This window comes from Musca domestica, unplaced genomic scaffold (assembly GCF_030504385.1).
Source record: "Musca domestica strain aabys unplaced genomic scaffold, Musca_domestica.polishedcontigs.V.1.1 38, whole genome shotgun sequence".
Lineage (NCBI taxonomy): Eukaryota > Metazoa > Arthropoda > Insecta > Diptera > Muscidae > Musca > Musca domestica.
In genome coordinates, this window is record NW_026712324.1 from 434154 (window position 1) to 506242 (window position 72089).

Sequence of the window (72089 nt, forward strand, 5' to 3'; positions counted from 1 at the left end):
TTAAAAAATCCACGCCTCTTTGGTTGCTTGAAAAAAATATTCTTTAAAAAATCCACGCCTCTTTGGTTGCTTGAAAAAATATTCTTTAAAAAATCCACGCCTCTTTGGTTGCTTGAAAAAATATTCTTTAAAAAATCCACGCCTCTTTGGTTGCTTGAAAAAAATATTCTTTAAAAAATCCACGCCTCTTAGGTTGCGTGAAAAAAATATTCTTTAAAAAATCCACGCCCCTCTGGTTACTTGAAAAAATATTCTTTAAAAAATCCACGCCTCTTTGGTTGCTTGAAAAAATATTCTTTAAAAAATCCACGTCCATCTGGTTACTTAAAAAAATATTCTTAAAAAAATCCACGCCTCTTTGTTTGTTTGAAAAATATATTCTTAAAAAAATCCACGCCTCTCTGGTTGCTTGAAAAAAATATTCTTAAAAAAATCCACGCCTCTTTGGTTACATGAAAAAATATTCTTTAAAAAATCCATGCCTCTCTGGTTACATGAAAAAATATTTTTTTAAAAATCCACGCCTCTCTGGTTGCTTGAAAAAAATATTCTTTAAAAAATCCACGCCTCTTTGGTTGCTTGAAAAAAATATTCTTTAAAAAATCCACGTCCCTCTGGTTACTTAAAAAAATATTCTTAAAAAAATCCACGCCTCTTTGTTTGCTTGAAAAAAATATTCTTAAAAAATCTACGCCTCTCTGGTTGCTTGAAAAAAATATTCTTAAAAAAATCCACGCCTCTTTGGTTACATGAAAAAATATTCTTTAAAAAATCCATGCCTCTCTGGTTACATGAAAAATATTTTTTTAAAAATCCACGCCTCTCTGGTTGCTTGAAAAAAATATTCTTTAAAAAATCCACGCCTCTTTGGTTGCTTGAAAAAATATCTTTTTAAAAATCCACGCCTCTTTGGTTACATGAAAAAATATTCTTTAAAAAATCCACGCCTCTTTGGTTACAGGAAAAAGTATTCTTTAAAAAGTCCACGACTCTTTGGTTGCTTGAAAAAATATTTTTTTAAAAATCCACGCCTCTTTGGTTACATGAAAAAATATTCTTTAAAAAATCCACGCCTCTTTGGATGCATGAAAAAATATTCTTTAAAAAATCCACCTTTAAAAAGGCTTCTAGTTACAGTAATTCGTTTGGGACCTTTCATATCCCGAATTTTCTTTTAGTCATTCCCTGGCAACCCCTTAGCCACTCAACAAACTATCTGCGGAAGTTGGAATTCCTCTTGATTTTTACAACATTTTTATACATCAATAAATAATAAGGTTTACGAGAATAATAAGTGTGGCAGCAGCTTCAGCTGCCTCTGCTGCTGTCGCTGTCACTTCACATTCAACTTGGCTCACAAAGCAGAGATACAAAAGAATATTGAACCAGTGCGTCCATATCCGCTGCCAACTATGAAATATAAGTGAGGGCCGAGGAACAACTTTCCTCAGCTTTTGACGGTAATGCGCAACAAATAAAAGTCAATAACGGATGGCTATGTAAAGCAGTCGGCACGAGTTGTCTTACCAACCAGCCGCCCCTTTGTAAATTGTAACTCCTGCCCATCCATCCAACCATTCATTCATCCATCCATTACTACAAATTTCCATTGACTCCCACACGAAGTCGTCATCATTACCATCGCCCGTCTCTCAAATACTGAATAACCAAATAATCACATAATGTGTGATGGAGGAGGAAAAGAGGAAACGTGCAGCAAACGGACTCCAAAAAGGAAGAGCATAAAATGTGTAATGTAACTAATTATGGATTCATTAAATTACAACAAGGAAGGATAGATGGATATTTACTTCCGTTTGTATTGAAGTTTCATATTTTATGGGATATTTACTTTAAGACAATTCGAATACAAAGGATTAAAGTTGGATAGAGGCATGGAAAGAGGTTGGATTTCATGGAAACAATGGAAGTTGAAAGTAGTTGGAGGTTCTACCAATGGAGAAACTTTAAAATGTTATTATTCTTTAGAGAGCCTGTAAACTGCCTCAGAAAAATTCCTTTAATATGAAGAGGTCCAAGAATTGATATTCGATCTACTCGAATTCATTTTCCGATGGAACCCGTTTTAAGACAATCATATTTTATCCAGCCATGAACGTCCGTCTAGCTCCTGGCTGCAGTTCATTCAAACTAAGCTCGGGTTCGCAAATGTGCCTATAGACCTTCCCCTTTAACTTCTGGCATCTCACAGGACTAATAAAAATTTTAAAAGGGTTATAAACATTTAATATAATGATATACAGCTTATGGTTTATAGGATTTTGTTCGAAACTTGTCCCATAATAATATTTTTTTGAGACATAGGCAAGATGCAATGGTTTACATTTTCTGGTACTTCCCAAACTTTGAGCAGGATTTTCAAAAATTTTAAAAGTAATTTTCAAGCACTTCCTAACTAAGAGGCGTGGTATATTAAAAATAACTTTTTGATCAAGAGTTGTGATTTTTTTTTTAATATTTTTCAGTGACACCCTGTTCACAGATCTTATTTTTTTTATTTAGATTCTTTAAAATAATGCTAAGGACTTCCTACTAAAAAGGAGGATAAAAAACCAGTAAGGAAAGCTCAAAAGTCGGGCGGGGCTGACTATATGATACCCTACACCACTATGCATATTTAGTAGAGCTCTCGTAAAAAGGTTTATACAAGGCATTTCAGAGCTCTATGAGATATTTGGTAAAAAATCAAAATCTATCTAATTCTATCGTGCATTTTACGAACTATAGCTATCTCTGAACCGGGTTTCTCCAAATTTGACGTATTAGCTTCTAGACTGAATTCGGTCTTATGTACGAAAATTCATGTCATTTGGGCTGATATAGGCCATTTGATGCACAATTAACACGAAATCGGATGAAGATATATATGGGAGCTATAGCTATATCTGAACCGATTTTTACTAAAATTGGTGTACTTGCTTCTAGGCTGGTTTCGGTCGGATTTGCCAAAATTGATGCTATTACGGCCATTTGGTGGTCAATCACCCGAAATCGGATGAAGATATATATGGGAGCTATATCCAAATCTGAACCGATTTCGGTAAAATTTAAAACAGCTATTCCTGTGCTCCATCTAATACCTGGTACCAAATATCACGGTTGTGGAGTGAATATTACGAATGTAAGGGACTAAAACACTAAATCGGATGAAACATATATATGGTTGCTATATCTACCTATATCTGAACCGATTTTCACTAAATTTGATATACTTGCTTCTAGGCTGAATTTGGTCCGATGTACTAAAATTCAGTCCATTTGGACTTATATCGGCCATTTGGTGCACAATTAACCCAAAATCGGATGAAGATATATATGGGAGCTATGTCCAATTCTGAACCGATTTCGATAAAATTACAAACAGCTATTTCTGGGCTGTATCTTTTATCTGGTACCAAATATCATTCTTGTGGAGTGCATATTACGAATGTGAGGGACTTAAAGATCAAATCGGATGAAAGATATATATGGGAGCTATAGCTATATCTGAACCGATTTTCTCCAAATTTGATATACTTGCTTCTAGGCTGAACTCGGTTGGGTGTGCCAAAATTCAGGTAATTTGGACTAATAGTGGACATTTGGTGCACATTTAACCCGAAATCGGATGAAGATATATATGGGAGCTATATCTAAATTTGATCCGATTCTCACCAATTTCAATAGGGTTCGTCCTTGGGCCACAAAAATATTGTTTGGAAAATTTCATCTCAATCGGATAATAAATGCGACCTGCATTTTGTTCACAAGAATACATGGACAGACGGACGGACAGACGGACTGACATGCATAAATCGACTCAGAAAGTGATTCTATGAAGGTTCTCAAAAGTAACTATGGGTCTATCTCGTTTCCTTCTCCATGTTATGCCATGTTTACGTTAGAACTTTTTGTAGGGTTAACCTACTTTGAGAGGATTTATTTGAAGTAAAAGTAATGGATATGACAATTTAAATCCAAATCCAGTGGGTTAACCCTCATATATATAAACGTACTTTTACAAACAAATGCACAAAGACATAATACCCTTACCACTATGTGGTGTAGGGTATAAAAATCCATCTTGTAAAAATGTGGATTTCAAAGAAAAAAAAAACTATTTTTAAGGACTTCCCGTCAAAGTTTAAATAAATGTTAGATTAAAAAATAATTTTCCACTACCAGCAAGGATTCTTTTATAAAAATTGTGTAAGGACTTCACATCTGTAAATAAAGTGTGGGTAAAAAACCCTAGGACTTCTTGCCCAAGAACCGTTTGCTTTTTATAAAATTGTCAGTCACTTCTTGGGCACGAATCTTAGTCTTCATTTTAAAATTTTCAACAAAGCCATCCCCCAATAAAAAAATATAAACAAATAAATATTTTTGACGGATCTCCTGAAAAAGTCCTGTTTTTTTAGAATATTTTTCAAAAATCTCCTAGTAATTTTCATGTTTTTAATTTTTTTCAAGGACCTCCTGCCATTGTTAGTAAATTTTAAAACCTTATTTTTTAAAGATTTTCTGGCCAAAGAGCGTGGATTTTTTGAAAATAGAATAGAATTACATATAATATTCTGTTCATGATTTGGATATATTTGAAAATAATTTTCAAGGAATTCCAGTCAAAGAGTCGTGTACATTTTTTAAAAATAATTTCAAAAACTTTCTGACAAAGGAATGGGAATGTTTTAAAGTATTTTTCAAGGACTTCCTCTCCAAGAGTCAGGACATTTGGTTTCAGGACATTTGGAGTCCATCTAGCGATGTCCGTCCGTCCGTTTGTCCGACTGGCTCACCATAACTCTCGTAGGGAGCATCCGATTCGGACCAAACTTGGCACATCGTAATATTATTATGAAATTTAGATCGAGTTCGGAGATGGACAATATCGGCCCACTCCTTCTGGTACCTACCCCACAAAATGCCAATATTTTCAAAGAAAATCATTTACTGCACAGAAAGAGAAAGGATAATCCTATTTTTCTCCAACTTTGTAAATTCTTATATTTACATCAGTGCTTGGTCAGTAGCGAAATTGGACAATATCGCTCTACTCCATCAAGTACCTCCCCAAAAAAGGGTCAACATTTTGAATAATTATTACTCTTATAAAATGTGACATACTAAGAGTCAGATTGTCTTCAAATTACAAATATAACAATATTCTAAATAATCCAAGGTCTGGTGTGAAGATGGAATATATCGGTCCACTCCTTCAGGTACCTCCTCCACAAATGGTCGAAATCTTCAAAAAAAAATATTTTTTGCACAGAAAGGGAAACGATAATCCGATGACTTTGAAAATTCTAATATTTGCATCAGTGCTAGGCCTGGTGCGAAAATGGACAATATCGGTCCACTCCTTCTGGTACCTCCCCCACAAAAGGTGGAAATTTTGAATATCCATTAAGCTCATAAAACGCGAAATTAATATCGGATTCCGTTTAGACTTGACACATCTGAATATTTCTATCAACACAGGATCTGTAAGAAAATGGTAGAGATCGGACCATTCCTCCTGGTACCTCCCCACAAAAGGTCAAAAGTTCTGAATAACAAAACGTTTATAAAATCCGAAATAAGCGTCAGGTTATCTTTATATTTAACACATCCTATTATTTCCACTAACAAAGGATCCGTTGTGAAGGTGGGATATATCGGTCCACTCTTCCTGGTACCTTCCATACAAAGGCTCAAAATTTTGAATATCCATGAAGCTCATAAAAAGCGAAATTGACATCCGATTCTATTTAAGACTTGGTACATACCAAAATTTCCATTAACATATCACAGTCCAAACCTAGCACGTCGCAATATTTATATCATATTTATTTAAGTCAGATACGAGATGACCAATATTGGCCCATTCCTTCGGAACAGAAGTCCAAATTTTTTTAAATAATCGAACATTGGCTGAGGGTATTCAACTGTCGGCAAAACCGACCGATACTTTTTTACTTGTTATATATATATAGGTAAATCTAGTGATCTTCCTATTTTGTTTTCCCATATTAAGGACATACCTACAAACATGCGACATAATTAAATGCACAAATTGAAGACAAAAAAATAAATAATTTGAAAAAAAATATATATATTTTTTCCACATAATTATGCCATTACAAATAATCAACAACAACAACTACAAAAAAAAAAATACAAACAATATTAAATTACATTAAATATTTAAATTACGTGCATAGAGTGACCACCACACAGCAGCACATTTGTTGCTGGCTAATGGCCAGCTAGGCTGCTGATTGGTTAGTTAATTGTCCATTTTTCATTCAGTTTTTTATTCCTCGCCGATTGCATGGCTTCATTTGTCTGGGGAATTTTTGTTGTTTTTTTCCTCTACCCGTGAATCCTCAATTAAATGCCAAGTTATCGATGATTTGCTGGCTAAACAGATTAAAGGAGAAATGGTGAAAGGAGGGGGGGGGGGGTGTGGCAGGGGCAGAGGGAGAGGGAGAGAAAAACTGATAATAGGAAACTGTTATCCACGTTAATTGGATACGGATGGTTTGCAGACGATGTCTGCAGCGGAAGCTACTTCTCTTTAATATTATTACAAGTATCGATGCGGATGTTGTTGCTGGTAGTGGTGGTGCTTGACGTTCCGCTCATTGTTTCGCTGTAACAGTTTCTCGATGTATCTTTGAGGAAAAAATTGTATGGCGTTGAAAAGGAAGCACGAAAAAACTTGCGATTTTGCGATGTGGATTTTTGTTGGAATATTACAAAAATGGAATCAAGAGGAAATTGGTATAATAGCTTATGTAACCAAGAAGATGGTCGAAAATATTTTATTTATTAGCACAAACGAACTGAAGATATACAGAGAGGGACGTAGTTTTAAGGTTTTTCAAAGGGTATGAAAGCCCATCTCCATAAGATTGTCAATATAGTTAAATTTCGTCAGTAGGTCGTTCAAGGTTGAGAATGGAGGACAACTATATCCCCTTGTTGCACATTTATAACGATGTCACCCAAATTAGGAGATTCTTAGACTTTTTCCCGGCCAGTTATCTATACAGGGTGAGATTAAGAAACTGCAATCACCTTCAGACTGCTATCATTTCTAAGCCACTCGTCCGACAGCTGTTAAAATTATTCCAGTAACAGCTCATTATATTGTTTACAAGCGTACAAAAGCATTTTGGTGAGAATTTTCCAGAAAAAAACTTATTCGTGATGGAAAGCAAGCGTGATAGTGTGATTTCTTTATATTTGGCTAGAAAACCACAAGTGGCTATCGTTAGAGCACTCCAGCATTTAAATGTGAATAAATCATTTGTGTCTCGTACCATCGCTCGTTACCGTGATACTGGTAGGGTAGCCTGACGTCAAATGTTATCAAATTTTGCAATTATTAAATTTCCAGGACCGTGAAATCCTGGTCAATAAATTAAGACATTCAGGCTTCTTAGAAGTCTTCGAAGTCTCCAAGACTGATAAATCTAATCCGAATTGCAATGAGCTGGAATATCAATGGGGTTGCTTTCTGTGCAATCATCCGGACAAGGCAATGGGCTTCTTGAATGGCAGTAAAAAATCGATGATTGAGGGTCAATTAAAGGAGAAAAAGGGCAAGTGGCGGCTATTTATCCGGTGGCGCACCCGATATTTTACCCTATCGGGAGCACATTTGTCGTGTGAAGGATCGGTGAGCCATTTTTTTTCCAAAAATATTTTCCATTATTAAATACTAATCCCTTTCGATTCGGAAATGTCCAGAGTGGTAGTGAGAGCATTGATGTGAACCAAATGGTTCGAAAAGTAAAGAAGCGACTTTATCGAAACTTGCGACGCAGTGGCCGAAAAATAACTCGTGAGCTGAACATATCGCAGTATTCCATTTGGCAAATATTGAATAATGAGCTCGGGGTAAAGCCATTGAAATTCCAAAAGGTGCAAGAACTTACACCACAACAGAAAGAAACCAGTAACGAAAGTCTTAAAGTCGGGTGGGGCCGACTTTATGATACCCTACACCACTTTGCTAATTTAGTAGAGCTCCACATAACACTTAAAGGTTTTTATGGGAGAATTCAATCATACACCCTATGATTATAATTATAATTTAAAATTCAAAGGACTAAATAAGTCGAAGCATTTGTATCTTTTAAATTCGGACTTGTATTGGCCATTTGGTGCACAATTAATTTGAAATCGGATAAAGTTATATATGGGAGCTATATCAAAATCGGAACCGATTTCGATTAAATTTGGCAAAGATATTTCTGAGCTGCATTTGATATATTTCCCTGAATATCGTTGTTACGGAGTGCATATTAGGGCTGTGGGTAACAAATATGACAAATCGGATGAACAATATATATGGCAATAGCTATATCTTAACCGATCTTCACCAAATTTGACATACTAGCTTCTAGACTCAATTCGGTCGTAAGTGCCAAATTTCATCCAATTTGGGCAAATATTAGAAGTTTGGTGCACAATGAAAGGTAAATCGGACGAAGTTATACATGGAAGCTATATCCAAATCTGAACCGATCTCTATAACATTTACCAAATGTATTTCTGAGCTGCATTTGATATATTTCCCAAAATATTGTTGTTACAGAGTGCATATTACCGCTGCGGAGGACAAAAATAACAAATCGGATGAACAATATATATGGGAGCTATAGCTATATCTGAACCGATTTCGATTCCATACTATTCGGACTGATATTACACGTTTGGTGCACAAAAAAAGGCAAATCGGACGAAGATATATATGGGAGCTATATCTAAATTTTGACCGATTATCTCCAATTTCAATAGGGTTCGTCCTTGGGCCAAACAAATGATTTGTGCAAAATTTCATCTGGATAGGGCAATAAATGCGAACTGTGCTTTGTTTACAAAAATACATGGACAGACGGACGGACGGACATGCATAAATCGACTCAGAATGTGATTCTATGCAGATCATCAAAAGGAACTATGGGTCTATCTCGTTTCCTTTTGCCTGTTACAAACAAATGCACAAAGACATAATACCCTGACCACCTTGTGGTGTAGGGTATAAAAAGACTCAAAAGAGCTAAAGAGTTGATTCGCTTGGCCGAAAGTGGTGAACTACCGAATTTGGTTTTTTCCGTCTCCGTTGAGAATACATTCGCTGTCCAGCAGTTTGTAAACAAACAAAATGATCGTGTTTACTTGCTAAAGAGGTCAGCTGAAAATGTGCACCTTTGGTTGGCCACCAGAACTCAAGCGCCGGCCATGATGATGGTGTGGGCCGCCATAACAGCCGATAGTCGCTCTTCGCTCGTATTAATCGACCGTGGCATCAGAATAAATGCCGAATATTATAGCGAAAATATTCTGGAGGGTGTATTAAAGCCTTGGGCACGCAAACATTTTGGCTGCAGAACTTGGACATTCCAACAGGACTCAGCACGCGCCACTTAAGAATGGTTACAAAATGAGGTTCCTCGCTTCATTTCCAGCGCACAATAGCCACCAAAATCTCCGGATACCAATCCGTTGGACAATTGTGTCTGGAGTATTTTAAAAAGCAAGGTTGGCACTAAAAATACCAAAGTGTCGATCACCTTAAGCAAGCGCTTCGAAGGGAATGGGCCAATATACCGCAGAGCAACATTCGGGCAGCGTGTGACGGTTTCATTGGCCGTTTGAAGGTCATAATTCGTGCCAAAGGTGACCAATTCGAACAAATCTAAACTTATTCTAAAATTTTTTGCTCTCATTCAATGAAATTTAGAAAAATGTACAAATTACGGCGTTTGACTTAGTTGCGGTTTTATTTATCTCATTTTTGGTAAGCAATAAACGTAAAATTGGATGAAGATGTATATCGAAACTATATAAAAATAGTTCTGCATAAAATTTTGCAGAGGTCTCCATAAAATTTTGCAGAGGTATTTTCGAGCAGTACAAGATGCCTGGTATCAAATATCATTGTTGTAGAGAGCATATTGCACTAGTGTGGAAGCCAAATCGGATGAGACATATATATATGGGAGTTATATTCAAATCTGAACCGATTTTCAACCAAATTTAAACTACTTATTTCTAGAATTAATTCAGTCTGAATTGCCAAAACTCCATAGCCATTTGGTGCACAATCAACCTGATATCGGATAAAGATATATGTATGGGAGCTAAATCTTAATCTGATCCATGCTCAATAAAATTCAGAGTCAGAGGTATTTTTGAGCTCCATAAGTTATCTGATACCAAATATCATTCTTAAAACTTAAATCACCAAATCGGATGAAACATCTATGTGGCAACTATAGCTACATCTGAAGCGATTTTCACAAAAATTTGAAGTTCTTGCTTCTATACTGAATTAGGTCGGGTGTGCCAAAATTCAGGACATTTGGACAGATATTGGCCATTTGGTGCACAATTTACCCGAAATCAGTTGAAGATATATAAATACGGGAGATATATCTAAATTTGAGCCGATTCTCAACAATTTCAATAGGGTTCGTCCTTGGTCCAAACAAATTTTGTTTAGAAAATTTCATCTCAATCGGATAATAAATGCCACCTGCATTTTGTTCACAAGAATACATGGACAGACGAAGGGACAGACAGACTTATGCATAAATCAACTCAGAATGTGATTCTATGAACATCCTTAAAAGTAACTACCCTTCCCCCCTCCTCCTCCTTCTCCATGTTACAAACAAATGCACAAAGACACAATACCCTTACCACTATGTGGTGTAGGATATAAAAATGTCGGAAAAGTAACCATATCACTTAAGCTCTCGAGTTACAGGTCCCAAACTTTGTACGTCCCAGATTTCAAATGTGTAGAGAATCAGTATTCAAGATTGACAGGTATTTCAGTAAATGTGTTAAAATAAAAATTCAAGACATTCAAGATTCAAAGCAAGTGTCGCCCAACATATGGGAGGACTTTTGTGATTTTTTTTTTTTTAAAGTACTTAACGTGGTCACCAAGCTGAAATGGACTGCAGTATCAGGAATCATTAAAAAGATTACAAATCAGTGAAGTTTCAAAACAAGTGGCGCCCAATCTGGAAAACATGACAGATGTCCACAAAGACTTCTTTCTCTAGAAAGTCTAGAGAAAAAATTTTATTTTTTTCGGACATTAGAGGAGGACATTTTTATACCCTCCACCTAGGAAAGGAGGGTATATTAACTTTGTAATTCCGCTTGTAACATCCCTAAATGTTCGTCATAGACCCCATAAGGTATATAATCATAATCAGCATAAAATTCTAAGTTGATTTAACGATGTCCGTTTGTCTGTCTATCCGTCTGTCTGTCTGTCTGTTGAAATCACGATACAGCCCACATTATTTGACGTAGAGCGCCAAATTTAGCAAAGCAATTTGTATTGTATCTAGGATTGTTGGTATTGAAAATGAGATATATCGGTCCACGTTCTGGTATAGTCCCCATATAACGGTACCTCCCGATATTCGGTATTTTGATGATTTATGCCACATTTTTTCACTGATTTGTTTGAAAATTGGTATTTGTAGGTCATAACGGGTCCCTGTGCGTGTGGCAAAACATGGCATGTATAGGTCCACGTTTTGGTATAGCCCCCATTTAAAGGTACCTCCCGATATTGTGTATTTTGCTTATTTTTGCCACATTTTTTCACGGATTTGTCTAAAAATTGGTATTTGTTGGTCATAATGGATTCTAGCTCTGGTGGTGAAACATTGTATGTATACGTCCACGATTTGGTATAGCCCCCATATAACGGTACCTCCCGATATTCGGTATTTCGATGGTTTTTGCCACATTTTTCCACGAATTTCTCTGAAAATTGGTAGTTGTAGATCATAATGGGTCCCAGTTCGTGTGGCGAATCATTGAAATTATAGGTCGACGTTTTGGTATAGCCTCCATATAATGGTACCTCCCGATATTCGGTAATTTGATGATTTTTGCCACGTTTTTTCACGGATTTGTCTGAAAATTGGTATTTCTAGGTCATAATGGATTCCAGCTCCGGTGGCGAAACATTGCATGTGTAGTCCACGATTTGGTATAGCCCCCATATAACGGTTTATGCCACATTTATCTAATGCTTCCTTTACCCTAAGGTGGAGGGTATTAAAAGTTTGGCCCGGCCGAACTTAATGTTTTTTTACTTGTTTTTATAAAAGAGGTATTTTATATACACTTTCAGAAATTGTTCAAGAATTCTTTCATATATTGATCTATATTTAATATGGAAGTTGGTTTTGGCTTATCCGACTTGTTTGGCTTGAAAAATGAAGAATTAATAAAATCATTTTAATAACTGGATCAAAGGTTCCCATCATCAATTTTCTTACTTCCATAAAAGCTTACCATAAATTTTCATGACGATCATAAACTTAATTACATCTATTCTAAAATCATAATAAAAGCTTCATATGGCAGACAGGCCCTGGGCTACTGGCCTTTTTTTTCAAATACTATTTTTATTTTTATTATGATTTTTTTCATTCTCATCCATAATTCATGGGCTTGGATGCACTGTGCCATTGTTGCATTTTTTTCCCAAAGCGAAAGTTATTTACTTTTGTGGGGAACAAAGAAAGAAAGACAGAAAATAAAAAGAAAAAGACGCCAAGTCATTAGAGAAAACTTAAGAATGACCTACTGGCACACCATCAATGCCTCAACCACTACCTGTTTCAAAGAAAAAAATCGTCTTCTAATGGTGCATCTTTTTTATGTGGATGATGTTCTTCAAGGGCCTACTTCTTCTTCTTCTTCTGGGTGCTTTTTTCTTCACGTGGAGAGTGAAACTCCAATTGAGTGCAGCGAAAAAAAAGACACCAGCCAGACCACAAGGGAATGACCAATGATTTGATGTCAAGTTCTTATCATGGAGCCCATTAACCAACCATTCATTCATTGAGGGAAACCTTTATCAAATGGCGGCACAAGTGGATCTCCAACTGATGTTGTTGTTGTGCTTGCATTTGATGCATTCTGCCCAAAACAGAAATGCATTATAATTAGTGCTGGTTCATCCCTCTTATGATAATTTCTCCCCCTCCCAAATGAAATGGAAAAAAAAATACTTTTGTTTTTCATTCGAAACAAAAGAACTTGAAAATGAAAGGTAGTCTGTCTGGTGCCATAATCGTCAAAGGAAGATTGCCCAAAAGAATTGAAAAAAAAAAACAACAACTGGAATTTTCTTGCATATAAATATAGGTTAGACATTCTTGATAGGGCATTAGTTGGATTTTAGAAAACGAAATGGTAAGACCAGGCGGAGAGAATTAATAAAAGAGATTCAAAAAATAAAAAAAAATATATTTTTTCCTCAGGGTTTTCTAAGAAATTTAAGATTTCTTTTAATTTGGCTATGGGTGCTTCATGCCGCCCAAGGCCATGTCATACCTCAAGGGAAAGCTGTGACTCCAGAATACTCCGAAAAAATATCAGTGGATTTACGGGTACCCCAAAAATATATCATCGAACCAGTGCAAGTGATTACCAAGGAAGGGGAAAACTCCGAGATCCCACCCTATGATGAAGTGGATTTTAACAATGAAATTTTCAGTGAGGAGGAAAAGAATAAACTACCGAATCCGAAAGTATTGGCAAATTCTAAACAACCTCTGGGAAATAGAGATGAAAATGTGGATATATCTGCTGAAAAGTTAAAATTCGAGAAATCTGCCCAAAAAGAAAATATTTCTCGGGAGAAAGTTGAAAATGAATCGCCGTTGGATGCAAGTCTCCCAGATTCAAAAAAGGAAAATAAAAAATCGTCAAGAGATTCCAAAAAACCTCAAAGAACGGCCGCACAGAATTCGGATATATCTTCAGAGGGAATAAGATCGGAGGACTCCCCCAAAAAAGAAACAAATTTTCAGGAGAATGCTGGAAATGAACCCTTTTTCGACGAAAGTATATCAGATTCCAAAAAGGAAGTCATGGAGTCCCGTGAATCCTTGGATACTTCCAACACAAATCAAGACGCTGGATCGGCTGGATTATTAAAAACCCTGGGTAAGTTCCTGCACGCAGCTCTTCCTTATTAAGCCAGCAAACAAACTTATTATAAATCGGGTTACCAACACATTATTATACCCTCAGCAATATGGCTACAGAGGGCATATATCATTTAATACGGCCAAGAGTTGCCTTGTCGAAATAACGGTTTTAGACCCTAAGTCTCTGTGAACCAAATCCGTTTCAGGATATTTGGAGTCGATGTAGCGATGCCTGTCCCTCTGTCTGGCTGGCTGGTACACAAGATAACTCTTGAAAGGATTATCCAACTTGGTCGAAACCATGTACAAACTAATATTATTATCAAGCTTAGATCGAGTTCGGAGATAGGCAAAATCGGTTCACTCCTTCTGGCAACTTCCCCACAAGTCAAAAATTTAAAAAAAATTTGTTACTGCACAGAAAGAGGAAGGATGATCCAATTTTACTCCAAATTTACAAATTCTAATATTTGCAAAAGTGCTAGGCCAGGTATGAAAACTGAAAATATCGGTCCACTCGGTCCAGTACTTCCCATACAAAGTGCCAAAATTTTGAATAATTATAACTCTTAAAAAATGTGATGTAAAAGTCCGATTTTCTTCAAATTACGCACATCGCAATATTTTTATAAAACTAAGATCTGGTGTGAAGATGAAATATATCAGTCCACTCTTTAGGGTACCTCCCCCACAAAGAGTCAAACTTTTGAATATCCATGAAGCTAATGAAACGCGAAATTAACATCTGATTCCATTTTGATTCGGCATATCTTAAAATTTCTATCAACACAAGATCTCTTATAAAGATGGTAGAGATCGGACTATTCCTTCTGGTACCTCCCCCACAAAGGGTCAAACTTTTGAATAACCAAAACGATTATAAAATCCGAAATAAGCATCCGGTTGTCTTCAATTTCACACATCCCATTATTTCTACTAACACAAAGTCTGCTGTGAAGATGGAATATATCGGTCAACCCCTACTGGTACCTCCCCCCAAAGGGTCAAAATTTTGAATGTCCATGAAGCTCATAAAACGCGATATTAACATCCGATTCCATTCAGTCTTGGGACATCTCAAAATTTCCATCAACACAAAATTTGTTATAAATATGGTAGAGATCGGACAATTCTTTCCGGTGCGTCCTCCACATAGTGTTCAGGATTTTGAAAAACAAAACGCTCAAAGAAGGCTGTATTAGCATCCAAGTCTTTTCAATTTTCACGCATACATACATTTATGCTAACACAAGATCTCTTGTGTAGATTACGCACATCTGCGAACCCCTTGCATCTTACTTCGTGCAATATGTCCAAATTGGTGAGCAGATTTGTAATGCGTTTTTTCTTGGAAGTAGGCAAAGAGTATCTACTTATAATCGACTTATAGATGGCCAAGAAATAACTACCTATTTCGGGTGACCCTGCCTTTTTAAAGTAATGTGTACATAATCAACTTGTAATGAATATGTTCGCTGGGTAATTGCTAAGAAAATTTAAATCTGAATTTCTTTTCCTTGGACAACAATTATAGATGCCCAGCAGGATACGGAGAATGGATCTCAGGTACCTAAAGATACACAACCTATGGAAACCCCAGTTAATTTGGGTGAAAACCCAACGACCACAAAACAGAAAACAAATGAAAAATCTGCAACCCCAGATGGCAAAACATCGACAAAAGCCCCAGCAAGTTTAGGTGAAAATGAACCGCCCAAAAATTACCTCAAAAATTTGCAAAATCCTGCAGTTGTTGGAATAAATGAAACAGTTATCAACGTTTCAGACACGCTACAGTCTTCTAAGGACACAATTAAGGATGAAAACCAAGAAAATGGAAATTCCCACCAAGTGGCGCCCAACGTGAAAGGGACCAATGATGACAGTTTAAAAGGAATTGGATCAGGTAATAGCCTACAAGACGAGTTAAAGACTTCAAAACACACTTCACAGCATGAAAATCAAGAAAATGGAAATTCCAATCAAGTGGCGCCCAACGTGGGGCAGGTCAATGCTGATAACTCGAAAAAACCCGAATCAGATATCCACAATCAAGGCTCGCTTAGTACTTCAAAGAAACCCACAAAGCATGAGAAACAAGAAATTGGAAATGCCAATAAAGTGGCGCCCAACGTGGATGCAACCAATGCATCAACAAATTTGAAAGAATTGGAAAAGGTAAAGGCTCCCACTGAAGATTTTACTCAAGGCTTACGGAAAACGGCCTTAGATGTAAAGAAACATAACGCAACAGAAGTGGCGCCCAATGATAGTCAAACGCCTCTGACAGCCAAGGAAGCGTCAATAAATTCAGAAAAAAGTAGTTCTTCACCCAAGCTGAAAAATATCGACAGCAGACAAAGTGAAAATAGTGAGGATCAACCGCCGATAGCTCACAAGGAAAAGGAACAGACGGAAAATTCAGAGAATATCTCTTTGGATTTGGAAAAAAATTCTCTTCTAACACGCACCCTGTTGGGAGAGGCAATGGATGGTAACTTGGAAACCCAGGACTCGGCAATAAATCCAGAGAAAGTTACATCCTCCTCGAAGCTAAATAGTCTCAATAGCCAACAGAGTGAAAATGCTGAGAACAAATCGAACAAGATTCCCAATGAACCCTACGATAATCTGGCGAGTTTGAAATACGACACTGAGACTCCCAAGGAAGAAGAGCAGCCTGAAAAGTCTGGAACCCTCTCTTTAAATTTGGAGAAAAATTCTCTTCTCACGCGCACCCTTTTGGGAGAAAGTATGGATGATATCACAGGAATTAAAGCTTTGGAGACAGGAGCCCTGGAGACAGCCGAAAAATCCGGTCTTATGTCTGAAGATACAAATGAAAGTGTTGGCGAAGTTCTTCTACCCATTCCAGAACTGTTTCAGGAGCTAGACGAAAACACCCAGGAATCTGATGGCGATTTAAAAGAAGATTCCATCAAAGTCTCAATGGAGGAGACTGAAAATCGGGACTCCATGGCATTACAGGACGATATGCCTAAGGTTTCGGCAATTATTTCAGCAGAAACTTCAGATGGCGAAATTTCTCAGAAAAAGAGTTCGGCTCAACCTTTTGAGAATGAAATTTCAAAGGTTGCTGTGCAAACTGATGCTTCACAAATTTTAGAGGGTATATCCAAGAAATACCCAGAAGAACATGATGAAATCTCCAAGGAAGAGTCTACCGGCCAAGCTGATGTCATCAAGCCCAATGATCCCCAGATTCTGCAGGTTCCTCAAATTCCCGGTGAAATTTCTGAGGAAACTGTTGATGCTGCCCTACCTTTACAAGAAAATGCTTTAAACAAACCTTTAGAGGATGCAATTCCATCTGTTACATCTGATCTTGGTGCTCCACCAGATGTTAAAAAAGAAACTGAGAAACCTTCATCATCTTCTGTGGAAGTTTCTGGAATCGATACTAACTCAGAGACGGTGGAAGCTTTAACAATTCGGATTACTTCCGAAACAAATGAAATGAGAAAGGATGGAGAGAAAGAGGAGACACCTCTTTCCTTAATTGAAAATCCGGATACCCCCGCAACCACAGATCCTCTATCTCCCATAGATAAGCCGGAAAATGTATCAGAAATTCAAGCATCATTGAATCCATCTTCCGATTCTGAGCCTCTTACCTCCGTATTTTCAGACGTTTCCCAAGAATCCCTAACAAATATCATAGCTACCGAAGAAAATGCAATCAAAAAGGAGGAAGGAGAAGAGGGGTCGGTTATATCCCTCAATGGAAATCACCATACATTATCTAGCTCGGATTCTACCTTCCTAAATACTCTCAGTGTGAATCAAGAACCTCAACACGACGAAACCGAAGTTGTTTCAGGAACTCAAGCAGCCTCGGATTCAACCTCCTCTAACGGAGAGATCCTTACCATCGGTGCCTCAGATTTTTCCAACGAGCCTCCGGAAAATTCCATTACTGCCGAACAAATAATCCAGAATGTTGAGGAACATCAAACTCTTTTGGCATCTTCCCCTAACAACTTAGCATCGGTTGTCTTGGAAACCTCGGATTCTTCCAAGGAACCCTTACCGAATTCCATTGTATCCGAAAATGATATGAGCAAAAAGGACAAAGCAACTGAAGATGAGCCTATTTCCGAAAACAAAGAATCCATTTCTTCAGATACGCCGGAATCACTCTCCTTAATCAGTCCTGGTGGAAATCACGACGTTCTTCAAAATAAAGTAGAAAATGTTGCAGAAGCTCAAACTCCTTTGGAGCCAATGCCTTCTTTTTCCGACTTTGATGCAAATGTCTCCTTAGATACTTTTAATCCAACAGATATTCCAAAGAAACCTGTAGAGGCTATGGAACATACGAGTCTGTTTTCATCCGAGAAACCCAGTTTAGCAGATTCCAATTCCCAAGAAACTGCGAAAATTTCTGAAGAAACACTGAAGGCTAAGTCTGAGGCAGTACTTACCCCAAAACCTTCACCTGAAGTTCCCAAGTCATCGGAGGAAACAGAAATCCTGGATTCTTCGGCAAGCGAAATTACGCCAACTCAAGTTGTTTTTGAAAATGTCAAACTGGACGATCAGCAAACCCCCTTGGAGGCCACAGCAAACCACAATCAGGAACAAAAGCTGACACAGGATGAAAGCGAATCTCAATTGAATCAAGGGAACGATAAGGACATTTTGGAAAAAGACAGCAAGCTATCCGAAAACGAAAGTGGCGCCCAATCAGACAAAGAAAATAACTCAGAACACATTTTGGCTTTGTTAGAGTCCATAGCTGATAAAATTAACCAAAGTCCTCTGGAAGCTCAAAACACCAAAGCCAATGACGAGGAAACGCCTCAGGAGAACTCTGACCCAGATGGTGGAGTTGCTGGGACTTTAATGACAGAAAATTCCCATGAAAACACAGAGAAAACTCTTGCCTCCGTGAACGACTTGGAAAACAGTCAGACAACGGAAAAATTAAAAATGGACGTCTTAAGTGATGATCAGATTAATGAGCAAGGAAATGTGGTACCCCCACATCCCGTTCCCGTCGAAATTAACTCTGAAGTCTCAACATCGATTCCTTCTTCTCCAGAAAAGGCAGAGAAAAAACCTTCCATGGATGTTGCCACTGAAAATATCGTTGGAAATAGTTTAACATCGGAGAGGGTAAAGGTGGAGGCTTCAAGCTCCAATCAGGTATCTGAGAAACTCCCAACGGAATTTTCCACTCCCGATCTAAACGAAATAAAACCTTTCCCAGAAGCGGCTGCTTCTTCCCCAGCAACACCTCAAGCAAGCGAGTCTATGGAGGTGACCTCTTCAAGTGGCCTGGAAAGTAGTGAAGACTTGGAAAAAATCCAGTCGGCATCCCTAAGTTTAGATCAGGCATCTGACGTAGTGCCATTGGTAACCTCAAGTCCAGATCTCGCTGAAATGAAACCATCCTCGGAAATCCTTTCTTTGGGAGTTACATCCGAAGTTCTGTCGGAAAAGGGTGCCGAAAAACTGCAATTGCCTGATTCAAGTCTTTATCAGGGGTCTGATAAGGCTCCATCAGTATCCTCAAACCCAGACCTCGGCGAAATGAAGCCAACCCCAGATGGTAACTCTGAAACTCCTCAAGATATTGTTTCACTGGAAGTTACCTCCGCACAGGTACTGGAAAATAATCCCAGGCCTCAAACCCTACAGCCTGCCGCCGAGAAAGAGCCATCACCTACCTCGAATTCTGATATGGCACCGAAAAAAGTCACATCGGTACCTCCAGTTCCCGATCATACCGAAATGAAGCCAACCTCAGACATGACAACGGAAGGGCCTGTCTCTGATAAAATCACATTGCCCCTCAGCCAAGAAAGTGGGAACAAAACTCCTGGAACTCCGAACACAATTTCGTCCCACAAAGTCCAGGAGGCTCCTCAGTCATCGACAACTTCTGAACAAATCCCTGGTGAATCGCTCCCAACTCCAGCCGCCACCGACAACATCAAAGAGACAACAACAACAACCGAAGCTCCGCAAACTCTGAAACCTAAACCCACGCCTGACTCAACAATTCCCCAGAAAACATCGACAACAAAACCCAAACCTGTGCGCAACCCAAGTACCACCTCTCAAACCGGTACCACACATAGACCCAGGCCCCGACCCACCAAAGGCAACGCTGGCAGTCAAAAACCAAACTCCAAACCTTCACAACAAACTTCGGCAAATGCCAACAAGCCTGGTGCACAAAAACCCTCAAGGAATCCTTCTGCAACAGCTACAGCCACCAAACCTAGTCGCATTCCCTCCAACAGGCCCTCGACCAATTCTACCACGAATACCAAACCACAAACCCAGAGACCTAATAGAAGGCCAATCCGGCCAACATTGGAGCCAAATGGCAACTCCGTTCCCAAACCCGTTAATGTGGTGCATCTAAATCGGACCCAAACCCAACCCAAGCCCACTACGGGACCCGCTGCAATTCCAGCTCCCAGTGTGGTATTTGTGAATAGACCCGAGACGAGTTCCAAGCCGACAACAGGACCCGCCACAGCGCCCAGCAAACCCGTCACAAATAACCAAAATCGGCCACCTTTGAGTTTTTGGTTTCCGAATTTCCCGGCCGGCATTTTCCCCTCTTTTGGTGCGGCAGCAACATCCAAACCCAACAACTCAGAGGCCACTGAAAATGTTACCCCTAGGCCCACACAGACCTTTTGGTTGCCCGGATTTGCCCAAGCCCCAGCTACTTCCGCCTCGGGCAATCAAAGACCCCCACAAAATGCCTGGTTCTCCAATTTACCCAATCCCGTGGCAAATCTTCCTGCCTTCCCTTTGAATTTAACCAACATTCCGACGCTCCTCAATCGAAATCAGACTACGGGCGTGGGTTTTCTGGCCGTGCCCTGGAACTGGAGACCTTTGAATTTCACTGGCTTTAGTCCCTTTGCTCCCAATCGCTTCACGGAAACCCCACCCATCAAAGCGGATGCCGGCAAGGTGGAACAACGTGATATGGCATTTTGGGCCAGCTTGTTTGGTAAAACCTACAACAACACCGTAAGGCAGACGCAAAAAGAAAGAACAACCACCACCACCACCACAAGATCACCCAATCGTCGAACCACAACGACAACAACAAAAGCTCCCGGTTTCTTTAAACCATTCGGTAACATCCATTATAAGGCCATTTCGGTAACAGATTTCATTCGAGCCCTCAAAGAGAACGGCACTATTCTTCCCAAGGATGAAAACAACAATGTGGCCACCATACCTTCGGGTATTCAAGTTTTGCATCTCTATGTTCCTCTGAAATATCCATTCCAGGCGAAATTTGTATCCACCCAGGAGCGTTCGGATTCAACACAGCATATTGTCTCCAACAAACTGGATCAGTTTGAGAGGAGATCTACCCTTCCGGCCCAAGAACAAATAGAAGAGGGAGAAGAAGAAGAAGGTGGAAATAGGCAAGAAGAAGCAGAATCTGAGGAAGACAGTACCGCCAATGTCGTTTACAAAAATCAGCAGTCAATTGTCCACTCGGCCCCCAAGATTTTAGCCACTGTGGCCAATGCCCCCACATCTGTGGCAAATGAAGAAAAAGGCTCCGTCTTCTTTGAATTGGAAATGCCCAAATCATTTGTCCAGTTCGTGAACACCTTTATTAATCTAATGCCGGCCAAGAAGTAAATTGTGATATAGAATAAATTAATTGAATGTAAAAAAAATATGTAGCCCTGAAAATGTCAAAATAAAAGAAAATAAAATAATTAAAATATAAATAAAATATATTTTTTTTAATTTTTTGAGGTTATGTTAGCTCTGAAAGTAATTTTTTTTTAAGTTTTGAAATTCCCAGCCCTATTCGTTCAGCCAAAATCAAATTTAGTACAATTTAGTACTTTTCGTACAAACGTACTGTAACGACCCAAATTCCCTTCTTCTTGCTGAGGTTTGCTCGCGGGGTCGAGGGTCTGCCACAGAAATTTATAAAGTGACCGAGAGAGTAAAAACGCAAGTGGTTTGTTTTTTAAGCAAATATGTTTATTTTATTCAGAATTGATTGGGGTTTACTTATATTTAACAGTTCGGGTAAGAATATATATACAGCGGCAAGTTCAGCGGTACCTAGGACGTTCGTGCTCTCTTGGTGCTGGTGGTTAAAAGGATAAAAACTCGATGGGCTGGAAACACCTCAAGGGGTTGACATTGATGAACCCAAGGGCTCCAAAACACCTCAAGGGGATGAAAAACGAAGAAACCCAAGGGCTTTATCACCTCAAGGGGTTAATAACGAAGATCCCGAGGGCTCTAACACCTCAAGGGGTTAAAATGAACGATAAAATCCGAAGGGCTGGAACACCTCAAGGGGTTGATATGGATGAGCCCAAGGGCTTCAAATACCTCAAGGGGATGAAAAACGAAGAAAACCCGAGGGCTTTATCACATCAAGGGGTTAATAACGAAGAAACCCGAGGGCTTTATCACCTCAAGGGGTTAATAACGAAGAAACCCGAAGAACCCAAGGGCTTTAACACCTCAAGGGGTTAATACCAAAGAACCCAAGGGCTTGACGACACCTCAAGGGGCTAATACCCGAAGAACCAAGGGCTTTACGACACCTCAAGGGGATGAAATACGAAGAACCCAAGGGCTTAAACACCTCAAGTGGTTAATAACGACGAACCCAAGGGCTTGACGACACCTCAAGGGGTTAATACCCGAAGAACCCAAGGGCTTTACGACACCTCAAGGGAATGAAATACGAAGAACCCAAGGGCTTAAACACCTCAAGTGGTTAATAACGACGAACCCAAGGGCTTGACGACACCTCAAGGGATTAATACCCGAAGAGAATGAAATACGAAGGACCCAAGGGCTTTTACGACACCTCAAGGGTTTAGAAGCGAAGAACCCAAGGGCTTTACGACACCTCAAGGGGATGAAATACGAAGAACCCAAGGGCTTTATCACCTCAAGGGGTTAATAACGACGAAGCCCGAAGGACCCAAGGGCTTTACGACACCTCAAGGGCTTAATTCCCGACGAACCCAAGGGCTTTATGACACCTCAAGGGGATGAAATACGAAGAAACCCGAAGAACCCAAGGGCTTTACGACACCTCAAGGGGTTAAACTCTAGCTCGAGAACGCGAGTTACCGAAGGGCTTATGAACACCTCTTACAGTTTTCCTATCTTTTCACCACTCTGACTCACCTGTCTTCTTCGCTGTAGTTCACTTCACAAACTGAAAGAACTTCTAATAGGATTTTTCCTTTTTATAGCCTCGCAGCATGTCACGTGATCTTAGACCTTCTATGCCCAAGCCTTTTTGTTGTCACACGAAACAGTTATAAATTTTGTCTTTGATGCCTTCGCTTTGCCATCATCGAACGATGGTTCACTGTCATGCATGGTCTTTGTTGTTATGCTACGCCTGCGTTGCCCGGTCTCCACTACCATGCATTAACATCAATGCCCAGTGTGTCTTGTTTGTTGTTGTGCGTTTATGCATTGTGCCATGCTTGCTTGTTGTTGTGTGTTTATGCATTGGCGCAATGCTTTGGTTGAATCGATCGTTGTGATGCTTGCTTGTTGTTGGCTGCCTATGCATTGGTTTAATGCATTGGCATTGCAGTTGTGTGATCTAACAATATTTCTTGCTGCTACTGCGTGACCTTGACTATGATGGTCATTGAACCTAACTGTCCAGTGTTAAAATCAATGCCAAACAAGAAGTTGATGTAAATAACTATGAGGGGGGTTGGTTAAGTTTTGGAAATAAAAGGACGGTGATTTTTTTGGAAATTCATATTTATATAACAACTCTTTCTTTACACAAATAAATTTTAAAATTCAACAACAAAGTGGGGACGAAAACAAATGAAATGACTTTCGTCGTCACACTGCCTCCCCTCTCTAAACGAGCCGGCTGCCTTCACAACATCCGCACAAAAATTTTCCCTTGTCGATTGACGTGGACCCGGAGCTTTCTCCCGCCAATGGTAAAAACCCGCTTGTGTTGGTGGTGAGGTATCCAGCGGCGAAGAGCATCTCGTAGACACGGCTGTAATTCGCTCCTAACTTCCTCTGGTAGCATTTCCCGGCATTCAAATTGGATGTCCTCAACAGATTTTTCCGAGGTTACCGGTACGACCACCACACTGGATACTGTCGGGGGTTTCGGGCTTCTCACCTGCTCCAACCGGCGATTAATATGTGGTTGGTAGCATTCGGTCTCCGAATCCGAGTCCGGTGCATACCGAGGGGACAGATCCAAACCTACGTTGCGTACGGTCGCCGGTGGAAATCCCATGGTCATAAAAAGTGTGCGACCTGGCGTCGGTGGTAAGTCGGGTATGGTGTCTCCGGCTGCCATGGGTGACACTGTAGGAGGGGGGGTGACCGGGTAGTCGTGTACCACAGGTGGCCTTCGAGGCGGGGTGGATGGTAACTCATCGTCAGATGAGATGACGATAGTCTCAACTACTACCGGTGATGAGGATGGTACATCACGCCGCATCTTCTTTTGGCTGGGGAGCCTACTCTTTTTGGGCTTGGTGGTGTTGGCCCTTTTAGATGGCTTAGGGGTAGGACTGGACCCTGCGTTCTTGTTCCGCAGTGCATGCGTTTCCTTTTCTTCCAACCTCGTGAGCACAACGGAGCAGGGTTTAAGGGATTCCACAAGCTGGTATTGATGCTTGTAAAAAGCCTTTGTACGTAATGGTTGGGTAGGTTGGTCCATTATTAATTTTTGGGAATATTTCTTCACAAAGCGCGTCACATCACGAGTCATACCAGGCCAATAATAGCGTCCACACGTTCTGTTGATGGTCTTCCGGATACCTAGATGTCCGGCTGCCGGTTGGCTATGATTTTCCCGGAGAACTCGCTCACGCAGTTGGGAAGGAACGCATAACTTCCATGGCGTGTCGTCCTCGTCATCCTTGGTCCTTTGAATATGCCTGTACAAGTTTGAGCCTACTATGGCGTAATCTGGAAACTTCTCCGGGTTCTTCTCGATCGCTTGCAATTTTTCTTTAATCCAGGGACACTGAGTAACGGATTCCTCCACAGCTCTCATCAGTGGTTCCACCGGCTGTCTGGACAAGGCATCCGCTACTACGTTTAAGCTTCCCCTCCGGTATTCTATGGTAAACGTGTATTGTTGCAACTCCAACGCCCAGCGAGCTAGTCTTCCAGTGGGATTCTCAATGGAGTTGAGCCATTTTAGCGCCATGTGATCCGTTATGACCAGGAAATTGTAGCCTTCGAGGTATTGGCGCATTTTCCGAATGCCCCATACTATCGCTAGACACTCCTTTTCTGTGGCCGAGTAGTTGTTTTCTGCCCCGTTCAACGTTCTGCTGGCATATGCTATAACTCGTTCACCTTCGTCGAAAGCCTGGGTTAGAACCGCTCCAAGTCCATGATCGCTAGCGTCTGTCTGAAGGACAAATCTCCGTGAAAAGTCAGGGCAGGCGAGTACTGGGGCCTGGGTGAGTCTGGCTTTGAGCACTTCAAACACTGTCTGTTGGTTTTCCGTCCATTTCCAATGTTTGCCTTTCTTAAGAAGTGACGTTAGGGGTTGAGCAATAGTGGCAAAGTCGGGTACAAATCTCCGGTACCAAGAAACTACCCCCAAAAAACGCCGTAACTCCTTAAGTGTTTTGGGTGGCTCTATCCCCTGAATTGCTGCAACCTTGTCAGGGTCAGTGTGAATGCCTTGTCCGCTGATTACGTGGCCCAAATATTTAGTCTCCCGTTTGAAGAACTCGCATTTGTCGGGGTTGATTCGTAATCGGGCTTCACGCAACCGCTGGAACACCTTTCGCAGATTTGCTAAATGTTCGTCCAACGTTCTTCCGATGACAACAATATCGTCTAAATAGGCAAACGCATGTGGCTCCATTTCTGGTCCGATTACGCTATCCAATGCGCGTTGAAATGTTGCGGGTGCCGAGTGAAGACCAAACGGCATGACTTTCCATTGATATAGCCCTCGTCCAGCTACAGTGAATGCAGTATATTTTCTACTGTCCTCCTCCAGAGGGATTTGCCAGTAGCCGTCCTTTAAATCGAGACTGCTCACGTATCTGGCTTCGCGTAGTCGATTCAAGATGGTATCAATTCTGGGAAGTGGATAAGCGTCTGGTTCAGATCGACTGTTGAGTTGCCTGAAGTCTATACATAGTCTCCACGTCCCGTTTCTTTTTTGGGCCAACGTAATTGGGGAACTGTACGGGCTATGTGAGGGCTCTATGTATCCTAATGTTAAAAGTTCGTTTATTTTTTCATCAATGATGGCCTGCATAGCCGGATTTCGGGGTGCATATCTGGCCTTAAAGGGCCGGACGTCCTTCATTTTAATTCGATGGATCGCCGCAGTAGACGGGCCTTTAATTTCGTCAAATTGTCCGAGTTCGACCTCTAAGAAGGATTGTATCCTTGCTTGGTCCTTTCTTTCAAGCTCACTTACCGTTTTATGGCCGACCGCTTTGGCTCCTTCTTCTTCCACTGCTGACGTGGTTATGATTGTTCCGAGTCGATGTGCTTCCGGCTGTACACCGAAGTCGCAGGTGAGACCGGCGCAGCTGATACGGGCCTCGCTTTTAACCAAAAAGTCGAGTCCTAGTAGTAGGTCTTCTGTGGCATCAGGCATAACTAGAAATCTGACTGACAATCGCCGGTTTCCAAATATGACCTGGGTATGAACCGCTTCTCGTATTTGCCGTTGGGAACCGTCGGCTAAGGTAACATGGGCAGTGTGTGGGGTGCTTAAAAGTACCGAGTCAATGGCTTCACGTAGTTTTTCACTGATGAAATTACTGGTTGCCCCAGTATCCACCGTTGCAGCTAGAGGCTGACTCGCCACTATTATAGTAGCCACCAGTTTAGCTGCTTCTACGCGAAGCGAAGTTCTTAGTTGAGAGGACTGGCCATTTTCCGCGGATCCGTTGCCCCTCTGTTCTTTCGGATCCGATCGCCGTTTCCCGACATAACACGGCAGCAATCAATAGTGCGAACACCTGTACGACCACAATCCCAGCAAAACAACACCTGAGAATTCCTACACCCCGATGCAAAATGTCCAGGTCGAGCACAGCGTCTACAGGCAGTAATTGGATCGACCCGGTCCTGTTTGCTCCCCCCGTCGGTCGGATCTATTTGTCGATGTTGCTCGCGTATGGGACCGGAGCCGGGAGGTAAACTCTCCAAATCGTCTGCCATTTCGAGCAGGTCGCTGAGCGTATGAAAATCCCGACGTCTTATGTACCAGAGGTATTCCGGGAGGGCATTTCGAAAAATTCTCTCAAGCTTCTGGCCTTCCGTGTATGTGCTGTGGCGCATCAAATTTTGCATGCTCAATGTATATGATTTAAATGGTTCCCGTGGCCGTTGTTTTCTTTTCCGTATTTCGTCCTCCAATTGTTCGAAATACCTAGACGGCAGAAAGAAACGGAGGAAGTCTTCTCGAAGTTGCCTCCAGGTTGTCCATTGCTGATTGTTGTTCCGATACCATACCAAGGCGTTTTCCTTCAATACTTCAGGCATCATCCGGGGCAAATATTCCAGGTTAACCTCATACATGACGGCCAGTTCTTCCAATCTTTCGATAAATTCTAGGGGACCTCGGCTACCATCATAACTGATGTTCCATTTTCGGACCTGGTCTGCTAGGGCCCGGGGATCCCAAACCGCCTTGTCTGTGTTAATATCGGTACCAGGCCGTACGGGGGGTATATTTGAAGAAGCAGCCACGGCCAGTCCCTGTTTCCTTTGCTTTTCGTCTGTGGGTTGATTGATTTCACCTGATGGAGTAGTTGACGCGGTGACCGTTATACTGGGTGTTTTCTGCGGGGTAAGAAATTTTAATTCCTGGCTGGTAGCTGGCTTCTCATATTTCTCCTGCAATTCTATGAGTCGAGAGAATCGTTCCGGGGAGTGGTCCTCAGATAATAAGAGGGCGAACCGTCTACGAAGCTCTTCGACGGTACCAGATGTTGGACAACCGAACTCCTCTAAATAGGCCAACAAGTCTTCCCTTCTCAGGGCGTAGGCCCAGGAGACACGCAAAGATGCCGGCATTCTCGTATCCTTCCAATCAATTCTTTTTTTAACGTTTAAACTCTCTCAGGTCCCTGCTCGGGCGCCACTGTAACGACCCAAATTCCCTTCTTCTTGCTGAGGTTTGCTCGCGGGGTCGAGGGTCTGCCACAGAAATTTATAAAGTGACCGAGAGAGTAAAAAACGCAAGTGGTTTGTTTTTTAAGCAAATATGTTTATTTTATTCAGAATTGATTGGGGTTTACTTATATTTAACAGTTCGGGTAAGAATATATATACAGCGGCAAGTTCAGCGGTACCTAGGACGTTCGTGCTCTCTTGGTGCTGGTGGTTAAAAGGATAAAAACTCGATGGGCTGGAAACACCTCAAGGGGTTGACATTGATGAACCCAAGGGCTCCAAAACACCTCAAGGGGATGAAAAACGAAGAAACCCAAGGGCTTTATCACCTCAAGGGGTTAATAACGAAGATCCCGAGGGCTCTAACACCTCAAGGGGTTAAAATGAACGATAAAATCCGAAGGGCTGGAACACCTCAAGGGGTTGATATGGATGAGCCCAAGGGCTTCAAATACCTCAAGGGGATGAAAAACGAAGAAAACCCGAGGGCTTTATCACATCAAGGGGTTAATAACGAAGAAACCCGAGGGCTTTATCACCTCAAGGGGTTAATAACGAAGAAACCCGAAGAACCCAAGGGCTTTAACACCTCAAGGGGTTAATACCAAAGAACCCAAGGGCTTGACGACACCTCAAGGGGCTAATACCCGAAGAACCCAAGGGCTTTACGACACCTCAAGGGGATGAAATACGAAGAACCCAAGGGCTTAAACACCTCAAGTGGTTAATAACGACGAACCCAAGGGCTTGACGACACCTCAAGGGGTTAATACCCGAAGAACCCAAGGGCTTTACGACACCTCAAGGGAATGAAATACGAAGAACCCAAGGGCTTAAACACCTCAAGTGGTTAATAACGACGAACCCAAGGGCTTGACGACACCTCAAGGGATTAATACCCGAAGAGAATGAAATACGAAGGACCCAAGGGCTTTTACGACACCTCAAGGGTTTAGAAGCGAAGAACCCAAGGGCTTTACGACACCTCAAGGGGATGAAATACGAAGAACCCAAGGGCTTTATCACCTCAAGGGGTTAATAACGACGAAGCCCGAAGGACCCAAGGGCTTTACGACACCTCAAGGGCTTAATTCCCGACGAACCCAAGGGCTTTATGACACCTCAAGGGGATGAAATACGAAGAAACCCGAAGAACCCAAGGGCTTTACGACACCTCAAGGGGTTAAACTCTAGCTCGAGAACGCGAGTTACCGAAGGGCTTATGAACACCTCTTACAGTTTTCCTATCTTTTCACCACTCTGACTCACCTGTCTTCTTCGCTGTAGTTCACTTCACAAACTGAAAGAACTTCTAATAGGATTTTTCCTTTTTATAGCCTCGCAGCATGTCACGTGATCTTAGACCTTCTATGCCCAAGCCTTTTTGTTGTCACACGAAACAGTTATAAATTTTGTCTTTGATGCCTTCGCTTTGCCATCATCGAACGATGGTTCACTGTCATGCATGGTCTTTGTTGTTATGCTACGCCTGCGTTGCCCGGTCTCCACTACCATGCATTAACATCAATGCCCAGTGTGTCTTGTTTGTTGTTGTGCGTTTATGCATTGTGCCATGCTTGCTTGTTGTTGTGTGTTTATGCATTGGCGCAATGCTTTGGTTGAATCGATCGTTGTGATGCTTGCTTGTTGTTGGCTGCCTATGCATTGGTTTAATGCATTGGCATTGCAGTTGTGTGATCTAACAATATTTCTTGCTGCTACTGCGTGACCTTGACTATGATGGTCATTGAACCTAACTGTCCAGTGTTAAAATCAATGCCAAACAAGAAGTTGATGTAAATAACTATGAGGGGGGTTGGTTAAGTTTTGGAAATAAAAGGACGGTGATTTTTTTGGAAATTCATATTTATATAACAACTCTTTCTTTACACAAATAAATTTTAAAATTCAACAACAAAGTGGGGACGAAAACAAATGAAATGACTTTCGTCGTCACAGTACACAGTACACATTTCTAAAACCACATACATATTTCAATTCCAGACACCAACAGGGACCTCAAAATTAAATTTGAGGATTCTAGCCCTATCCCTTTACCCATTATCAAATTTAGTACTATTTAGTAATTTTCGTTCAAATATAGGACGCATTTCCAAACCCACCTCTAAACCTCAACCTGAAATATCAAATTTAAGATTTCAAGCACTATTCCTTCACCCAATACCAATTTGTACCAAATATACTATTTAGAACGTTGTGTGCACTTGTTGTACACATTTGGAGAACGACCTCTTTATTATCAACCAACCCTCAACAGGAACCCCAATACAAAATTGCAGCTTCATCCGTTTACGCTAAACTGATCTATTCCAAATTTAGTACCATTTAGTACTGTTCTTACACTTAGTACACATTTCCAAAATCAATTTACTTTCCAACCTTGATTCTCCTACTAAATTTCAGACTTTTAGCTCTATCCCTTCACAATATACCGAATGGTACCATTTTCGAAGTTTAGTACCATTTTAGAAATTTTCGTAAAAAACCCTTGGTACATCTATCCTGTACTCCATCAATGACTCTCATTCCAAATTTCAGAATTCCTGCTCTATTGGTTCATCACAATTTCAATTTTTAGCAAATTTTGTACCATTTAGTACACATAAGTACCAATTTTCGAAGCTTTCTACATACCCCAATCCTACACTACCATAGTAATCCTAATTCCAAATTTTGGGATTCCACCACTCCACTGTTGGTTCGCCCAAATACAAATTGTACCAAATTTAGTATAATTTAGTACTTTTTGTGCACATATTTTCAAAATTTCAAAAAACTTACTCCATACACCAATCCTACAGTCCGCCAGTAATCTTAATTTTAACTTTCAGTATTCCAGCTCTCTTCGTTCCTATAAAATTCAAATTGTACTAAATTTAGTACCGTTTAGTAACTTATTTAAACCACCTCCTTACATCGACTCAACTCCTGAACAACGATTCCCATTCCAGGGTTGACATTATTATCTCTATCCGCTTTATCTGATATGAAATGGTACCAAATGTAGTACATTTTAGTACTTTTCGTATACTTAAAATGTCAATTGCCAAAAAACCTTTGGTTATCTGCTTCTTCAAATGCAAAGGGTACCATATTTAATACTTTTCGGGCCGTTCTGGTACGAATTTTAAAAAACCCAGCGTTATCTGACCCCTCGGACCAGCTTCAGCCGTTTCGTATGGGCATCGTTAAGCCAGTCTGTCAATAACTTTACTCTTTTATTAACATGGATTGATAATAGTTTCCAAAAAGGAACTTCTCTAACAATTAATTTTTTTTCCAAAAGTTTTCAAAAAATCCCGTCCTTACACTTTCAATTATTTTAATTTAAGTTTTTTTTTAATTTTTTTCAACGAAATTTTTGAAATCTCTAAATAATTTTTTTTGTTAATTAAATCGAAATCCCTGTGCAGCTAAAATACATTGTCACATTTTACCTCTTTCTATGCCTTTAACTGCCTTTACTTCTTTGTGTCAACAAAAAAAAAAAACTGCAGCTACGAATATGACCGACCACTTATGTCACAGAGAACAGAAATCCTTTCACTTTATGACACAGAGACAGAGACGTAGATAGATCTATTAGGTTAAAGCAGACACCTGTGGACAAATGGGGTTCAAGAATAAAAACAAGATTTTTTTTTTAAAATATTCCAAAAACTACTGCAGTCTATTAGAACCGTTCCATTAGAACCGTCTAAAAGAATTCATCATAAGTGGATCTTAAATATATAAGACAAGGATGGATATGAGTGAGGATATTAAAATATTGGACTGTGAAAAATCCATCCTTTCGTATCTTTGTCTTACCGTTTGACCTTGTTATACCCTCAGCCATATGGCTAGAGAAGGTGTATATCATTTGACACAGCTAAAGACGTGACTCATCGAAATAGCGGCTTAAGACCCTAGGTCTGTGTGAACAAAGTCTGTTTTAGGACATTTGGAGTCGATCTAACGATGTTAATCTGTCTTTCTGGCTGGCTGCTGCACACGATAACTCTCGAAGGGAGCATCCAATGTGGTCCAACCTTGGTACATCGTAATATTGTTGTCAAACTCAGATCGAGTTCGGAGACGGGCAATATAGTTTCACTCCTTCTGGTACCTCCCCAATAAAATATCAACATTTTCAAAGAAAATATTTTACTGCACAAAAAGAGAACGGATAATTCGATTTTGCTCCAACTTTGCAAATTCAAATATTTGCATCAGAGCTTGGTCAGGTGAGAAAATGGACAATAACAGTCTACTCCATCAAGTACCCCTCCACCACAAAGGGTCAAAATTTTGAAATTTTTTAACCCAAGGTCAGGTGAGAAAATAGACAATATTGGTCCTCTTCATTAAGTACCACCCCCACAAAGCTCTTATAAAATGTGATGTAACAGTCTGATTGCCTTCAAATTACACACATCAAAATATTTTTATTAACCCAAGATCAGGTGTGAATATAGAATATATCGGTCCACTCCTTGTAGTACCACCCCCACAAAGGGACAAAATATTGAATATCTGTGGATCTAATAAAACTCGAAATTAACATACGATTCCGTTTCGACTTGGTACATCCCAATATTTCCATCTACGAAAGATCTGTTATGAAAATGGTAGAGATCGGACCATTTCTTCTGGTACTTCCCCCACAGAGGGTTCAAGATTTTGAAAAACGAAACGCCCAAAGAAAGACAAATAAGTATCCAACTCTCTTCAAATTTCACACATACAAACATCATGGCTAATGTGGATGGCTAATGGATGTGGATGTGGTGTGAAGATGACATATATCTGCGAACCTCTCGTATACATGTCATCTGGTACCTTCCCCTCAAAGGGTTAAAATTTCGAAGAATTTTAACACTTCTAAAATGTGATGTAAGAGTCCGATTGTCTTCAAGTTACATACATCACAATATTCAATTATTAACCCAAGGTGAGGTGTGAATATGGAATATTCTGGTACCTTCCCCACAAAGGGTCAAAATTTCGAATATCTATGAAGCTCATCAAACGCGAAATGAACATCCGATTCCATTCAAACTTGGCATATCTGAGTATTTCCATCAACACAAGATCTTTTATAAAGATGTTAGAAATGGGACCATCCTCCCCCACAAAGGGTCAACGTTTTGAGTAACCAAAAACGATTATAAAATCTGAAAAAAGCATACGGTTCTCTTCATGTTTCACACATCCAATTATTTCTATTAACGCAAGATCTGCTGTGAAGATGGAATATATCGCTCCCCTCCATCAAGTACCTCCTCCAAGTACCAAGGTTCAAATTTTGAATATCCATGAAGTTCATAAAACACGAAATTAACATACGATTCCATTCAGACTTGGCACATCTCAATATTTTATATCAACACAAGATCTGTTATAAGGATGATACACATAGAACCATTCCTTCTGGTAGCTCAAGCACATTTTAACATTTTCTAAAAATTATCACATATTTCATTTATTTAGAACCTATACGAAATGCACAATATTGACCCATTCATTCGGAACCTTCCTCATAGAGGGTCAACAATTCGAATAATCATAACATAAGTCAAATATATGTAAATAATCGAACGTTGGCATCTGTCGGAAAAACCGACGGATACTTCTTTATGTAATTAACAAACCAGAACTCTTAAAAAATATAATTTGAAGCACTGGGACTATTGATGCTAAAATATCGTAGAAATTGATCTACTGACTGCAGATGCATTGTCTGGAGGAAAAAAATACTTACGATACACAGGACTTTTTATACCCTACACCACAAGGTTGTCAGGGTATTATGTCTTTGTGCATTTATTTGTAACAGGCAAAAGGAAACGAGATAGACTCATAGTTCCTTTTGATGATCCGCATAGAATCACTTTCTGAGTTGATTTATCCATGTCAGTCCGTCTGTCCGTCCGTCCGTCCGTCCATGTATTCTTGTGAACAAAATGCAGGTCGCATTTATTATCCGATTAAGATGAAATTTACCAAACAACATTTTTTTGGCCCAAGGACGAACCCTATTGAAATTGGAGATAATCGGTAAAAATGAGGATATAGCTCCCACATATATCTTCGTCCGATTTGCCTTTTATTGTGCACCAAACGGGTAATAACGAACAGTATGGAATTTTGTACATACAACCAAATTAAGCCTGAAAATGCGTATGCCAAATTTGATCGAAATCGGTTCAGATATAGCTATAGCTCCCATATATATTATTCATCCGATTTGTTATTTTTGTCCTCCGCAGCCGTAATATGCACTCTGTAACAACAATATTTGGGGAAATATGCAAATGCAGCTCAGAAATACCTTTGCTAAATTTTATCGAGATCGGTTCAGATTTGGATATAGCTCTCATATATAACTTCGTCCGATTTGCCTTTTATTGTGCACCAAACGTCTAGTATTTGCCCAAATAGGATGGAATTTGGCACACACGACAGATGTGTGGTGAAGATCGGATCAGATATAGCTATAGCTCCCTTATATATTGTTCATCCGATTTGCTGTATTTGTAACCCACAGCCGTAATATGCACTCCGTAACAGCGATATTCAGGGAAATATATCAAATACAGCTAAGAATTATCTTTGCTAAATTTTATCGAGACCGGTTCTGATTTGGATATAGCTCCCATATATATTTTTATCCGTTTTCATATTAATTGTGCACCAAATGGGCAATACAAGTCCGAATTTAAAAGATACAAATGCTTCGGCATACTTAGTCCTGTGAATTTTAACTTATAATTATAATCATAGGGTGTATGATTGAATTCTCCCATAAAAACTTTTAATTGTTATGTGGAGCTCAACTAAATTAGCAAAGTGGTGTAGGGTATCATAAAATCGGCCCTGCCCGACTTTATGACTTTCTTTACTGGTTTTGTAATAAGAACATTATCTTCCGAGGCATTGTGCAGAAGGATCATTCCCAGCCATAGAAGACCTCGAAAGTAGCCAATATTTTGTACTAAGGACTTATGGCAATCATCCCATATCTATAAAAGATATATGATCTCTAGAACTATCAACCATATGTTATTTCGAACTCTCCCTTTCCTTAATGAAATTATTTCTCTCTCTCTCTCGCTCTCTCTCTCTCTCTCTCTCTCTCTCTCTCTCTATTAAATACTTCTGCTTTTAATAATTATTTTCCTTCTCAACTCGATAAGTTTGCATCAAATCACTGTTCAGCTGTCACTGCCAGGATTTTCATTTTGATTTTTCTATTTTCCTCTATCCCACCATTGAATACTATTTTTAATAACAAAAAAAAAAAACAACACAACTTGACATGTTTACTCCTAAGATCTCCATAATCTGCAACAGAATTTCCTTGTGTCACATTCCCTCATGCGTCTTATTTTAGGTGAGCGAGTTTTGTTTTTGATTTGCCTTCTTTGGTCGGCATGTTTCCTTTTTCTTTTTGTTGTCGTTCTTGTTGTTGCTACTACTGCTGAGTGTGCATACGACGCTTTGTTCAAAAGGTAATTTGCTGTTAAATTAATTACTTGCAAAGTTATTAAAAATCCACTCAATCATTGTCGGTCTCTATCCTCGTCTGTCTGCCACTTTGTCTCTGGCAGGCAGCCGAGTGTTTAGCCAAAGCATGCCGTTGTAATTGAGTGAATGGTTGATCCCGTAGATATATCATTCTATGAATTACACACACACAACGGATATACGGATATGTCGTCTTTGGGATCCAAATCGTAAAGGCAGTTCGCCGTCGTGGAGTTCGTCATTGTGGTTGCTCTTGTTGTCGTAATCTGTTACATAGTTATTGTTAACAATGGAGCAAAAGTAATTGTTTAACAATTTTATGGATTTTTGCAATGTCGCTTCAAGTACAAGGAAGCTGGGTGCCATAGAGTGGGTAATGCTTCTGCTGGAAAATGTGTGAAGACCTCTGGACGGCTATTTTATAGAAGACCAAGAGGTCTTCGATGGAAGACCAAGAGGTCTTCAATAAAAGACTGAAAGGTCTTCAATAGCAGACCAAAAGGTCTCCAATAGAAGACCAAGAGGTACTCAACAGAAGTCCGAGATGTCTCTAATAGGAGACCAAGAGGTCTTCAATAGGAGAACAAGTGGTTTTAAATAAGAGCTGGAGGTCTCTTCTATCCATAGAAGACCTGTGGAGGTCTTTCATCCATAGAAGACTTGTGGAGGTCTTCTATCCATAGAAGACTTGTGAAGGTCTTCTATCCATAGAAGAGCTAGAGGTCTCTACTATCCATAGAAGAGCTGTGGAGGTCTTCTATCCATAGAAGACCTGTGGAGGTCTCTTCTATCCATAGAAGAGCTGGAGGTCTCTTCTATCCATAGAAGAGCTGGAGGTCCTTCTATCCATAGAAGAGTTGGAGGTCTCTTCTATACATAGAAAAGCTGGAGGTCTCTTCTATCCATAGAAGAGCTGGAGGTCTCTTCTATCCATAGAAGACCTGTGGAGGTCTCTTCTATCCATAGAAGAGCTGGAGGTCTCATCTACCCATAGAAGAGCTGGAGGTCTCTTCCTGTGGAGGTCTTCTATCCATAGAAGACCTGTGGAGGTATTCTATCCATAGGTCAAGGTCTTCTACCCATTGAAAGGCTTAATGTCTGAATGCTTAACGGCTGAATGTCTTCTACCCATAGAAGACCTGTGGAGGTCTTCTATCCATAGAAGACCTGTGGAGGTCTATTATCCAGAGAAGACCTGTGGAGGTCTTCTATCCATGGAAGACCTGTGGAGGTCTTCTATCTATAGAAGACCTGTGGAGGTCTTCTATCTATAGAAGACCTGTGGATGTCTTCTAACTATAGAAGACCTGTGGAGGTCTTCTATCTATAGAAGACTTGTGGAGGTCTTCCTCTCCATAGAAGACCTGTGGAGGTCTTTCTCTCCATTGAAGACCTGTGGAGGTCTTCCTCTCCATAGAAGACCTGTGAAGGTCTTCCTCTCCATAGAAGACCTGTTGAGGTCTTCTTCTTATAGAAGACCTGCGGAGGTCTTCTCCATTGAAGTCCTGGTAGGTCTTCTCCATAGAAGTCCTGGGAGGTCTTCTCCATAGATGACCTGTGGAGGTCTTCTCCATAGAAGACCTGTGGATGTCTTCTCCGTAGAACACCTAGAGGAGGTCTTCTTCATAGAACACCTAAAGGAGGTCTTCTTCATTAAAGACCCGGAGGTCTTCTTCATTGAAGACTTTCCATCGGTGAAGTGCCTATGAAGGCTTTTTATCTTTACTTTCCCTTTACCCCACCTATTGTTGCATGTCTTATGCATATGTCTGAACATATGTAAGTACATGTATGTATGAATGGATTTTTTATGGATGTCATGTCAAATTATATCATCTGCTCTACTCTGCTCTGTCATTGATGGTGATTCTCATGTCGGTTGGATTAACATTTGCCGCACAACAAAGGAAATGTCTTCTTTTGTGTAGTTCATCTATGTTGTTGTTGTTTATTTATTATTGTTATTATTATTGTTGCTGGTTTTGTGGATCAGTTGTAAAGCTTTCCTATATCTATCTTCATCCACATCTTCATTGATATCAAACTCTGACAGTTATAGCCAACACATCATACATATCCACAAGTATATCAAACACACAATATGTGCTGTTGTACAACACGTTTGAGGAATTCATAAAATTGAAAATAAAAAACAACTCATCTTCTTTGTTGTTTTTGTTGCAATTTGCTGTAATTATTTCCTCTTTGATGTTGTTGGCAACAACAACTTGTTTTTTTTTTTTTTTTTTGTGAAATCTGTCTCATGTTGTTACATTTTTCAAATGATTGTTAACATGGTTTTGCCGAGCTGCGTTCAATGCTTTGATATGTGAAAAAATGTCACGCCAACAAAATCTGTCTTGACAACGAACACGCGGTAAATTGTCTTTGTCAGGGGCTGGAGGCACATTGTTGTCACAAAGACAGTTGAGAATTGAGTTGAAATATGGAAATAATTTTGAATTTCAATAGAAAGTGCAATGAATTTTGAATTATGGCGTAATGGAAAAAAGGTTGATGACATCAAAGGCCGTTGAAACCATAAGGAGGTCTTATTAAAAATTAACTAAAAGGTCATTTATGATCATTACAGTGATGCTCATAGGCAAGATACAGGGTGAGATGAAAAACTGCAACCAACTTCAGACTGCTGTCATTTCTAAGCCACTCGTCCGACAGCTGTTAAAATAATTCCAGTGGCAGCTCATTATATTGTTTACAAGCGTACAAAAGCATTTTGGTGAGCATTTTCCAGAAAAATAGTTATTCGTAAAGGAATTCAAGCGTGATAGTGTGATTTCTTTATATTTGTGGCTGGAAAACCACAAGTGGCTATTGTTAGAACACTCCAGTATTTAAATATGAGTAAACCAGCGTCGCAGTGGCCGAAAAATGGCTCGTGAGCTGAACATATCACAATATTCCATTCGGCAAATATTGAAAAATGAGCTCGGGGTAAAGCCATTGAAATTCCGAAAAGTGCAAGAACTTATACCGCAACCAAAAAAAAAATCTAAAGGGCTAAAGAGTTGCTTCGCTTGGTCCAAAGTGGAGAACTGTCGAATTTGGTTTCCTCCGCTCCGATGAGAAAACATTCGTTGTTCAGCAGTTTGTAAACAAACAAAATTATAGTGTTTACCTCCCAAAGAGGTCAGTTCAGAAAATGTGCACCTTCGGTTGGCCACCAGAACTCAAGCGCCGGCCATGGTGATGGTGTGGGCTGCCATAACAGCCGATGGTCGCTCTCCGCTCGTATTAATCGACCGTGGCATTGGAATAAATGCCGAATATTATCGCGAAAATATTCTAGAGGTTGTATTAAAGCACGCAAACATTTTGGCGCAGATCTTGGATATTCCAACAGGACTCAGCACCATCACACTCAACACGCGCCACCCAATAATAATTACAAATTTATGAGGTTCCTTATTTCATTTCCAGCGCACAATAACCACCAAAATCTCGGAATACCAATCCGTCGGACTATTGTGTCTGGGGTATTTTGGAAAGCAAGGTTGGCACTAAAAAAGAATACCAAAGTGCCGATCATCTCAAGCAAGCGCTTCGCCGGGATTGGGCCAAAATACCGCAGAGCAGTATTCGGGCAGCGTGTGACATTTCATTAGCAGTTTGAAGTCCGTAATTCGTGCTAAAGGTGACCAATTCGAACCAAAGTAAACTTATTCTAAAATTTGATGCTTTTTCCGACATCTTTTGCTTTCATTCAAAAAAATTAAAAAAAATGTAAAAATTAGGGCGTTTGCATTGTTGCAGTTTTTTATCTCACCCTGCATATATTCCACCCATTTCTGGTTAATTCTGCACCAAATATCAGCCAAAATGGACTGAATTTTGTCACTTCCGACGGAATTCAGTCTGGAAGCAAGTATATAAAATTTGGTGAAAATCGGTTCAGATATAGCCATAGCTCCCATACATAGGTTTCATCCGATTTGGGGTTTTAAGTTCCTCACATACCTAATATGCACTGCACAACAATGATCTTTGATACCTGATATCAGATACAACTCAGAAATAAGTACCTACAATTTTGTCAGGATCGGTTCGGATTTGGGTATAGCTCCCATATAAATATTTATCCGATTTCGGATTAACTGTTTACTTAATGGCCAATACCAGTACAAATGACTTTTATTTTAGCACATCCGACCGAATTCAGTATAGAAGCTAGTGGACCAAATTTGATGAAAATCGGTTCAGATATAACTGTAGCTCCCATATATAAATTTCATCCGATTTGCTGTTAAAGTCCCTCACATGCGTAATAAGCACTTCACAAGAATAATATTTCGTACCAGATGTCAGATACAGCTCAGAAATATGTACCTTAAATTTTGTCAAGTTCGGTTAAGATTTATATATCTATATCCGATTTCAGGTTTGTTGTCCATCAAATGGCTATATCAGCCCAAATGAACTGAATCTTGGCAATTCCGACTGAATTCATCCGAGAAACAAGTACATCAAATTTGGTAAAAATCGGTTCAGATATAGCTATAGCTCCCATATATATGTTTCATCCGATTTTGTGGTAAAATCCCTCACATATGCACAGCACAGAGATATCAAATACTGTCAAATTTTATAGAAATCGGATCAGATTTGGATATAGCTTCTATATATACCTTTATCTGATTTCAGGTTTATACTGCACCAAATGGCTAATATCAGCCCAAATGAATTGAAACTTGGCAGTTCCGACTTAATTCATCCTAGAAACAAGTAGTTCAAATTTGGTTGTAATCGGTTCAAATATAGCTATAGCTCCCATATATAGTATTTTTCATCCAATTTAAGGTTTTAAGTCCCTCACATGCGTAATATGCACTCCACAGCCATGATATTTGATACCGGGCATTTTATCGAGATCAGTTCAGATTCCATCTTCATCCGATTTTACAGTTATAGTCGACCATATAAGTAATATCAGCCCAAATTGGATAGATTTTTTTCATATTCAACCGAATTTTTCCATTTAGTGAAACTCGGTCCGGTATATCTATTGCTCCAATAAAAATTGTTATACCCTCCACCATAGTATGGAGGGTATATTAAGTTTGTCATTTCGTTTGTAACACCTCGAAATATACATTTTAGACCCCACAAAGTATATATATTCTTGATCAGCATAAAATTGTATGTCGATTTAGCGATGTCCGTACGTCTATCCGTCTGTGGAAATCACTCTAGCTTCCGAATGAATTGAAATAGATTGATAAAATTTCACTCAAATGTATGTTATGTCTGTAGGACTTTTGGAATTGAAAATGCGATATTCGGTATTTTGATGATTATTAACCGGAATTGTTTCAAATTTGGTATTTGAAGTTGGTAATGGATACTATAGCCTATGACAGAAAATTATCTGTGCAGGTACATGTCTTCCGATAGCCCCCATATAAGGGTACCTACCGATATTCGGTATTTTGATGATTTTAGCGACATTATTTACCGGAATTGTTTCAAATTTGGTATTTGAAGTTCCAAAGGGATACTACAGCCTAAGGCAGAAAATTGTCTTTACAGGTCCACGTCTTCGTATAGTCCCCATATAACGTTACCTCCCGATATTCGGTAGTTTGATGATCTTAGCGACATTATTTGCCGGAATTGTTTCAAATATAGTATTTGAAGTTGGTAATGGATACTACAGCCTATGACAGAAAATGGACCATGTAGGCCCACGTCTTCGTATAGCCCCCATATAACGGTACCTCCCGATATTCGGTAGTTTGATGATCTTAGCGACATTATTAACCGGAATTATTTCAAATTTGGTATTTGAAGTTTGCAATAGATACTACAGCCTAAGACAGAAAAAGGACCATGAGGCCCACGTCTTCGTATAGCCCCATATAACCCGATATTTGGCAAATTGATGATCTTAGCGACATTATTTACCAGATTTTTTTTTTTCAAATTTTGTATTTGAAGTTGGTAATGGATACTACAGCCAATGACAGAAAATTGTCTGTGCAGGTCAAAGTTTTATAACTCCCAATGTGACCTCTCTATATTCGGAATTTTAATGATCTTAACTACATTATAAACTGATTTTTCTTTTCAAGCTTCGCATTTGAATTTTGTAATAGCAAATGACAAAAGTTGCCTATGCAGGTCCACGTCCTCGTATAGACTCTTATATGCGACTACATTCAGCATTTTTAAGGTTTTAACAGATTTTCTAACGGATTTTATTTTTTTTTTTTTTTAATTACCAAATTTGTTCCAAATGGTGGAGGGTATTGTTCAATATAATTCTTATCGAAGTCATATCATGCACTATACAGCAATGTTATTTGGTACCAGAGCTACAAAAGCCACCGTCAAAAAATCGATTCTGAGTGGGCTATAGTTCCCAAATAGTGACTACTCTAAAGCCATGATAATAAAGTTCATAGCTGGTAGGATCTACTTCACATAAATTCCCAATATAAACTCTTTTGGTTACGGGAGCTCTACTAATTACGCATAGTGGTGTAGGGTATCATATAATCGGTTCCGCCCGAATTTTGACCTTTTCTTGCTAATATTATTTTTTCTATTACTCTTAGATAAAATATTCTTTGAAAATCTTCGTTTTGTGGTCTATGGTTGTTTTTGGAAAATTATTCTTAAAAATCCGTGATTTCAGTCCACCCTTCCCTTTAATCCTCCTCCACTCTAATCCCTCCACTAATTTCTTAATTATTTATGCAGCAAATTGGCATTATCTATTACTCTAATCGGTATGGCCATCACGTTTCTGCAAATGGTCAATATTAATTATTTTTTTTTGTTGTTTTTTCCTCCTCTCTCCTGTCTGGTCCTAAGTCAAATCACGTTTTGTCCTCCATTACTGGCAAATGACCGAAATCAATTATTTTAAGGTTTGCTTTAATTTTTGGGCCATACATTTTTCATGATTTCCATTTTTGCTTGACTTGGTTCGGCAATGCATTTGGCAAAAATGGCCAGCCAGATTTTTAGTCCATCCCGAAATTCACTTAGAGCTCATAAAATTTAGTAAAGCAACATTATATTTCTTGTGTATGTTCCTGTTTATTTTATTAGCCAATTTAGTGGAAGTCTCCAAAAAGCTGGTCCTTTGTTTGAGACGATGCCTTTTCGTGGGCAGCAGTTGACCAAGTCGACGACGATGAGGTTGCAGACGAAGAAGAAGACGTTTAGCTTTCATATAAAAATTCTAATTTTAGCAAATAATTGAACATAAAATTTCCTTGGCCATAAAATGTGGTTACAATTATGTTGTTACTTTCCACCCCCTCTCCGCCCTCCTCCTCATCCTCAAAATAATGTCACTAAACAGAGAATAGTTTGCAAAAGTTTGCCATTGCCACATTGCTCGGTGCCATTACTTGCTGCCATGCGGCTGCTTGGCACAGAAGGATTTTAATTTCTTTATGTCACACAGCCAAAAGTATCCTTTCCCCCACTCCCCTCCCCCTTCTCCAATGTCTCTCGGTATGCCATAAAATATGCAACAAGTCGGAGTAGTATTAGTAGCAGTACAACCGGAAGCATTTAACTTTCTACAAAGGAAGTTGCCTGACTGGCGAGAATGCTATTTGTTCGCCGAGAGGCCATGCAGTGCGGGAGAATGAATGTAAATCGTAAATTTTCTACTTACAAACGAATTATTTCCTCAATATTTACTTTGAACATAAACTTCAAGTCCTTTGGGGGTAAGTCTTTCATCTTTTCGGCTACGTGATTCGGGTGTGTGAGTGGGAGAGTGGTGGTGTGCGTGTGTGAGTGAGTGTGCGTGACTGTTTGCCCAACTGTTGTAAGAAACTCGTTAAAGTGTCAATAAAGATTTGGTCTATTGGCCATGTCGAAGAAACCGAAATTATTCTCGCCTTTGGAACAGTGGGAGAGGCCTTAGAAGGCCCTGTTAATCCGTGAAAAAATATTTAAAAAAAAAAATAAAAATTTCATATTTTCTTAAAAATTAAAAAAAGAAAAACACATTTTTGGCTGTCCTAAAAAATATTTAAAATAATAATGATCCTAGCTCTGTTGAAAAAATTTTTTTTTTAGTTTTTTTTTTTTTTTTGTTTGGAAATTCGTACTAAAAAGGGACGAAAATTACCAAACACTAAATATTTTTTATTGGACAAACGGAATGAGCTGGAATTCCGAAATTTGGAATTAAAACCACTGATGGAGTGCAGGATAGATGCACCAAAAAGTTATTGGAAATTCGAACTTTAAGGTTACGAAAAGTGCTAAAATGCTACTGAACTTCTTAAATGGTACCAAACACTGAATATTTTTTATTGGACAAACGGAATGAGCTGGAATTCTGAAATTTGAAATTAAAACCACTGATGGAGTGCAGGATAGATGTACCAAAGGGATTTTTGAAATTCGTACTTTAAGGTTACGAAAAGTGCTAAAATGGTACTGAACTTCTAAATTTGATACCAAACACTGAATATTTTTTATTCGACAAAGGGAATGAGCTGGAATTCTGAAATTTGGAATTAAAACCACTGATGGAGGGCAGGATAGATGTACCAAAGGGATTTTTGAAATTCGTACTTTAAGGTTACGAAAAGTGCTAAAATGGTACTGAACTTCTTAAATGGTACCAAACACTGAATATTTTTTATTGGACCAACGGAATGAGCTGGAATTCTGAAATTTGGAATTAAAACCACTGATGGAGGGCAGGATAGATGTACCAAAAGGTTTTTGGAAATTCGAACTTTAAGGTTACGAAAAGTGCTAAAATGGTACTGAACTTATAAAATGGTACCATTTTTGATATTAAGTGAACGGATAGAACTTTCAACTTGAAATTTAATGCGAGAATCAAGGTTGGAAAGTAAGTTATATGAAGTTGGTTTTTTGAAATTTGAACTAAGTGTACTAAATTTGGTACAATTTCGTTCTAGATGAAACGGATGAAATTTTGTATTGGGGTCCCTGTGGGTGGTAGGTTTGTGATAAAGGGATGGTGGCTGTTCATGTGTAGCCTTAATATATAGATGTGGTGTCGGAAATGTGTACTATAATTGTAGGAAAAGTACTAAATGGTACTATAGTTGCTATTGGGTAATGGGATAGAGATAAAATGTTGAAATCTGATATTTAGATTGCTGATGGTATCTGTGTTTGAGATTGTGCGGTGGTTTGGAAATTCGTCCTATATTTGTACGAAAAGTACTAAATGGTACTAAATTTGGTATTAGGTGAAGGAATAGAACCAAAAATCTGACATTTACCGCAAAAGCTGTAGGAAGCATGTAGGATACACAAATTTAAGGAGTTTTCGATATTGAGACTACTGATGGTATCTGCGTTTGAGATTTGGCGGTTATTTGGAAATGTGTGCTATATACTCAATTTGGTATTGGGTGAAGGGATAGGTCTGGAAATTTCAAAATTTCTTAAAGGTCTCTATTGGTATCTGGAAGTGGTTTTGGAAATGTATATTATAATTGTACGAAAAGTAATAAATAGTACTAAATGTGGTATGGATTGAACTGAAATTCCGAAATTTTATATTTATGACTCTGTTCGTGTCTATGGTTGGATGTGGTTTTGAAAATGTGTACTATAATTATATGAAATGTACTAAATTGCACTAAATTTGGTATTTTGGGGAAGGAAAAGAGCTGAAATCCCCAAATTTGATATTGAGGCCGCCTTTAGTATCTGGAATTGAGATATGGGAATGGTTTTGGAAATGTCTACTATAATTGTACGAAAAATACTAAGTTTGGTATTGTGTGAAGAAAACAAGTTGAAATCCTGAAATTTGATATAAATGTCATTGTTGGTGCATGTCAGTCAGGATATAGAGGTGGTTTTCGAAATGTGTACTATAATTGTTTTGAAAATGACTAAATGTCACTAAATTTGATATTGGGTGAAGGAATAGATAAGAAATCCTGAAATTTGATATTGAGGTCTTCGTTAGATCTGGGATTGGATCTGGTGGTAGTTTTGAAAATGTATATCATTGTTGTACGAAAAGTACTAAATGTACAAAAATTTTGTTAAGGGCGAAGGGATAAAACTGGTGTCCCGAAATGTTATATTTAGGTTCCTGTTGGTAACTGGCATTGAGATATAGATGTGGTTTTAGAAATGTGTACTATAATTGTACGAAAGGTGCTACACAGGGTGAGATAAAAAACTGCAAGCAACTTCAGACTGATGTCATTTCTAAGCCACTTGTCCGACGACTGTTAAAATTATTCCAGTGACAGCTCATTATATTGTTTAAAAGCGAACAAGGGCCTCTTTTGGTGAGATTATAGTGTGATGATAGTGTAATTTCTTTATATTTGGCTGGAAAACCACAAGTGGCTATCGTAAGAGCACTTCAGCATTTAAATGTGAATAAATCTTTTGTGTCTTGTACCAGCGCTCGTTTAGCGCGACGTCAAAGAAGTGAACCGAAGAAAACAGCAACATCAACATCAGCAGAAATGATTCGAAAAGTAAAGAAGCGACTTGATAGAAACTCGCGTAGCAGTGGCCGAAAAATGGCTCGTGAGCTGAACATATCGCAATATTCCATTCGGCAAATATTGAAAAATGAGCTCACGGTGAAGCCATTGAATTTCCAACAAGTTAAAAAGCAGTAAATTCGGCCGGGCCGAAGTTTAATACCCTCCACCATTTGGAACGAATTTGAAAATTTTCAAAAAATAAAATCCTTAAAACATTCTGTTCAAATTTTAAAAATACCAAATATAGCCGTTATATTGGGGTCTATATGACGTGGGCCTACATAGGCATTGTTTGTCATAAGCCATTACCATATTCAAATTAAAAACTTGAAATAAACGGTAGCTAAAACCATCAAAAGGGAGGTACTGATATATGGGGCCTATGCGAAGACCTGGACCTGCATAGACAATTTTCTGTCACAAACTGTAGTTCCCATAACGAACTCTAAATACGTCATTTGAAACAATTCTGGTGAATAATGACGGTAAAATAATCAAAATACCGAATATAGGGAGATATAGTTATATGGGGGCTATAAGAAGACGTGGACTTGCACAGACAATTTTCTGTCTTAGGGTGTAGTATCCATTACGAACATCAAGTACCAAATTTTGAACAATTCCGGTTAATAATCTCGCTAAAATCATCAAAATACCGAATATCGGGAGGTACCGGTATATGGGGGCTATATGAAAACGTGGATCTACTGCCCCATTTACGAACTTAACCTACCTTCTGGAAAAATAAACATTTTAGCCATCTATCTCAATTCATTCGAAAGATAGCTTGATTACAACAGACAGACAAACGGACATCGCTAAATCGACAAAGTTAATATACCATCCATAGTATGGTGGAGGGTATAAAAAGTGCAAGAACTTACACCGCAACAGCAAAAAAAGACTCAAAAGAGCTTAAGAGTTGATTCGCTTGGCCGAAAGTGGTGAACTGCCGAATTTGGTTTTATCCGCTCCGATGAGAAAACATTCGTCCAGCAGTTTGTAAACAAACAAAATGATCGTGTTTACTTGCCAAAGAGGTCAGCTGAAAATGTGCACCTTCGGTTGGCCACCAGAACTCAAGCGCCGGCCATGGTGATGGTGTGGACCGCCATAACATCCGATGGTCGCTCTCCGCTCGTATAAGTCGACCGTGGCATCAGAATAAATGCCGATTATTATCGCGAAAATATTCTAGAGGGTGTGTTAAAGCCTTGGGCATGCAAACATATTGGCCGCAGACCTTGGAAATTCCAACAGGACTCAGCACGCACCACCAACGAATGGTTACAAAATGAGGTTCCTCGCTTCATTTCCAGCGCACAATGTTCACCAAAATCTCTGGATACCAATCCGTTGGACTATTGTGTCTGGAGTATTTCGGAAAGCAAGGTTGGCATTAAAAAATATCAAAGTGTCGATCACCTCAAGCAAGCCAAAATACCGCAGAACAACATTTGGGCAGCGTGTGACGGTTTCATTGGCCGTTTGAAGGCCATAATTCGTGCCAAATGTGATAAATTCGAAGAAATCTAAACTTATTCTAAAATTTGATGCTATTTCCGACATTTTTTGCTTTCATTCAATAAAATTTAAAAAAATGTGAAAATTATGGCGTTTGACTTTGTTGCAGGTTTTTTATTTCACCCTGTATATCTGTCATAACTTGTAACATAACAAGTCGGCGTTTATTTACAACTGGTTATATCTTAATATTTCTATTAACCAAAAATCTGATACGAATAAGCGATTTATCGAAATTTATGATTTCGCATAAAATTTCGCACTGCTTCGGAACCTCCTCCATAAAGCGTCAACAGTTGGAATAAACATAACTCAATGCTGGGGGTATACTTTTGTCGTTAAATCCGACAGATATATATATATATTTTTTTTTTTCTTTTTTTTGAAAATTTCGACCCTTTTTGTGGGGGAGGTAGCAGAAGGAGTGTAACGATATTGCTCATCTCCGAACTCCAATTGATATCGAAATTTGATAATAATATTATTATGTACCAAGCTTGGACCAATTCGAATACTCACTTCGAGAGTTTTCGTGCGAACCAGCCAGACGAAAGGATGGACAGACATCAGTAGATCGACACCAAATGTCGTGAAACGGGTTTCGTCCAAAGAGACCTAGGGTCTAAAACCGTAATTTCTATGAGACAAGTTTTGACCGTATTAAATGATATATACCCTCTGTAGCCATAGGGCTGAGGCTTTAAATAGCCACATGGCTGAGGGTATAGAAATGTATGAAGAAGGATGTTGAGGGGGAACTTGTTCCATTCTATTTTGGTTAGTTTGCGCTGGATACTTTCAAAACACTGATACACGTATTTTCTGTTTTTATACCCTCCACCATACATAGTATGGAGGGTATATTAAGTTCGTCATTCCGTTTGTAACTCATCGAAATAATCATTTTAGACCCAACAAAGTATATATATTCTTGATCAGCGTAAAATTCTAAGACGATTTAGCCATGTCCGTCCGTCTGTCCGTCTGTTGTAATCACGCTAAGTCTAAACGAATTAAGATAGGAAGCTAAAATTTTGCACAGATCCCTCTTTTGTCTGCAGGCAGGTCAAGTTCGAAGATGGGCTATATCGGACCACGTATAGCCCCCATATAAGGGTACCCCCCGATATTCGGTATTTTGATGATTTTTGCGATATTTTTCACCGGAATTGTTTCAAATTTGGTATTTGAAGTTCGTAATGGATACTACATCCTGTGACAGAAAATTGTCTGTGCAGGTCCACGTCTTCGTATATCCCCCATATAATGGTACCACCCGATATTCGTATATTGATGATTTTGGCGACATTATTCACCGGAATTCTTTCAAATTTGGTATTTGATGTTCGTAATGGATACTACAGCCTATGACAGAAAATTGTCTGCGCAGGATTCTGACAAAAGTTACCTATGCAGATCAATGTCGTCGTATAGACTTAACAGAATTTTTAACGGATTTTATTTATTTATTTATTTTTTTGAAAATTGCCAAAAATCGTTCCAGATGTTGGAGGGTATTCAAAGTTCGGCTCGGCCTAACTTACAGCTTTTTTACTTGTTTTTATATAATTCTTATCGAAGTCATATCCGGCACTCTCTATACAACAATGTTATTTGGTACTAGATGTACAAAAGCCTCCGTCAAATTTGTTTAAATTCGATTCAAAGTTGGATATAGTTCCCGAATTGTGACTACTCTAAAGCCATGATACGCATTCAAATAAGTTTCATAGTAGGTAGGATCTACCTCACATAAATGCCCAATATATTTTTTTTTTTTTTTTGTTATGGGAGCTCTACTAAATACGCATAGTGGTGTAAGGTATTAAATAGTCGATCCTGCCCAATTTGTTGACCTTTCCTTACTGTTTTTTTTTTTTTTTTTTTTTTTTTTTGATTGAATCCCCTTTTCAATGGCAATTTTTCGAGTCCTTGTTGGTCCAAATCTCCCCTTGTTAAATAGTCTTTAAGTTTTTGTTTTTTCTTTTTTCTGCAACATATCTATTTACAGAATATGACCAATCTGTATGTGTATGTTGGTGTGTGTGTGTTTGTTTTTGAACAACACTTTGGCACCAAATTTAAGACTTGTTAGCTCTCAAGTATTTACCGATATAATTGCTGTTTTTGTTTTTGTTCTCGTCGTTGTTGCTGTTGCTACTGATGTTGTTCCCCCATTATTATTGCTGTTGTAGATATTGAACATAAAAAATCAAAATTCACGACCAAAAGTTTTTCCTCTGCTTTTCATTATGGCCTCTCTTGGCTTCTGCCAACTCCCAATCCCCTCCGCTCGCAATCCTTGCCAAAGTCAAAGAAAATCAGACACGTGTAACATTCACACAATGAAGGTATTCGACGAGGAGGTAATACCATATAAATATATCAGCCGCCGTCACACCGAACACCGGAGCAGCTGCAATAACAAGAACATGAAAATTGTAACAATAGCAACAACAACAAACACATTTACAAGAACAAAAGCCGAGAAACATTAGAGAATAATAAAATTCTTAGTTGTAACTTTTCCACTTTGTTAGCTTCTTGTGTCTAATATTTTGCAAAGTTATTTTAACTTTTCCTTCGCTCTCTCTCTCTCTCGGTTTGTGAACGAAAAGGCTCGCACCAGAGGAATGGGAGGATGGATGGCAGCAGGGCCGGTCGCTCTGTCGGAGGAGTCTCAGATGACGTTGGTAGGCAATATGGCGTAACATTGAAATACAACATGGAAAACTTTTCGCCAATGCTTTCAATTTTCTTTCTTGCTTCCCTCTCTCCCTCTTCTCTCCTTCACTTCCGCTCCCGCCATTTATAAGCCAAAACAAATGTACTTTCTTATGAGGTGTAACGAAGCGCAACTGTTTAGAGATTTTTCAAGTCCATGAAATCTAAGATTCACTGGAGCAAGAAGACGCTGGCGAACGAGCAGAGAAGACAACAGCGGCAGCAGCAGCTCTTGTAAAAAATAAATTAAAAACTGCTTAAGCTATTAATTTGTATGGGCGTTTTATGAAAATTTTCCAGCTCTGGCCGGAAAATAAAATTTAAATGTCAATTACATAAAATATTAAGACTTGCCATTATTTTTTCGCAACAACCAATTCTGAAAAAAAAAAACAGAAAATAGATGGTCATGGGAGAGAGAGAGAGCAGAAGGGAGATGGCCACTTGGAACAACAATTCAAGCGGCTGGCTGAATTAATAGTCATGAGTATTTTTCGAGGATAAAATTTGTTGTAATTTCACTTTTTTTTTTTTGCTTTTTTCTGTTGTCGTTGAATTTTCAAGTGGCACTTTGGCAGGTAAATTTGTTGGTCGGCATTTAAATAAAAAAAAAACGAAATCTCAATACAATGGCATAAAATGCAATTCAAAATAATTGGATATTCTCGGCAATGGCATGAAGTTGTTGTAAAATTTAATTTCATCATAAATAAGGTGTGCGTTATATTTTGAAGTGCAGGTGTTAATATGGGCCAGAGGGGGGATTTTTATTATTCAAGGTCATTTGGAGGGAAATCTAGGAATACAATTTTTGTGAATTTATAAAATTATGAATTTAAAAAAATCTCTTTTACGAGAATTCGGAAAAAAGTTTTTTTTTAAAAAATAATAATTTATTAGACTTAAAAAAGGCTTTGGAAAAAGACGTGGATATTTTAACCAAGACCCTGACACACCAAAAATTCGGTTTTTTACGAATTTTACAACAGGACCCTGAGACCAAAAATTTTTTTTTGGATCCAAAGCCCTCGGATTTATATTTTTTTTATTTCAGACCCTCACGCTCCAAAATGTACATATGTACCCAAATTGTGTTCTTTTTTTTTTTCTATCCAAGGCCCTCGGACCCTGGAACCTACATTTTTAATGAAGACCCTCCAAATTATGAATGTGAATTTTTTTCAACCAACATTTTGATACCAAAAAAACATATCTCTTTTACGAGAATTTGGGAAAAACTTTTTTTTTTAAATAATAATAAGTTATTAGACTTAAAAAAGACTTTGGAAAAAACGAGGATATTTTAACCAAGACCCTGACAAACCAAAAATTCGGTTTTTTACGAATTTTACAACAGGACCCTAATATCCAAAAACATTTTTTTTGTATTTTTTTTATTTTATTTATTTATTTATTTATTTTTTTTTTTTTTTTTGATCCAAAGCCCTCGGATTTATATTTTTTTATTTCACCCTCACACTCCAAAACGTACATATGTACTCAAAATGTGTTTTTTTTCTATCCAAGGCCCTCAGACCCTGGAACCTACATTTCTTATCCAAGACCCTCCAAACTATGAATGTGATTTTTTCAACCAAACTATAAATGTGGATTTTTTAACATTTTGATACCACAAAAAAACATAAGTTTTTTAACTTTTTTACCAAGAAGACACTCAAGCCCAAAAAAATAAATAGTTTTGACATTTTTAAATTGCGACCCTCAAACACAAATTTAAGAGCTGCAGATCCCGAAACTTGGATTTTTAAAACTTTTTTTAATCAAGGCCCTCCAAACTGTAAATATTGATTTTTTGCTACCAAAACCTTCAGACCCAAAAGTACGAGGATTTTTGAACTTTTTTACTAAGACCCTTAGCCCAAAAATGTTAATTATTTTCAGATTTTTAAACCAAGAACTTCAGACGCCGAAATATAGATTTTTTAAAAATTTAAAAAATTGCTTCCGGCCCAATAATTCAGAATTTAAAAAAAAAAAATAATAACGAAGATCTGAGGTACTCAGAAATATGGATTTTTAAAACATTTTTTCACCAAGGCCCACCAAACTATAAATGTGGATTTTTTAACGTTTTCGTTTTAACTTTAAATGTTTTTTGCCAAGACCCTCTAGCCCGAAAACCTAAATGGTTTTGACATTTTTGAACCAAGGCTCTCAGAACCAGAAATATTTATTTTTTTTTAAATATAACATTCCGACCCAAAAATTTAGAGTCATCAAAAAGCTTTCAACCAAGAGCTCCAGATCCAGTAACGTGGATTTTTAAAACATTTCTTTTTTTTGCCAGGACCGTCCAAACTATAAAAATATTTTACATTTTCCTATCAAAACAGACTCAAAACATGGATTTTGCAACATTTTTTAACCGAGACCCCTCCAAACTAAAAAACGCGGATATAAACATTTTCGTAACCAACCTCTTAGAGACAAAATGGTCAACTTTTTAAAACTTTTTTTATTAAGACCCTCAAGCCCAAAAAATGTGAATTGTTTTGACATTTTTGAACCAAGATGCTCAGACCCAGAAATATTAATTTTTTTAACGTTTTTACAACACAACCTTTCGATGAAAAATGTAAGAGCCTCAGATGCCGAATCATGGATTTTTAAAACATTTTTTTTACCATGACCCTCAGACCAGAAACTATTTTTTTACTTTCTTACAAGCCCAAAAACTTGAATTAGTTTGTCCTTTTGAACCAAGATCCTCAGACTCCGAAATATTAAATCAAATACCAAATTAAACAAATAAAAAAAGTAGTAAATTCGGCCGGGCCGAACTTTGAATACCCTGTACCATTTGGATCGAATTCGGCAATTTTTCAAAAAAATAAAATAAATAAAAATACCGAATGTAGATGTTATATTAGGGTCTATACGACGGCGTGGACCTGCATAGGTAACTTTTGTTATAAGCCATTACAATTACAAATGCGAAACTTGAAAAAATTCGGTGAATAATGTCGGTAAAATCATCAAAATATTGAATATCGGTAGTTACAGTTTTATGGGGGCTATACGAAGGTGTGGACCTGCACATACACTTTTCTGTCTTAGGCTGCATTACGAACTCCAAATACCAAATTTGAAACAATTCCGGTGAATAATGTCGCTAAAATCATTAAAAGACAGAATATCGAGAGGTGCAGTTATATGGGGGCTATACGAAGGCGTGGACCTGCACAGACAATTTTCTGTCATAGGCTGTAGTATTTTTTACGAACTTTAAATGCCAAATTTGAAAAAATTCCAGTGAATAATCTCGCTAAAATCATCAAAATGCCGAAAATCGGCAGGTACCGTTATATGGGGGCTATACGAAGAAGTGTACCTGCACAGACACTTTTCTGTCTTAGGCTGTAGTATCCATTACGAACTTCAAATACCAAATTTGAAACAATTCCGGTGAATAATCTCGCTAAAATCATCAAACTACCGAAAATAGGGAGGTATCACTATATGGGAGCTGTACCAAAACGTGGACCTACATGGCTCATTTTCAATTCGAAAAGTCCTGCAGACATAATATACATTTGAGTCAAATTTTATCAACCTACTTCATTTCGTTCGGAAGCTAGAGCGATTTCCACAGGCGGGCATACAGACGGACATCGCTAAATCCACATCGAATTTTAGGCTGATCAAGAATATATACACTTTGTGGGGTCTAAAATATATATTTCGAGGTGTTACAAACGGAATGACAATCTTAATATACCCTCCATACTATGGTGGAGGGTACAAAAAAAGTTCTCCCGACGGTCAGTGCCAAACGAACGTAGCCTCCAAGAAGACATATCTCTACGGTCCGTACTCAGCGAACATACGCACTCTGGATCTTTTGGCAATATGCAGGTCTGACATAAACATGACACCTTGGTCTTCTTTGGAAACATTTTCTCTTTTATAAAACCACTCACTTTTCTATTAAAAATAATTTATTTTAGAACAGTGTTGGCTTTGTTTGTTAGTGATACCATAGAATTTTGTTGTTGCAAAATGGTCAGGCTTAATCCCTTTATTGTTGTTTTTATAAAAACAACGTTTGTTTATTAGTGGAGAATCAGAAGTGTGGTTGTAAGATTTAGAAGATTTTCCAAAAGAATTTTAGTTATAATTAATTCTTTGGTTCCTCTTCTATTGAGCTTACGATCTCGTCACTTGGGTAAAAAATGTATTTTGTCATAGAAGTTATTTTTAAAATAACTTCTGGGGAGAATTTCCCAGACAAAAACAAGGGAACTGATGAGGATTGGTGGCTCTTTCCGAAACCTAGGTATTCCCTGCCTTACCCCCTGATAAACTTTACCATCGTTCTCCACTTATAAACAAACGTTGCTGACCATTTGCAACAACAATAATTTATTTTTTTTTTATTATTTTATTAGACAACTTGGATTTTAAGAGCCTACCTTGTTTTCTTCATTAAGATCATCGATTAAGATCATCGAGACTAACTGGTTTTCTTTCTGCTCGAACTCATGCGAGTTTCTCTCTCTCTCTGTACTCAAATTATAAGGAAAGTAGTCGAGAGAGTTGAAAAACTAACATATACTCTATTTTTTCTACGCCACTTGCATAAGAAAGAGAGTAGTTTAGTTTTTCTCGTTTTAGATGGGAGTAACATCCAAAATAAATCGAGTAGATTATATTCTTGCCTAGTACTCTTTTAGTTTTTGCCATATCGTCAACTTGTCAATAGGAAGTTGTTCTGCGAGTAAACAAAAAAACAAATCGAGTATTCCTTTTCTGAGCTCTGGCTGTAGGTATTATGAAAAATGGCATTGCACCTTTAGGCTAAACTAAAACAAATGCTTAGTATTATTGGGTCCCTCAGGTGTCAGTATAGTACCTGTCTTGGATCGGAAGCATTTTACCTTCAATGAGTCAATTTATGTAGTTTATTTCATGTTAGAACAAGCTCGAAGTTTCATAGGTTTAGGAGCTCGAAGCTCTCTCAAAATCAAGTAAAGAGTAAAACTCGAAAGTGAAATTCACTCGAAATCGAGCAGAGTCTACTCCTTCTGAGCACTCTTTAACTGTTTTTTATACGGTTGTAGTACTTCTAAGAAATTGTATTTTCTCAAGCCACAGCTGACTCGCCACTTGTTTTCAAAAGGGGCAATTCGCAAGCGTAAAACAAAAGAGTGGGGAGTAAACTTTTCGAGCACTCTCATTCGTGAGTAAGTTTCACTCGCGAGAAAAATAAAAAACAAAAAACTGAACTCTGGTTTATAGAGATTAAATGGTATTTGTGTTGATCTTTGTTCGTTTTAGCCCAAATAATCCTCCATATGACTACTTAGTTCGGCGTAAGACTCTTTGAGGACTTATAACACCACTTGTTTTTAATAAAAAACCACTTTATTTCAAATAATACACTTTTATAGCATTTTTATTAATCCGATCCTTCATTACACCTTATCCGTTTCAATAAATTATTTTCCATTCCTTTTTTCTCTCTTTCTAGGTAACTATAACATATTCTCACCAAAGGAATATAGAGTAAGTTCGATAGCACACGTCCATGGGAAATCAATAAACATTGATTAGTTGCTATTCCAACCATTCATCACCCTCATGTTCATCCTCCTCTTCGATTAGTTCTTCTAAATCGGGATAATCATCTTCATCGTCCTGTCTGGAATAATGATTGAATATCATGTCGCCATGGGCAAGGGAGTCTTCGGGAATTCCTCCGCCACCACCTCCACTGGCACAACTAGTATTGGGGTAATCATCGTAATTAATTTCACCATAACCTTCAGCGGGGCCGCCACCACCACGGTGACCTTGTCTAAAACTGTGGCCATAACCATGGCCAAAGCCACGACCACGGCCACCTCCGCCGCCTCCTCCTCCACCTGGCCCCGCACTGGTGTGATGAGTCGAATAACCCATTATTTTATAGATTGTCTGTTTGGTGGCACCCTTGGAGCTATCACCACCACCACCACCTCCATGAGAATTCTTTCCACCCCCTTCTCCGCCCCCTCCCTGCAAATGGGTATACACCGTGTGCATGTGATGATGGGTACGTATCTTCAGCGGCACATGGATGACGAAACGTTTGCCATGTGATGATTTACGTGCCCGCTTTGCCACACCGCCCGGCACTAATGATGAACACAAAGTAATTAAAAGTAAAACTTTTACCAGCTGCAGCAAGAGTTTTGTTGAACTTGTAACCCGTTGCCAATGTCGTCGTCGTCGTCGATGTCTCTTTCCGGAGCTCTTCGGGCAACGACATAAAACTTGGCTATCAGATGCTGGCAAATAGATATCCTGGAATTTGTTTCCCATGTCAAATAAGGAAGAGGGGCAAAGGCAAGGCAAAGCAGACGACGACGATGATGAATATCTGTAGCATTTTGTTTAATTAGAGTAATTAATGTAACTTGTGTTTATTTCATTTCATACACACACTTTATCCATGTCTCTCTCTCTCTTCTACTCCTTCTGGTACTTCTTCTTCTCCTTCGTTACGTATCCGTATGTGTTACACTCAGTTGCCAATTTAAATCATATATGGATATCCTTTCGTTTTAATTTCCTTTTGTGCTGCCAAGGTCCTAGCTCCATCTGGCTGAGATGCTTGTCGCCTGGCCCTGTCTGAAGGGTTGTTAATGTTAAACTATTGCTTGATTTAAATATTTTATGAGATTATATAGCAGCAGCAGTTGCAAGTTGCAGGCAACATTTTTACAACTGCATCGCAAAATTTACTTAGCTTTCTTTGCCCCGCCAACTTTTCTTTTGACCACCCGCTCTCCTCTCCTTCCCTTCTCCCCTCTCCTTCATTCCCAGCCAAAATCCATTAGCTTGTTTATTGTGCAAATTTAATATCTGCACTTGCAAATGAAGCAATTATTCCATTCCATAGTTAATCAAATACCAGAGCTTCTGCAACTGATAATGGTGGGAGAGGGTTGCCATGCACATTTTTTATCTTTGTGCATTTGTTTGTAAAATGGAGAAGGAAGCGAGATAGGCTCATACAGGGTTGCCCATATTCGACGGACCCATGTTTTTTTTTTTTATTATTCCAATCGGCGAGGCTTGTCTGCAGGCAACATTCTTTGCGTCAATTGAATTTTGTACGGGAACAAATGCAAATCAATGCGAATAATCCGTTGTAAAGTGGACCGAGCCATGCCCAACTGCTGAGAACGGCGTTTTTGGGATGTTCTTGGGGACCTCTCAACACTGGCTCGTACGGCAGCGATATTCTCAGCCGATCGCCTTGGTCGACTTTTATATGGCCTCTTCGGATTAGAAAGAGCCTTACCAGTCGAAAATTTTTCGTATAAACGATTAATGGTGTTCTTAGAAGGCGCACTTCTCACATTTTTTTAATGTTTTAAAAGCACGTTGAGTTTTCACAATTGAATTCTTCTGTTGAATGAAAATTTCAACTATTTCAGAGCGCTCGCGTGGCGTGTATTGGTTCATGGTAAAAATCTGCTTAGACTGATGCTTCAAACGCGGTATGTCATTAAGCGGTGTGACAACTCTGTCAAAAGTTATGGCGTTGCCAGATGGGTCCGTCGAATATGGGCAACCCTGTAGTAAAACTTTTACCAGCTGCAGTTACTTTTGAGGATCTCCATAGAATCACTTTCTGAGTCGATTTAGGCTGTCGTCTGTCCGTCTATGTGTTCTTGTGAACAAAATGCAGGTCGCATATATTAACCGATTGAAATGAAATTTTCCAAACAACATCTGTTTGGCCCAAGGACGAACCCCATTGAAATTGGTGAGAATAGGTTCAAATCCAGATATAGCTCCCTTATATATCTTTAACCGATTTCGGTTTTATTGTGCAACAAATGACTAATATCAGTCTAAATTACCTGAATTTTGCCACATCCGACATAATGCAGTCTAGAATCGAGAACATCAAATTTCGTGAAAATCGGTTTAGGTATAGGGATAGCTCGAATATACAGGGTGATATAAAAAAAAACTGCAACAAAATCCAACTCCATAAATTTTATATATTTTTTTTAAATTTCATTGAAGGAAAGCAAGAAATGTCGGAAATAGCAAAAAATTTTAGAATAAGTTAAGATTTCTTCGAATTGGTCACCTTTGGCACGAATTATGGCCTTCAAACGGCCAATAAAACCGTCACACACTGCCCTAATGTTGCTCTGCGGTATTTTGGCCCATTACCGGCGACACGCTTGCTTCAGGTGATCGACACTTTTTGTATTTTTTAGTGCCAACAATGCTTTCCAAAATACTCCAGACACAATAGTCGGCCACTGCGACGCAGGTTTCGATCAAGTCGCTTCTTTACTTTTCGAACCATCTCTGCAGATGTTGCTGTTTCCTTCCGTCCACTTCCTTGGCGTCGGGCTACGCTACCAGTATCACGGTAAGGAGCGATGGTACGAGACACAAAAGATCTTTTCACATTTAAATGCTGGAGTGCACTAACCATAGCCACTTGTCGTATTCCAGCCAAATATAATTCCACGCTTCAATTCCATCACGAATAACTTTTATCCTTGAAAATTCTCACTAAAATGCTTTTGTACGCTTGTAAACAATATAATGAACTGCCACTGGAATAATTTTAACAGCTGTCGGACGAGTGGCTTAGAAATGACAGCAGTCTGAAATTGGTCTCACCTTCAACCGATTTCGGGTTAATTTTGCACTAAATGGCCAATATCAATCCAAATGGCCTGAATTTTGGCGCATCCGACCGAATTCAGTCTAGAAGCGAGAACATAGAATTTGGTGAAAATCGGTGCAGATTTAGCTATAGCTCCCATTCATATGTTTCATCCGATGTTGTTGTTTAAATTCCTCGTATCCGTAAGATGCACTCCACAAGAATGATATTTGGTGTCAGATATCAGATAAAGCCCAAATGTTATCAACATCGGTTCAGATTTGGATATAGGTTCCATATAAACCTTTTTCCGATTTCAGGTTTTCTGTGCACAAAATAGCTTATATCAGGCCAAATAGGCTGAATTTTGGCAATTCCGACTGAATTCATCCTAGAAATAAGTACTTCAAATTTGGTGGAAATCGGTTCAGATCTTGTGTTGATCGAAATATTGAGATTTACCAAGTCTGAATGGAATCAGATTTTATTTTCGCGTTTTATGAGCTTCATGAGCATTCAAAATTTTGACCCTTTGTGGGGGAGGTACAAAGAGGAGTGTATCGATATATCCCAATTTCAAACCATACCTTGGCTAAACTAAAATACTGTGATGTGTGAGATGCTGAGATGCTGAGATTTAAAATCGGCCACTTGATTGTCTACAATACTCATTGGACGTCTATGAGACTTCGAGGTCTTCTGTAGAGCAACTTATTTCATTATTCGACGTGAACTTTTTAAGGTTTAGTTTTCCATTAGACCACCTGGACTTCTATACGATCACGTGACCTTCATAAGACCTTGAACACTCCACAAGACTTGATTTTCTATACGACTTGGTCTTCCATAGAATAACACAATTTTCTTTTACGGCCGTTTAGTCTTCTACTAACCCATTGGTCTTTCAAAATACCTTCATGAGACTTAAGGAGAACTAAGTTCAAATGTGCTTGTGATGTGATTTTCCAAAAAAAAAAAAAAAATATTTTGTGGCCGCTCGGTCTATTGTAGGACTAATTTGGGATTTTATACGATTTCCGCATAACGGAGATAATCGAAGCCATCGGCTCATATTTAATATTTTTCTAAGTTGAAAAGTATTTGGATAACCGGCTTTGTCGACACGAATATAATCTGGTACTTTTATATATTGAACATGGTTGTGAGGAGAGATTTCATATACAAGAATCCATCCAGCTTATTCTGCTTAAAACTACGTCTGAAACTTTGCCGATAGTCAAGTTATAACGCTGCATGAGAGCCTTATGAATTTTCACTGCCAAACTTTGTACCAAATTTCAAAGATCTACATAGACCCATACAATATATACTCTGAGCATTTCAATTAATCCTCAAATCAAAATTCATGGAAGGTCTATGGAATGTCTTCGTCCACAAAAGTACTTTAAAACGTCTTTTATATTTTAAATGCCTATAATTTTAGACTTTGGTACCTCTTCAATTCGAATTCCCCCATACCCAAGACTTTCTAACCCCCAAATAAAAAATATCGACCAAATTTATTTTAATTTTTTAATATTTTATGGAGTTCCCGCAAAGCGGCAACCCAGCCATTGATGAATACCTTCGGTTCATCAAGTACACACAAACACCCACACCTACAGTTGTCCGGTCGACATCAATCACCACCACATTCGATAGTTGTTGTAAAATTTAATTTCATCATAAATAAGGTGTGCGTTATATTTTGAAGTGCAGGTGTTAATATGGGCCAGAGGGGGGATTTTTATTATTCAAGGTCATTTGGAGGGAAATCTAGGAATACAATTTTTGTGAATTTATAAAATTATGAATTTAAAAAAATCTCTTTTACGAGAATTCGGAAAAAAGTTTTTTTTTAAAAAATAATAATTTATTAGACTTAAAAAAGGCTTTGGAAAAAGACGTGGATATTTTAACCAAGACCCTGACACACCAAAAATTCGGTTTTTTACGAATTTTACAACAGGACCCTGAGACCAAAAATTTTTTTTTATTTATTTATTTATTTATTATTATTATTATTATTTTTTTTTTTTTTTGGATCCAAAGCCCTCGGATTTATATTTTTTTTATTTCAGACCCTCACGCTCCAAAATGTACATATGTACCCAAATTGTGTTCTTTTTTTTTTTCTATCCAAGGCCCTCGGACCCTGGAACCTACATTTTTAATGAAGACCCTCCAAATTATGAATGTGAATTTTTTTCAACCAACATTTTGATACCAAAAAAACATATCTCTTTTACGAGAATTTGGGAAAAACTTTTTTTTTTAAATAATAATAAGTTATTAGACTTAAAAAAGACTTTGGAAAAAACGAGGATATTTTAACCAAGACCCTGACAAACCAAAAATTCGGTTTTTTACGAATTTTACAACAGGACCCTAATATCCAAAAACATTTTTTTTGTATTTTTTTTATTTTATTTATTTATTTATTTATTTTTTTTTTTTTTTTTGATCCAAAGCCCTCGGATTTATATTTTTTTATTTCACCCTCACACTCCAAAACGTACATATGTACTCAAAATGTGTTTTTTTTCTATCCAAGGCCCTCAGACCCTGGAACCTACATTTCTTATCCAAGACCCTCCAAACTATGAATGTGATTTTTTCAACCAAACTATAAATGTGGATTTTTTAACATTTTGATACCACAAAAAAACATAAGTTTTTTAACTTTTTTACCAAGAAGACACTCAAGCCCAAAAAAATAAATAGTTTTGACATTTTTAAATTGCGACCCTCAAACACAAATTTAAGAGCTGCAGATCCCGAAACTTGGATTTTTAAAACTTTTTTTAATCAAGGCCCTCCAAACTGTAAATATTGATTTTTTGCTACCAAAACCTTCAGACCCAAAAGTACGAGGATTTTTGAACTTTTTTACTAAGACCCTTAGCCCAAAAATGTTAATTATTTTCAGATTTTTAAACCAAGAACTTCAGACGCCGAAATATAGATTTTTTAAAAATTTAAAAAATTGCTTCCGGCCCAATAATTCAGAATTTAAAAAAAAAAAATAATAACGAAGATCTGAGGTACTCAGAAATATGGATTTTTAAAACATTTTTTCACCAAGGCCCACCAAACTATAAATGTGGATTTTTTAACGTTTTCGTTTTAACTTTAAATGTTTTTTGCCAAGACCCTCTAGCCCGAAAACCTAAATGGTTTTGACATTTTTGAACCAAGGCTCTCAGAACCAGAAATATTTATTTTTTTTTAAATATAACATTCCGACCCAAAAATTTAGAGTCATCAAAAAGCTTTCAACCAAGAGCTCCAGATCCAGTAACGTGGATTTTTAAAACATTTCTTTTTTTTGCCAGGACCGTCCAAACTATAAAAATATTTTACATTTTCCTATCAAAACAGACTCAAAACATGGATTTTGCAACATTTTTTAACCGAGACCCCTCCAAACTAAAAAACGCGGATATAAACATTTTCGTAACCAACCTCTTAGAGACAAAATGGTCAACTTTTTAAAACTTTTTTTATTAAGACCCTCAAGCCCAAAAAATGTGAATTGTTTTGACATTTTTGAACCAAGATGCTCAGACCCAGAAATATTAATTTTTTTAACGTTTTTACAACACAACCTTTCGATGAAAAATGTAAGAGCCTCAGATGCCGAATCATGGATTTTTAAAACATTTTTTTTACCATGACCCTCAGACCAGAAACTATTTTTTTACTTTCTTACAAGCCCAAAAACTTGAATTAGTTTGTCCTTTTGAACCAAGATCCTCAGACTCCGAAATATTAAATCAAATACCAAATTAAACAAATAAAAAAAGTAGTAAATTCGGCCGGGCCGAACTTTGAATACCCTGTACCATTTGGATCGAATTCGGCAATTTTTCAAAAAAATAAAATAAATAAAAATACCGAATGTAGATGTTATATTAGGGTCTATACGACGGCGTGGACCTGCATAGGTAACTTTTGTTATAAGCCATTACAATTACAAATGCGAAACTTGAAAAAATTCGGTGAATAATGTCGGTAAAATCATCAAAATATTGAATATCGGTAGTTACAGTTTTATGGGGGCTATACGAAGGTGTGGACCTGCACATACACTTTTCTGTCTTAGGCTGCATTACGAACTCCAAATACCAAATTTGAAACAATTCCGGTGAATAATGTCGCTAAAATCATTAAAAGACAGAATATCGAGAGGTGCAGTTATATGGGGGCTATACGAAGGCGTGGACCTGCACAGACAATTTTCTGTCATAGGCTGTAGTATTTTTTACGAACTTTAAATGCCAAATTTGAAAAAATTCCAGTGAATAATCTCGCTAAAATCATCAAAATGCCGAAAATCGGCAGGTACCGTTATATGGGGGCTATACGAAGAAGTGTACCTGCACAGACACTTTTCTGTCTTAGGCTGTAGTATCCATTACGAACTTCAAATACCAAATTTGAAACAATTCCGGTGAATAATCTCGCTAAAATCATCAAACTACCGAAAATAGGGAGGTATCACTATATGGGAGCTGTACCAAAACGTGGACCTACATGGCTCATTTTCAATTCGAAAAGTCCTGCAGACATAATATACATTTGAGTCAAATTTTATCAACCTACTTCATTTCGTTCGGAAGCTAGAGCGATTTCCACAGGCGGGCATACAGACGGACATCGCTAAATCCACATCGAATTTTAGGCTGATCAAGAATATATACACTTTGTGGGGTCTAAAATATATATTTCGAGGTGTTACAAACGGAATGACAATCTTAATATACCCTCCATACTATGGTGGAGGGTACAAAAAAAGTTCTCCCGACGGTCAGTGCCAAACGAACGTAGCCTCCAAGAAGACATATCTCTACGGTCCGTACTCAGCGAACATACGCACTCTGGATCTTTTGGCAATATGCAGGTCTGACATAAACATGACACCTTGGTCTTCTTTGGAAACATTTTCTCTTTTATAAAACCACTCACTTTTCTATTAAAAATAATTTATTTTAGAACAGTGTTGGCTTTGTTTGTTAGTGATACCATAGAATTTTGTTGTTGCAAAATGGTCAGGCTTAATCCCTTTATTGTTGTTTTTATAAAAACAACGTTTGTTTATTAGTGGAGAATCAGAAGTGTGGTTGTAAGATTTAGAAGATTTTCCAAAAGAATTTTAGTTATAATTAATTCTTTGGTTCCTCTTCTATTGAGCTTACGATCTCGTCACTTGGGTAAAAAATGTATTTTGTCATAGAAGTTATTTTTAAAATAACTTCTGGGGAGAATTTCCCAGACAAAAACAAGGGAACTGATGAGGATTGGTGGCTCTTTCCGAAACCTAGGTATTCCCTGCCTTACCCCCTGATAAACTTTACCATCGTTCTCCACTTATAAACAAACGTTGCTGACCATTTGCAACAACAATAATTTATTTTTTTTTATTATTTTATTAGACAACTTGGATTTTAAGAGCCTACCTTGTTTTCTTCATTAAGATCATCGATTAAGATCATCGAGACTAACTGGTTTTCTTTCTGCTCGAACTCATGCGAGTTTCTCTCTCTCTCTGTACTCAAATTATAAGGAAAGTAGTCGAGAGAGTTGAAAAACTAACATATACTCTATTTTTTCTACGCCACTTGCATAAGAAAGAGAGTAGTTTAGTTTTTCTCGTTTTAGATGGGAGTAACATCCAAAATAAATCGAGTAGATTATATTCTTGCCTAGTACTCTTTTAGTTTTTGCCATATCGTCAACTTGTCAATAGGAAGTTGTTCTGCGAGTAAACAAAAAAACAAATCGAGTATTCCTTTTCTGAGCTCTGGCTGTAGGTATTATGAAAAATGGCATTGCACCTTTAGGCTAAACTAAAACAAATGCTTAGTATTATTGGGTCCCTCAGGTGTCAGTATAGTACCTGTCTTGGATCGGAAGCATTTTACCTTCAATGAGTCAATTTATGTAGTTTATTTCATGTTAGAACAAGCTCGAAGTTTCATAGGTTTAGGAGCTCGAAGCTCTCTCAAAATCAAGTAAAGAGTAAAACTCGAAAGTGAAATTCACTCGAAATCGAGCAGAGTCTACTCCTTCTGAGCACTCTTTAACTGTTTTTTATACGGTTGTAGTACTTCTAAGAAATTGTATTTTCTCAAGCCACAGCTGACTCGCCACTTGTTTTCAAAAGGGGCAATTCGCAAGCGTAAAACAAAAGAGTGGGGAGTAAACTTTTCGAGCACTCTCATTCGTGAGTAAGTTTCACTCGCGAGAAAAATAAAAAACAAAAAACTGAACTCTGGTTTATAGAGATTAAATGGTATTTGTGTTGATCTTTGTTCGTTTTAGCCCAAATAATCCTCCATATGACTACTTAGTTCGGCGTAAGACTCTTTGAGGACTTATAACACCACTTGTTTTTAATAAAAAACCACTTTATTTCAAATAATACACTTTTATAGCATTTTTATTAATCCGATCCTTCATTACACCTTATCCGTTTCAATAAATTATTTTCCATTCCTTTTTTCTCTCTTTCTAGGTAACTATAACATATTCTCACCAAAGGAATATAGAGTAAGTTCGATAGCACACGTCCATGGGAAATCAATAAACATTGATTAGTTGCTATTCCAACCATTCATCACCCTCATGTTCATCCTCCTCTTCGATTAGTTCTTCTAAATCGGGATAATCATCTTCATCGTCCTGTCTGGAATAATGATTGAATATCATGTCGCCATGGGCAAGGGAGTCTTCGGGAATTCCTCCGCCACCACCTCCACTGGCACAACTAGTATTGGGGTAATCATCGTAATTAATTTCACCATAACCTTCAGCGGGGCCGCCACCACCACGGTGACCTTGTCTAAAACTGTGGCCATAACCATGGCCAAAGCCACGACCACGGCCACCTCCGCCGCCTCCTCCTCCACCTGGCCCCGCACTGGTGTGATGAGTCGAATAACCCATTATTTTATAGATTGTCTGTTTGGTGGCACCCTTGGAGCTATCACCACCACCACCACCTCCATGAGAATTCTTTCCACCCCCTTCTCCGCCCCCTCCCTGCAAATGGGTATACACCGTGTGCATGTGATGATGGGTACGTATCTTCAGCGGCACATGGATGACGAAACGTTTGCCATGTGATGATTTACGTGCCCGCTTTGCCACACCGCCCGGCACTAATGATGAACACAAAGTAATTAAAAGTAAAACTTTTACCAGCTGCAGCAAGAGTTTTGTTGAACTTGTAACCCGTTGCCAATGTCGTCGTCGTCGTCGATGTCTCTTTCCGGAGCTCTTCGGGCAACGACATAAAACTTGGCTATCAGATGCTGGCAAATAGATATCCTGGAATTTGTTTCCCATGTCAAATAAGGAAGAGGGGCAAAGGCAAGGCAAAGCAGACGACGACGATGATGAATATCTGTAGCATTTTGTTTAATTAGAGTAATTAATGTAACTTGTGTTTATTTCATTTCATACACACACTTTATCCATGTCTCTCTCTCTCTTCTACTCCTTCTGGTACTTCTTCTTCTCCTTCGTTACGTATCCGTATGTGTTACACTCAGTTGCCAATTTAAATCATATATGGATATCCTTTCGTTTTAATTTCCTTTTGTGCTGCCAAGGTCCTAGCTCCATCTGGCTGAGATGCTTGTCGCCTGGCCCTGTCTGAAGGGTTGTTAATGTTAAACTATTGCTTGATTTAAATATTTTATGAGATTATATAGCAGCAGCAGTTGCAAGTTGCAGGCAACATTTTTACAACTGCATCGCAAAATTTACTTAGCTTTCTTTGCCCCGCCAACTTTTCTTTTGACCACCCGCTCTCCTCTCCTTCCCTTCTCCCCTCTCCTTCATTCCCAGCCAAAATCCATTAGCTTGTTTATTGTGCAAATTTAATATCTGCACTTGCAAATGAAGCAATTATTCCATTCCATAGTTAATCAAATACCAGAGCTTCTGCAACTGATAATGGTGGGAGAGGGTTGCCATGCACATTTTTTTATCTTTGTGCATTTGTTTGTAAAATGGAGAAGGAAGCGAGATAGGCTCATACAGGGTTGCCCATATTCGACGGACCCATGTTTTTTTTTTTTATTATTCCAATCGGCGAGGCTTGTCTGCAGGCAACATTCTTTGCGTCAATTGAATTTTGTACGGGAACAAATGCAAATCAATGCGAATAATCCGTTGTAAAGTGGACCGAGCCATGCCCAACTGCTGAGAACGGCGTTTTTGGGATGTTCTTGGGGACCTCTCAACACTGGCTCGTACGGCAGCGATATTCTCAGCCGATCGCCTTGGTCGACTTTTATATGGCCTCTTCGGATTAGAAAGAGCCTTACCAGTCGAAAATTTTTCGTATAAACGATTAATGGTGTTCTTAGAAGGCGCACTTCTCACATTTTTTTAATGTTTTAAAAGCACGTTGAGTTTTCACAATTGAATTCTTCTGTTGAATGAAAATTTCAACTATTTCAGAGCGCTCGCGTGGCGTGTATTGGTTCATGGTAAAAATCTGCTTAGACTGATGCTTCAAACGCGGTATGTCATTAAGCGGTGTGACAACTCTGTCAAAAGTTATGGCGTTGCCAGATGGGTCCGTCGAATATGGGCAACCCTGTAGTAAAACTTTTACCAGCTGCAGTTACTTTTGAGGATCTCCATAGAATCACTTTCTGAGTCGATTTAGGCTGTCGTCTGTCCGTCTATGTGTTCTTGTGAACAAAATGCAGGTCGCATATATTAACCGATTGAAATGAAATTTTCCAAACAACATCTGTTTGGCCCAAGGACGAACCCCATTGAAATTGGTGAGAATAGGTTCAAATCCAGATATAGCTCCCTTATATATCTTTAACCGATTTCGGTTTTATTGTGCAACAAATGACTAATATCAGTCTAAATTACCTGAATTTTGCCACATCCGACATAATGCAGTCTAGAATCGAGAACATCAAATTTCGTGAAAATCGGTTTAGGTATAGGGATAGCTCGAATATACAGGGTGATATAAAAAAAAACTGCAACAAAATCCAACTCCATAAATTTTATATATTTTTTTAAATTTCATTGAAGGAAAGCAAGAAATGTCGGAAATAGCAAAAAATTTTAGAATAAGTTAAGATTTCTTCGAATTGGTCACCTTTGGCACGAATTATGGCCTTCAAACGGCCAATAAAACCGTCACACACTGCCCTAATGTTGCTCTGCGGTATTTTGGCCCATTACCGGCGACACGCTTGCTTCAGGTGATCGACACTTTTTGTATTTTTTAGTGCCAACAATGCTTTCCAAAATACTCCAGACACAATAGTCGGCCACTGCGACGCAGGTTTCGATCAAGTCGCTTCTTTACTTTTCGAACCATCTCTGCAGATGTTGCTGTTTCCTTCCGTCCACTTCCTTGGCGTCGGGCTACGCTACCAGTATCACGGTAAGGAGCGATGGTACGAGACACAAAAGATCTTTTCACATTTAAATGCTGGAGTGCACTAACCATAGCCACTTGTCGTATTCCAGCCAAATATAATTCCACGCTTCAATTCCATCACGAATAACTTTTATCCTTGAAAATTCTCACTAAAATGCTTTTGTACGCTTGTAAACAATATAATGAACTGCCACTGGAATAATTTTAACAGCTGTCGGACGAGTGGCTTAGAAATGACAGCAGTCTGAAATTGGTCTCACCTTCAACCGATTTCGGGTTAATTTTGCACTAAATGGCCAATATCAATCCAAATGGCCTGAATTTTGGCGCATCCGACCGAATTCAGTCTAGAAGCGAGAACATAGAATTTGGTGAAAATCGGTGCAGATTTAGCTATAGCTCCCATTCATATGTTTCATCCGATGTTGTTGTTTAAATTCCTCGTATCCGTAAGATGCACTCCACAAGAATGATATTTGGTGTCAGATATCAGATAAAGCCCAAATGTTATCAACATCGGTTCAGATTTGGATATAGGTTCCATATAAACCTTTTTCCGATTTCAGGTTTTCTGTGCACAAAATAGCTTATATCAGGCCAAATAGGCTGAATTTTGGCAATTCCGACTGAATTCATCCTAGAAATAAGTACTTCAAATTTGGTGGAAATCGGTTCAGATCTTGTGTTGATCGAAATATTGAGATTTACCAAGTCTGAATGGAATCAGATTTTATTTTCGCGTTTTATGAGCTTCATGAGCATTCAAAATTTTGACCCTTTGTGGGGGAGGTACAAAGAGGAGTGTATCGATATATCCCAATTTCAAACCATACCTTGGCTAAACTAAAATACTGTGATGTGTGAGATGCTGAGATGCTGAGATTTAAAATCGGCCACTTGATTGTCTACAATACTCATTGGACGTCTATGAGACTTCGAGGTCTTCTGTAGAGCAACTTATTTCATTATTCGACGTGAACTTTTTAAGGTTTAGTTTTCCATTAGACCACCTGGACTTCTATACGATCACGTGACCTTCATAAGACCATGAACACTCCACAAGACTTGATTTTCTATACGACTTGGTCTTCCATAGAATAACACAATTTTCTTTTACGGCCGTTTAGTCTTCTACTAACCCATTGGTCTTTCAAAATACCTTCATGAGACTTAAGGAGAACTAAGTTCAAATGTGCTTGTGATGTGATTTTCCAAAAAAAAAAAAAAAATATTTTGTGGCCGCTCGGTCTATTGTAGGACTAATTTGGGATTTTATACGATTTCCGCATAACGGAGATAATCGAAGCCATCGGCTCATATTTAATATTTTTCTAAGTTGAAAAGTATTTGGATAACCGGCTTTGTCGACACGAATATAATCTGGTACTTTTATATATTGAACATGGTTGTGAGGAGAGATTTCATATACAAGAATCCATCCAGCTTATTCTGCTTAAAACTACGTCTGAAACTTTGCCGATAGTCAAGTTATAACGCTGCATGAGAGCCTTATGAATTTTCACTGCCAAACTTTGTACCAAATTTCAAAGATCTACATAGACCCATACAATATATACTCTGAGCATTTCAATTAATCCTCAAATCAAAATTCATGGAAGGTCTATGGAATGTCTTCGTCCACAAAAGTACTTTAAAACGTCTTTTATATTTTAAATGCCTATAATTTTAGACTTTGGTACCTCTTCAATTCGAATTCCCCCATACCCAAGACTTTCTAACCCCCAAATAAAAAATATCGACCAAATTTATTTTAATTTTTTAATATTTTATGGAGTTCCCGCAAAGCGGCAACCCAGCCATTGATGAATACCTTCGGTTCATCAAGTACACACAAACACCCACACCTACAGTTGTCCGGTCGACATCAATCACCACCACATTCGATATTTGTGCTTCGCTGTTTATTCAGACCACCACAGCCCGTCGTACCTCAATAGCAGACGACTGGTGCTGCTGCTGCTGCTGATTTGGTCGCCAATTATTGGGCGTTACCATTTCTACCATTTCTCTATGATTTTTTAATTACCCCATTTTCATGGCTTGCATTTGAGATTTTCGGTGATTATCGCCAGTGACGGTGCCGTCATCGCCCGTCATTACAAACATCCAAATGTGTTTGTGTTCAAAAATTGTTTGCATCTCATTTTGAGGAGTTTTCAATGAAACGAGGCAATTTTATGTTTGTTTGTTTACTTCGTGCATTTTGCTGTAGCTGCAGAAATTTATGATTGTATGTGTGTGTGCCAATAGCAATTTGCATACCAATGAAAGAAGGAAGGGGAAGGATACTCACATACAATGATGGAATAAAATATAGGGCAGCTTCTCAGGAGTAGAGGAACCTCTAAAGCTCTTCCAATGGTTAGAATAGCTCCTGAAGCTCTTTTTGGATAAAAAGAGTTACTGAAACTCTTTTTTGGATAAAAAGAGCCACTGAAGCTCTTCTATAAATAAAGGAGCCTTTGAAGCTCTTCAACGGATGGATGAGCCTCTGAAGCTCTTTTACGGATAAAAGAGCTTCTAAAGCTCTTCTATGGATAGAGGAGCCTCTGAAGCTTTTCTTCGGATAGAGGAGTCTCTGAAGCTCTTTTATGGATAGAGGAGCCTCTGAAACTCTTCTATGAATAAAGGAGCCTCTGAAGCTCTTTTATGGATAGAGAAGCCTCTTAAGCTCTTCTATGGATAGAGGAGCCTCTGAAGCTCTTCTATGGCTAAAAGAGCCTCTGTTGCTCTTCTATGGCTAGAAGAGCCTCTGTTGCTCTCCTATGGCTAGAAGAGCCTCTGTTGCTCTCCTATGGCTAGAAGAGCCTCTGTTGCTCTCCTATGGCTAGAAGAGCCTCTGTTGCTCTTCTATGGCAAGAAGAGCCTCTGTTGCTCTGCTATGGCTAGAAGAGCCTCTGTTGCTCTGCTATGGCTAGAAGAGCCTCTGTTGCTCTGCTATGGCTAGAAGAGCCTCTGTTGCTCTTCTATGGCTAGAAGAGCCTCTGTTGCTCTTCTATGGCTAGAAGAGCCTCTGTTGCTCTTCTATGGCTAGAAGAGCCTCTGTTGCTCTTCTATGGCTAGAAGAGCCTCTGTTGCTCTTCTATGGCTAGAAGAGCCTCTGTTGCTCTTCTATGGCTAGAAGAGCCTCTGTTGCTCTTCTAGGCTAGAAGAGCCTCTGTTGCTCTTCTGTGGCTAGAAGAGCCTCTGTTGCTCTTCTATGGCTAGAAGAGCCTCTGTTGCTCTTCTATGGCTAGAAGAGCCTCTGTTGCTCTTCTATGGCTAGAAGAGCCTCTGTTGCTCTTCTATGGCTAGAAGAGCCTCTGTTGCTCTTCTGTGGCTAGAAGAGCCTCTGTGACTCTTCTATGGCTAGAAGAGCCTCTGTTGCTCTTCTATGGCTAGAAGAGCCTCTGTTGCTCTTCCATGGCTAGAAGAGCCTCTGTTGCTCTTCTATGGCTAGAAGAGCCTCTGTTGCTCTTCAATGGCTAGAAGAGCCTCTGTTGCTCTTCTATGGCTAAAAGAGCCTCTGTTGCTCTTCTATGGCTAGAAGAGCCTCTGTTGCTCTCCTATGGCTAGAAGAGCCTCTGTTGCTCTCCTATGGCTAGAAGAGCCTCTGTTGCTCTTCTATGGCAAGA

General features: G+C 38.7%; 2 protein-coding genes across 2 annotated transcripts; one reads left to right on the forward strand and one right to left on the reverse strand.

Annotated features, from left to right (window-relative positions):
* Positions 1-13412: 13412 nt before the first annotated feature.
* LOC101892442 (mucin-2-like) lies at positions 13413-21623 on the forward strand (the record flags this gene model as incomplete). Its single annotated transcript, XM_020036340.2, has 2 exons — positions 13413-13989; positions 15508-21623. Coding segments are annotated over 2 exons (6693 nt in total), but the record flags the coding sequence as incomplete, so codon positions are not given.
* A 34203-nt stretch (positions 21624-55826) lies between these two features.
* Positions 55827-57228, reverse strand: LOC109614051 (keratin, type I cytoskeletal 10). The gene has a single exon (XM_059126430.1). It carries the CDS (start codon positions 56708-56710, stop codon positions 55964-55966), a length of 747 nt encoding a protein of 248 aa, XP_058982413.1. The 5' UTR covers positions 56711-57228; the 3' UTR covers positions 55827-55963.
* Positions 57229-72089: the final 14861 nt, after the last annotated feature.

Bases quoted from the DNA above. Each gene is read 5' to 3' on its own strand.
- LOC109614051 (XM_059126430.1), bottom strand. From the start codon at position 56,710: ATGGGAAACAAATTCCAGGATATCTATTTGCCAGCATCTGATAGCCAA.